At 39.2% G+C, this 72,089-nt stretch overlaps 3 protein-coding genes across 3 annotated transcripts; 2 read left to right on the forward strand and 1 right to left on the reverse strand.

The window, feature by feature from the left end:
* Positions 1 to 20,569: 20,569 nt before the first annotated feature.
* Positions 20,570 to 22,007, reverse strand: LOC122011019 (GTP cyclohydrolase 1-like). The gene is made up of 3 exons (XM_042567468.1): positions 21,981 to 22,007; positions 21,705 to 21,876; positions 20,570 to 21,138 (listed from the first exon to the last, which is right to left on the reverse strand). The coding sequence occupies exons 1-3, from the start codon at positions 22,005 to 22,007 to the stop codon at positions 20,570 to 20,572; spliced, it is 768 nt and encodes a 255-aa protein (XP_042423402.1).
* A 10,492-nt stretch (positions 22,008 to 32,499) lies between these two features.
* Positions 32,500 to 34,895, forward strand: LOC122011021 (zinc finger CCCH domain-containing protein 17-like). Its single transcript, XM_042567469.1, has 10 exons — positions 32,500 to 32,985; positions 33,086 to 33,190; positions 33,343 to 33,438; positions 33,551 to 33,640; positions 33,761 to 33,862; positions 33,959 to 34,108; positions 34,200 to 34,319; positions 34,421 to 34,483; positions 34,574 to 34,671; positions 34,772 to 34,895. The coding sequence occupies exons 1-10, from the start codon at positions 32,500 to 32,502 to the stop codon at positions 34,893 to 34,895; spliced, it is 1,434 nt and encodes a 477-aa protein (XP_042423403.1).
* Positions 34,896 to 47,759: 12,864 nt separating this feature from the next.
* LOC122011022 (NADPH--cytochrome P450 reductase 1-like) lies at positions 47,760 to 49,657 on the forward strand. The gene is made up of 8 exons (XM_042567470.1): positions 47,760 to 48,086; positions 48,160 to 48,219; positions 48,304 to 48,380; positions 48,463 to 48,520; positions 48,605 to 48,688; positions 48,769 to 48,805; positions 49,140 to 49,209; positions 49,358 to 49,657. Exons 1-8 carry the CDS (start codon positions 47,760 to 47,762, stop codon positions 49,551 to 49,553), a joined length of 909 nt encoding a protein of 302 aa, XP_042423404.1. The 3' UTR covers positions 49,554 to 49,657.
* Positions 49,658 to 72,089: the final 22,432 nt, after the last annotated feature.

Consider the following 72,089-nt stretch of genomic DNA (forward strand, 5'->3'; position numbering starts at 1 on the left):
TTCCGCGACGCGAAAAATGACGAACCCAACTGTGGTATCTGAGCCACGTGCAAAGACTTGTACGAGTTCGTTTGTATTTTTATGAAAAATATACCTTCTGTGATTTTCTGTAAAAATTGAGTTTTTACAGCTTTTATGAGTAATTTTTCCGTAGAAGCGAAGCACAAGTGTCTCGGCACTTGTAGGCTTCGGCTACCGGAAAGTTTTCTTGTAAACGGCTTCGTTTTGCCCCAAATTCGTTTGGGACAGCGGGGTCGGGTGCCATTAGATCGCAAAGGAGCAACTCACAATGGTTAGATCGTGGGTAGGGGTACTGCCCCTAACCCCGCAAGGGGATTTGCTCCGCGATTGCACCCGAAATCGCTAAAAACAAACCCGCCGGGAAGATTTTTCCGAAACGGCAATGTCTCGGCCCAAATTGTTTTGGGACAGCGGGTTTAGGCGCTGTTGGATCGCAAAGGAACCCTCGCGATGGTTAGATCACGGGTAGGGGCGCTGCCCCTGGGCCCCGCAAGGGGATCCGTTCCGCGATTGCGCCCGAAACCACTAAACGGGACCGCCTGGAAATTTTACTCGTAAAAATTTTAAAAATTAATTTTAAAATTATAGAAAATTATGAAAATATATTATTTTGGATTATATATTAAATTTGTGATAGTCATGGCCCAAAGACCCAATTTGATTGGACAATCTGTTGTAATTCATAATACGGCCTGCGTGCCGTTATGTGATTGCGTGCTTGTAATTTTATTTTATTTTCGCGACCTGCGTGTCGTGCCTCTCTCTTATATTCTGGTTGTAAATTAGATTTAGACTCGAATATAACTCGAGTTTCAAATTGTAATGTACAAATTGGAGCGGTGGAGGGTCCACACGAGACGGAGTTCCGAGGCGGGCACGAGCAACACAAGGTGGTCAAAGGGAGGAGCTTGGAGAAGCTGTTGACCCTAGGTTGACCATTCGATCTTCTCATTGGGTTGAGAAGATCGTAGTAGGGCCATGACTAAATCACAAATAGATTAATTAATTAATTGTTATGTATTTGATGCATGTTTAATAATTAATTAATTAATTAGTGCCTTAACGATTAGATTAGATCTAAGTCGTGCACATGATGCACCCTTGCGATTAGATTAGATCTAAGTCGTGCACAAGATGCATCCTTCTCGATTAGATTAGATCTAGATCGAACCAACTCTAAAATGCCTAACCGTGCCGTGATACCTATCACTACCTCGATCACATGTATTGTTGAATCTGCCAAAGCAGAGCAATACATATTATCTTGGTAGGATACGGAGGGACAATCTTGGTCCCACCTATCAACGCATGGGTGAATACAAACTCAATTAGATTGAGTATTCATAGTTACTCGGTTGGATCGAGTCAACTATAGGCATTCTTCCAATAGTTGGAAAGATAGGTCAATATCACATCTATATTAACTCTCGGGTGAATTAGCCAAAGCTAACTCGAGTTTTAATATAAATGCGGATATTGATTCTATAAACAAGAGTTGCATAGAGATGTAATTGGTAATCATTACCTACCGATCATACTAAGCCTTGGGCGTATTAGCCAAAGCTAACTCAAGGGTTAGTATGATGTGGATCTTGTCCCACAAGAATTATAGAATTCAGTGGGAGCATCATTTAATTAAAGGCCTAATTAAATGTTTTAAAGAATATGATATTTATTTCTGCAAATTTTTCTGTTGTAGATAACCATGACGTCGAACACGAATTCCTTCTCCCTGCGATCTGTCCTTGAGAAGGACAAGCTCAATGGAGCGAATTTCCTGGACTGGTACAGGAACTTGAGAATAGTTCTCACCCAGGAGCGTAAGCTGTACGTTCTGGAGCAGCCCATTCTGGAGGCTCCTCATACCAATGCCCCGCGAGCCGACAAAGATGCTTACAAGAAGCATCAAGACGACGCATTAGATGTGTCCTGTCTAATGCTCGCGACCATGATCTCAGAGCTTCAGAAGCAACATGAGTTGATGGGCGCTTTTGATATGGTTGAGCATCTTCGCCAACTATATTAGGGACAAGCGAGGCATGAGAGATTTGAGATCTCGAAGGCACTGTTTCAGTGTAAGGCTCCTGTAGGTCCTTATGTACTCAAGATGATTGGGTACATAGAGAACCTACAAAGACTGGGTTCCCACTTGGCCAAGAGTCGGCCACCGACTTGATCTTGCAGTCCTTGCCGGATAGCTATAGTCAATTCGTTCTCAACTATAACATGAACGAGATTGACAAGCCACTGCCCGAGTTACTTAGTATGTTACGAACTGCTGAGATTAACCTTAAGAAGGTTAAGCCCATTCGATGGTTCGAAGCACAAGGGCAAGGGCAAGCCCAAAGGTAAGGGAAAGTCCCAAACCAAGGGCAAAGGCAAGGCAATGAACCAAAGGAGGGTCGCCAAGGATGCTACCTGCTTCCACGGCGGTCAAGACATTGGAAGAGGAACCGCAAGGTATACTTGGAGGATCTTAAGAAGAGCGAAGTGAGACTTCCACTTGGTATATATGTTATAGAAGTCAATCTATCTATTTCTACATCATGGGTATTAGATATCTGGATGTGCTTCTCACATTTGTACTTGATCCTGTCCAGAAATAGCGAGCATTGGCAAAGGGCGAGGTGGACCTACGAGTAGGCAATGGAGCACGGGTTGCTGCTGTTGCTGTAGGAACTTATCAGCTATTTCTGCCCTCTGGGCTTGTACTAAATTTAGATGATTGTTGTTATGTGCCTGCTCTTACTAAGAACATAGTTTTAGTTTCTTGTTTAGACAAGAAAGGATACTCTTTTATAATAAAAGACAAATGTTGTTCTGTTTATTTAAAAGATATGTTCTATTGTAGTGCACCACTAATAAACGGACTCTATATTCTAGACCTTGAGAGCCCTATCTATAACATTAATACCAAGAGGTTCAAGTCAAATGGCATGAACCAAACTTATCTCTGGCACTATCGCTTAGGTCATATAAATGACAAGCGCTTATCCCAGCTCCATAAGGATGGTTTGCTGGACTCATTTGATTTTGAATCATATGAGATATGCGAGTCATGACTACGAGGCAAGATGACCAAGACTCCCTTTAGTGGGCACAGCGAGAGAGCGACTGATTTGTTAGGACTCATACATAGTGATGTATGTGGCCCTTCCAATGTCGCTGCTAGAGGCGGTTATAGATACTTCATCACATTTACTGATGACTTTAGTAGATATGGATATGTGTACTTGATGACACATAAGTCCGAATGCTTTGAAAAGTTCAAAGAATTCAAGAATGAAGTACAGAACCAGCTTGGCAAGAGTATTAAAATACTTCGATCAGATCGAGGTGGTGAATACTTAAGCCATGAGTTCCGTGACTACTTAGCTGAGTGTGGGATTTTATCTCAACTCACTCCTCCTGGAACACCACAGTGGAATGGTGTATTCGAAAGGAGGAATCGTACCTTATTAGATATGGTACGATCTATGATGAGTCACACAGATCTTCCGACATATCTATGGGGATATGCTCTAGACACGGCAGCTTTCATACTCAACCGAGTTCCATCAAAGGTCGTGATAAAGACACCATATAGGATATGGACTGGGAGAGATGCCCAGGTGTCTTTCATGAGGATTTGGGGTTGTAAGGCTTACGTACGACGTCAAGTCTCAAACAAATTAGGACCCAAATCCGACAAGTGCTATTTCATTGGATATCCCAAGGAAACTAAGGGATATTACTTCTACATTCCCAGTCAGCACAAGATAGTTGTGGCAAAGACTGGGGTCTTTCTGGAAAGGGACTTTGTTTCTAGAAAGACTAGTGGGAGCGCGTTCGATCTTGAAGAAGTTCAAGATGCGAACAATAGCACTGATGCCTCGATGGAAATTGAACTAGAACCATAAAGTGTTGTGGATGATGTTGTTCCACAAGGAGTTGAGGAACAACAACCGGTTCAAGTAGACATACCTCTTCGCAGGTCTGATAGGGTACGTCGTCAGCCTGAGAGATATTCATTTCTCTTGTCTGACCATGATGACGTTATGCTCATAGAGGATGAGCCTACCACCTATCAGGAAGCTGTGATGAGACCAGATTCCGATAAATGGCTAGAGGCCATGAGATCCGAAATGGAGTCCATGTACACCAACCAAGTATGGACTTTGGTTGATCCACCTGAAGGGGTAAAACCCATTGGGTGTAAGTGGGTCTTTAAGAGAAAGACTGATATGGATGGACTTATCTATAAGGGTCGCTTGGTAGCTAAAGGTTTTAAGCAGATTCATGGTATTGACTATGATGAAACCTTTTCTCCAGTAGCGATGTTTAAGTCTATTCGGATCATGCTTGCTATTGCGACCTACCATGACTATGAGATATGGCGGATGGATGTCAAAACCGCGTTTCGAATGAAACCTACTCGAGGATGTGTACATGACACAACACGAGGGTTTTGTAGATCCACAAGATACTAGTAGAGCAAGAAGCATAGGTCCATTTATGGACTAAAGCAAGCTTCTCGGGCTGGAATCTTGATTTGATGATGCAATCAAACAGTTTGATTTCATCAAGAACGAAGATGAACCTTGTGTCTACAAGAAGGTTGTAGGGGATATAGTTGTCTTCCTCATATTGTATGTGGATGACATACTACTCATTGGGAAGGACATCCCTATGCTTCAGTCTGTCAAGACCTGGCTAGGGAGTTGCTTCTCAATGAAGGACTTAGGTGAGGCATCCCGCATTCTAGGGATACAGATCTATAGAGATAGATCTAAGAGATTGCTTGGCCTAAGTCAGAGTACATATATTGACAAGGTACTCCTTCGGTTTGCCATGCAGAACTCCAAGAAGGGATTTCTGCCGATGTCACATGGCGTGAGTCTTTCGAAGACTCAAAGTCCCTCTTCTAGAGAGAAGAGAGACCGTATGGATCAGATCCCTTATGCCTCAGCCATAGGATCGATCATGTACGCCATGTTATGTACTCGACCTGATGTCTCGTATGCTTTGAGCATGACGAGCAGATACCAGTAAGATCCAGGTGAAAGTCACTGGATAGAGGTCAAGAATATTCTTAAGTACTTACGAAGGACTAAAGAATATTTCTTGATATATGGAGGCAATGATGAGCTAACTGTAAAGGGTTACAGTGATGCCAGCTTTCAGACCGATCAGGATGATTACCGATCGTAGTCAGGGTTCGTATTTTGCATTAATGGTGGTGCTATCAGCTGGAAGAGTTTAAAGCAGGATACAGTAGCTGATTCTACAACAGAAGCCGAGTATATTGCTGCATCAGAGGCAGCAAAGGAGGCAGTTTGGATCCGCAAGTTCATCACTGAACTTGGGGTGGTTCCTAGCATCGCTGACCCAGTTGAGCTCTATTGTGACAACAATGGAGCTATAGCACAGGCGAAGGAACCTCGCTCACACCAGCGGACCAAGCATATACTACGGCGCTTCCATCTCATTCGAGAGATTATCGATAGAGGAGATGTGAAGATTTGCAGAGTACCTACAGAGGCTAACATTGCAGATCCCTTGACCAAGGCTTTGGCACAGAGGAAGCATGATGGTCACACTAGGTCTTTAGGCCTTAGAGCCTATACTGATTGGCACTAGTGCTAGTGGGAGATTGTTAGTTAGAGCCCTAGAGCCAATCATTTGATTATTGTATGGAGTCATGTATATCATATTCTTGTATAATAATAAAGGCATTTGTTTGGTTATTATACTTATTGATATTAGTGCCAAATAGACTAAGTATAATAGCGTCCTTGAGTAGAAGGTTCATACCTATATCAATCGATTACTTGAATCGATAGTGAGATGATATAGGGAACACTACTCTAAATCATTCATAGTCGAGTATTAGCATTCAGGGACAATGTTAATACAATAAGACTAGCATGTAGGTCAGCTCGATGACTTGATCTCACAAGTCATGGATATAGAGATATCAAGCTGACACATGGGTATGCATTAGAGAATGTATACTGAATGACCCGCCATGAGAAAGTATCATGGATCGTTATATGAGTGTCATATACTTTCTCATGTGACTATTAGTATGACTATTAGTCCTTAGACCTGAAGTCACCATGGATCCCTACATAAGTAGTTATGTACATTGGTTTCGTCAAACGTCACCCGTAACTGGGTGGACTATAAAGGCGATTACTGGGTATATAACGAATTATGTAGAGGGATGTGAGTGATGTAGATGGGATCTATCCCTCCCATATGACGGGAGCGACATCGGTATTCTTGATAGAGTGAGACCACTAAGTGCATGGCCATGCCCAAATGAGTCAACATTAGATGTTGAGCTCATTTGATCGAGTGAGTCTACTTGGAGTTCAAGATTTAGATTGATTAGAGGATGACACGGTCTATGCCTCATATTGATCAATCTAGATGTCTAAGATAGAAGGACACTTGTCATTATTTTGTGAGTAGTCACAATTGGTAGTCACAAGGTGATGTCGGATCTCGACATTCTTGTAACTTGGGTAGTAATGATGTGTTGCTAGATACCGCTCATTACTTATGCTCCTAAATGGGTTTAGGGCATTGCCAACGTTACAAGAACCTATAGGGTCACACACTTAGGACAATTAGATGGAGATTAGGTTCATATGATGAACCAAGAGGATTAGATTCATTTGATGAATCAAATTGGATTAAGAGTAATCCTAATTGGGCTAACTTGAGTTAGACTCAAGTTGATTCATGTGTTTAATGAGTCTAATTTGGATTATGACTCATTAAATCAATTTAATTAAATGAATTAGATTCATTATATTAAATTGGCTTGAATTAAATGGTTGGATTAGATCAACCATGAGAGAGATTAAGTCAAGTTTGACTTGACTTGAGAGGAAGATGAAGAGTCAAGTTTGACTTGACTTTATGCCATCTCATTGGTGAGTGGGCAAGATGTGGACCAATGATAATGCTCCACATCATCATGGTTGCTTATGTGGAATGCCACCTCATGGGAGTTACCAAGAGTTGTGACTCTTGGCATTCCATGGGAGTTACTCATGCTCTTAATGTGGCCGGCCACATGAATGGGTGAGATAAGTTTCATTTTGATTTTAATCTCATTCATTCCTTCATCTTCTTCCTTGCTCCAATTTTGCTCTCCCTCTCCTCTCTTGGCCGAACCATCCAAACGTGCTAGCACACCTTGTTTTGGTCATCTCCACCTAGTGTGTTCGTGTGGATACATATAGAGAAGTATCTATCCTTGATACTTTAGAGATCCGACGAATCATTTGGACGAGCGGGATTCGCGTGGGGCGCGCATCAAAGGTATAATCTTAACTTTAGTGTAGATCTAAAGTTTTTACAAACTCGTACAAGAAAAAGGTTTTTCGAAAAGTTTTGTTTCCGAATCTTTGCACGAGATCCATGGCTTTGGGTGACTCGGGGTTTCCGCGACGCGAAAAAGCGGTTTTCGCGGCCCGACGTGATTTAACTTTAGTGTAGATCTAAAGTTTTTACAAACTCGTACAAGAAAAAGGTTTTTCGAAAAGTTTTGTTTCCGAATCTTTGCACGAGATCCATGGCTTTGGGTGACTCGGGGTTTTCGCGACGCGAAAAAGCGGTTTTCGCGGCCCGACGAACCCAACAAAATGCCGGTGACTTTAAGTAAGCTTGCCGCCATTCTTCCCATTGACTCTTTTCCTGCTCCTTATAACGCTGGAAATCAGCTTGCAGTTTTGAGTTTTGCTCTTTTAAAACATCCTTCTCCGATCTTAGCTGTTCCAATTCCTTCTGGAGCAGTGACAATTCGTTATCTTGAGCTTTCCTCAGCTCTTGTTCCTGTAGAATAGTGAAATCATGAGAAGCCAGGTCCTGAGCTTGGTCAGAAAGACAGGCATTATGAAGCTTCTCTACTTTCTCTAAGATAAGACTTTTCTGAGAAGCATCTAAAAGAGCTTTCTCTTTTAAAGCGATCTCCAATCGAAGACCTGAATGCAGTCGATCCACCTGTAATTCTAAGGTTTTTCTAGCAAGCTCTTTGTCTTTCAACAGTTGTTGACATTCCTTCAATTCTTGCTTCAGGGTTCCCAATTGTTGATTTTGCAAGGCCACCTGCTCTTGCAACTGAGCCCTATCACTAATAGAAGAGGGCGAGGTAGCTTTCAATGTCTCTAGTTGAGCTTTCAACTTAGTGTTCTCATGATCTTTAGCTGTGAGTAGCTGATCGATATGCAGACTTGTGGCTAGGAACTAAATGAAAGGATAATGTAGGTTAAAGATAAAGTTACAAAGCTAATAAACACATAACTAGGAATACTTACAGCCATTGCCTGACGACTATGGTGATCCGCTCGATGTGGGAGACTAAGGCCTCATAATTGTTCATAACCTTGCGACCAAGATTCAGCCAATAAACCTTGTAGTTGCAAAGTGCCATAGCCAGGAGGACTAGAAGGTTGTCCCAATTGAGAAGGTAAGCCCGCAGCCACTCTAAATAAAGGAGGGGGACTAAAGGAAGCCGGAGATGGAGAAGAAGAGGAGGCAATGGAAGGAAAAGGGATAGTAGAAGCAGGAGAAGCAAAGTAGGAACTAGACGGAATAGAAGGTAGTAGTGTAGGAGGGGTTGTTGCAATTGTAGAAACACTAACGGCTGAAGGGCTGACAATGGGAGAAGATCTCCGGCAAGGCGTTCGTTTTGCTCGGGGCCTATAAGCCAAGGGAGGCAAGGTCAATGCCAAGGATGTAGAAGGCACAGGAGAGATAGCGGCCATCTCAGAGGCAGAAGCAGGAGAAGCTGAAACAATAGAAGAAGAAGAGATAAGCAGACCGGGCCTCATCAATCGAAGAGCAGGATTGGAGATGATATTGGTGGGAGTCATCGGTGCCTTACCTCTTTCAAAAGAAATAGGCGCCGGGACAAGAGGAGTTTGAACAAAAGTACCAAAGAAATCACCAAAGGGAGAATCCTTGGTAAGATTTGGCTTTTTAACTAAAGAACAAAAGGCTCTTCTTCTTCCTCTTCCATGAGTGCGACACCCTCTGCTTGTCGTTCTTCTTCGGAAAGCAAGCCCAAGGTAGAGGGATTGGGATCGGATCGGCGAGCCAACAACCATTGTTCTCCAAGATTATTGATAAAGGACTTGGTCATAGCAGAATTCCTGTACATAAAAGCCGGAAGAATAGCATCGGCTGAAAAATAGAGGATAAACATCATTACTATAGAGATATACTAATCAGCAAAGGCGAAGTAAAATAATTATACTCACCAAAGGAACTATCCAAAGGAGTGTTAATGTTGCCTATCCCGAAGGGAAACATTAAACCCTCTTCAATTAGATGTGGCAAACTGAATTTCGCTCCCCGCAATTTAGGTAAGGCAGAGGCAACAGAGGGATCATTGAGAAGACCTTGAGTGTCAGGAAGCAGAGGTAGATCATGTATCCATTGAATAGGAAACAGAGGTGGAGAAGGTAGACGCATATAGAAAAATTTACGATACCATTCGCCTTGAGGAGGAATGCGGTTAAACAGAATGGCCTTAGGACGAGATTGAAATTTAAAAACGCCCACATCTACTCGGCGAGGAATAAAGAAGTGATGAAAAAGATGGGGAGACAAGGGGAAATCTAACAGTTTGGATACTCCAATGAAGCCCACTAGAATGGAAAAGGATTGAGGGATGAATTGGTTGAGCGGGATAGCAAAATACCGGCTAACCTCACAAAAGAAAGGGTGAAGGGGAAATCTAAAACCTTGCAAGACTTGGTCCCTGAAGATGGAGATACATCCTAAGGGAGGAAGGTGAGGACCTTCATGAGGAGTAGGACGGACAATGTAAGAGGGAAAACCATAGGTTGCCTGTAAGTCCACTTCTTCTGTATCTATGAGGTCGGAAGAACACGAGAGAAACCATGCCGGAGAAGAAATCACCATGAAGAGAAGGGGTTAGAAGAAAAGGAATTGAGAAGCGAAAAGATGGACGGAGGGAAGCAGAAGAAGACTCCGTAAACCCTTGTCCCTTTTCCAGTTCTGTGCTAAAACCTCTAAACAGAAGAGGCGAAAGGGAAAAGGAAAATAAAAGGTGCTCGGAGTATCAATCGTTATAAATAGATAATAATATTAAAGAATAAAATCAAGAGGAAAAAGCTACCTCGGAAACAGGTGTGAGTTTCCTCAAAAGTGTTCTTGGGAAATCCTGGCAAGGACAGATAGAAATTAGTATGATAAACTATAAGGAGGTCAAGCGTCGGATAGTAGTTAATAAAGTGGAAGTCAGGCGTCAGATAATAGTTAATAGACAAAATCCGTGGATGAAAATTGGACGGTTTTGACAAACCGGCCGAACTAAAGATCGTTCAAAATATATTGACCAAAGGCTTATTATAGTGAGGCAAATAATATACGTTATGATAAAACCCAGTGAGACTCAATTACTATGCGAAAAAAACATATGAAGATACAATGATAAACCAGTCTAGCAGAACAAATCGACCAATATCAAGGATAGCATGACGAAGCCGTGTTAAATCGGACGGGATGTAACTAAGCTATAAAAAATCGGGCGGTATCTATCAATCTTAATATATATCGGTCGATCATTAAGAAAAGACTCATAGGGAAATCTCGCGTCAGATACATTTGCAGAAAACAGATATTTATCCTGAGAAAGAGTAAAATTTACAACCCAAGAAGAGTAATCAAAGTCACACAAGCTTATCAGTACTGAATTACAATAACTCGAACTTAAGTTAAAGTCAGCTTGGGGTACAGATCAGGAGATTTGTTTTCAATCAGTTTACGTTTGTTTAAGAAATTAGGAGGAGGATCGCGAGATAAATAATGCTCTTCTTTTAATTGTTGAATCGCCCCTTGAGCTCCTGCAGTAAAAGCGGATAGAATGGACCTCACGATCGGTCTGTTGAACTCGGGAGATTCAATCATGGCTGTGGCTCGCTCCTTATAACGAACATCCTCACCCCCTTCGTAGACTGCCAGCGCCATCTGAGAGGTCTTTAATTCATCTTTTCTGGCAGAAGCCTCGGCTTTAGTCGAATCAAGGGAGGTGGTCAGAGAGGCTACCTCGTCCTCTTTCAGCTGTAAGGCTTTGAGTTTCTCAGTCAATTCTGCTTCATAATTCTCTTTTAATTCGCCAAGTTTTGAGGTCAGCTCTTGATTGAGGCCCGTAACCAATTTGAATTGGGCTTCAAGGCTCTCAATTTGAGTTTCAAATTGCTTCTTGGCGGCGGAAGAAAACTCGGCAGAAGACAATTCGATAACCTGCTGTCGCAACCCCTTGTTCTCCGATTTCAATTTCTTGTTCTCAGTGTACAGATTGTGCAATAGTCGGGAGAAACCCATGTTCTCTAGCCATCGCTGGGAGCATATTCAAAACCGTAAGACGATACTTCAAAAACAGAAAGCAGGAGTATGTAAACATACCTTATTCTCTTTATTAGAAAAGCGGTCAATCGCTTCAGGAATGGAAAGTCCCTCAAAAAGGGGATGAACCTCGTCCCAGGAACTAGCAAAAGAACCCCCCAGTAATATGGGGAGGACAGGAATGGCAGAAGAGCCAGCTGAGAAGGAATAAGTAGGGATAGATGGTGGAGCAAAAACCAAGTAAGAAGAAGACGAAGAGGGTATAGATCCTGAAGTCGGAATAGACAAAGGAAAAGTAAAAGAAACGTCATCAGAGGTGCTAGTTTTAGGAAAAGGAGAGGTAGGAAAATTCAAGGAATGATAGAGTTCTGCTAAGGTGGGCTCATCGGAAAGAAGGTCAGTTGACACAAAATCTTCTGAAACAAGCTCATCAGCAGAAAGAATGAGCCTCCTTTTTGGAGGAGGAGCCCTGGTTAGCTTGCGTCCCGGACGCTTGCCCACAGAAATCTTAGTTATAGGTTTATCAGAGCTACCAGGGGATGTATGCTCGACAAGAGAAATAGAGGCAGATGGGGAGATAGTAACAGCTGCAGAAGACGTAATAGCGGGAGCAAGATCAGGGAGGATCTGCGCAGCAGGATCCCTAGAAGAACCTCCTAGAATCTCATGAAGCCCAGAAGAGCTAGGTATTTCGGCTAAGGGAGCCGACTCTTCAATTGACGGTGGAGGGGCGATAGCGGCCAGAAATTCGGCCTCCTTGGCGCGAAGCAATTCTTCTTCCACGTGTATTTCTTCGTCAATCAAAGCATCATAAAAACTCTCCACTGTATAGAGAAGAAAAATAATTTAGCCAATTATAAGCAAAAAGAAAAGAACAAGACGTTACCTAAGGAAATGTGAGTATCGGGTTTGACGGGGCTTAAACCAAATAGGTATAAAAGCTCGACCTTCAACCATTTTGGGATCGAGAGCCGGTGACCTAATAACTTCTCACAATAAATAGGAAAAGCAGGAAGGAGATGAAACTCTCTAACATCGGGTAAGGGAGGCAAGAAAGATTTCCAAGCATGTGACCAAGGAATAGGTCCCGGAAACTTTAAAAAGAAAAAAATGAGATTTCCAGGCTTTGAGAGACGATGGCATATCTCCAAAAAGGACCATTTTAGTTCTCGACTGGAATAAGAAGACACCAGGCTCTGAGAGCTTGGGGTAGGAAAACATGAAGAAATTTTGAGGAGTAGGAGGAATATCTCGTAGACGAAACAACATATAAGTACCGCATAGATAACGAAATGCATTAGGAGTAAATTGTTGCAAAGGAATATCAAAATATCGACTTATTTCAATTAAGAAAGGAGGAATGGGGAACCTTAAGCCCCCTATCAACTGGTCCCTGAAGAAAGTCACGCAGTTATCAGGGGGATGATGGGGTCAAGCATTCGGTGTTGGGAGTATGATTTTATATTCCTTAGGAATTTCATATTGGCGACGGATGGATAATCTAGCATTCTTATCAAAGATGGAAGACATATGGACATACCAAGGAGTAATTGCTTCTTCAGCCATGGACAAAGGTATGGGCTAGAGCAATAATGGATTACTTACTGAAGACAAGAAAGGGGATCGTCGTGAAATGGCGAGCACGAGGACTGGTTGAAGATAGCAACAGGAAAAAAGCTCTAGAAAAGGAAAAAGGAAGGGCGAGGTTTAAAGAGGAGACGAAAGGTTTAGGGTTTGAAAAACGCAAGACGATCGTCAGATTAGGACGTTGGTAGCTCAGCCGACGCTGAGGATCGCAATAGAAAGGCGAAAGGCCTATGTGACGTGGTAATCAGAAAAGGCATGTGTCAGATCATCATAAAAAAAGAGGGGCATTCATATCAAACGTGACGAATCGGATCGCGATGGGGTTGGTAGTGCTTCGAACATTCTCTCACCCGAGGGAAAGCCAATCACCGGTTAGAAAATTTGGAGAGAAGACTTGATCGGCTGGGCCTAATGAAATAGAAAGGACATAACTTTTTGACCATACCCAGGCTAAAGACAAGAATATTTTAAGAGTAAAAGGTTAGAAGAATGACAAATGTTAATCTGTCTGTGCAGAATATGACTTAGTATTTATTGAAAATATTTTTATTAACGAGGGCAATTGTGGTTATGTTGGATAAATATGATATTGACTTCAGTCAATAAGATAACATCAGTTGATATAACACCGGTTATAATATCAAATTATACTAATAGTTAAGATAACCTCAGCTATAATAAATGATACATAGGATACATGAAGAAATGATGAACACAACACCACATTGTAAATGATAGAGAGATTCAATAAAAGCCTTTGATTAGATACAAAAATTTGTCTTTACACTTAGAATCTGATCAAATACATAGTGTCACATTCCCTCAGGAACAGTAAACCCCAAATAGATAACAAATATTACAAGCATAAACTCTTAGGGCACTCGGAAAGTTTTAGTCCCACTGGATTCAAACTTACCATGGAGCAGAGATAGAAATAGCCCACTTCGTCCGAGCTTGCCAAGGCTCACAAGAGGCAATATTTTTCCCTAGACGAAGAAAGCAACAAAAAACAAAAAAGCTCAAGGGCAATGAGACAGGGGAACGTTGATTCATTCCATGATGGAAAAGTAAATGTAAAAACCACTTCCCCTCTCAAGCCGTATGAGCTCAGCAAGTGGAGCAACCAATCTCGGCCCAAGGGTATCATGTGATGTGCCCTTCCCACAACACCCTTGGGTCATTTGGCTGCCCCTCTATAAGTAGAAAAAATTTCTCTGAAGTTTCTTGGGTCCTTCAGAGCACCTGCATCTTTGGATAGAAGCTTGGAACTATGAAGCTTCCTCTCTTAAGACGATCCCTTGTACCCCTGGAGTAACCAGAGCAAAAGTCCCAATAAACTCATACATAGATCTCACCTGGTCCAACAAAAGTTGCCTCCAAAGAGGAGGATCCACGACCATGGCCTTAGCAACAAAAAGTGGCAAGGAAGAAAAAGAACTGAGAAGGGTTGTGGGTGAAGAGAAGGTTGTAGGCTGGTAGCCCTATTTAAAGGAGAAAAAGGCTCACAGGATTGCTATACTTAATTTATTAAGACAATGACACACAAAATCTGTGAGGTCATTTCAAAATCTGGAGCAGAGGCACGGGTAGGAAAAGACAAGACCATACTTATGTCTAGTCAGTCGTCTACACCTCCTTCGACTAGACTTAAGGGGAAGGCTAGTGATATGGGTTAGGTTTTAAGGGTCTTCAGATGAGGAAAGAAAAGGAAGAGAGAGTCAAAGGAGGAAGGCCAATATCGGCCGATACATTCCTGCCGAACAAAGACAGGTTAATATCGGTCGATACATGCTTGCCGTATGAAGGTAAGTCAATATCGGTCGATACATGCTTGTCGTATGAAGGTAAGTTAATAACGACCGATGCACACTCCAGAGCAAAGATAGACCAATATCGGTCGATACATGCCTGCCGAACGAAGGTAGGCCAATATCGGTCGATACATACTTGCCGTATGAAGGTAAGTCAATATTGGTCGGGACATACCTTCAGAACAAAGGTAAACCAATAACGGTTGATACATGCCTACCGAACGAAGGTAGGCCAATATCGGTCGATACATGCCTTCCGAACGAAGGTAGGCCAATATCGGTCGATACATACTTGCCGTATGAAGGTAAGTCAATATTGGTCGGGACATACCTTCAGAACAAAGGTAAACCAATAACGGTTGATACATGCCTGCCGAACGAAGGTAGGCCAATATCGGTCGATACATACTTGCCGTATGAAGGTAAGTCAATATTGGTCGGGACATACCTTCAGAACAAAGGTAAACCAATAACGGTTGATACATGCCTGCCGAACGAAGGTAGGCCAATATCGGTCGATACATGCCTGCCGAACGAAGGTAGGCCAATATCGGTCGATACATACTTGTCGTATGAAGGTAAGTCAATATTGGTCGGGACATACCTTTAGAACAAAGGTTAACCAATAACGGTCGATACATGCCTGTCGAACGAAGATAGACCAATATCGGCCAAAAGGGTTAATGAATACTTCAGAAACATGTTGGATAAAATATTATTTCGACACAGTAAAGATACAAATAGAAGTCACGTGAAGAAGAATCATACATGAATATATCGAATAGAATAATTCATGATAGAGAATATATATTTTGGCGGGAAATATGCTTTCAGCTTGTCTTACAGGCGCTAAACGACAAAGAAGGTACATCTGGGGTACAAAAAAGATTCCTTAAAAATCATCTTCCCGAAGTACGCAACTGATGTCATAACGAACTCTAACAAACCGGGGTCCACTTCATGACTACGGAGGTTATATGAAGTGGTATAAAAGGGAGAATCCTCTCCGTTGGCTAGGTAAGTGAACATCCCTAATTTTCTGTCTACTGTTCATCTTCTTCCTGTTTCCCTCCGGGACACCAAGAGAGATCACTAACTTGAGCGTCGGAGGGCCTAGCCAGGGATTCCCACCCCGGTCTTAGTTCACTGACGATAGTGTCGGTTGGTCTCTTGTGCGCAGGGAGCTTCGGGAGCTTGAAAGTTCGGTTTTCTCCTATTTGGACGGGGATTTCTTCCTATTTATCAGATTTCCTTCGGTGATTCTGGTTTTCTTCCGATCCGCTTTGGGTTTCTCGGGTCGAGGTTTCACCGGCATTATTCTTCGTCATTACAGGGGTTTTCCTTCTTCCGGATCTCCTTCACGGTCAGCTTCTCAGACAGGATCAATAATCAATGCCAGATCTTTGACTGTAGCCTTTGCCACCAATCTTGCTTTATATCTTTCAACTTCTGCTTTGACATTCTTTTTTATTTTGTACACCCACTTCACACCAATCGCCTTATATCCTTTAGGAAGTGCAGTTAACTCCCATGTGTCATTCTTCTTTATCGTCTTGATTTCTTCATCCATCGCATCTTTCCACCTTTTGCTCTTTATAGCTTTTTGGAAATCTATAGGCTCGCAATCCGCAAAGAGACAAAATAGAGTAACATTATCTTGATTTTCAGTTACCTCATAAATGTCCCGTAAGCTTCTAAAGCATGGTACTCTCTCACTTAAATTTTCACTTGAAGTTGATGCAGATGAATTTCCTTGAGTACTTGATGTTGGTGTTACTAGTGGAGTAGTAGGTTCCTCTCTTGTTTGCTCCACCCTTGGTTGTTCCACCCTTAGTTGCTCCACATCTTCTTCTTCAAAGTACGGGAAGAAGTTGTAATCTTCATTTCGATATTTCCAATTCCATTCTTCTTCTTCATTAAATATGGCATCTCGGCTGATGATTGTCTTTCCAGTATCTGGATTGTATAGCTTATACCCTTTTGAGTTAGTATCATAGCCAATAAAAATAAACTTCTTACTTTTGTCATCCAATTTGTTTTTTGCTTTATCAGGCACATGAACGTGGGCTATACTTCCAAAAACTTTTAAATGAGAAATCCCAGGCTTCCTTCCGCTCCACGCTTCTTGTGGTGTCTTTCCCTACACACTCCCTGTTGGTGATTAGTTGGATAAGTATACTGCACATGCAACCGTTTCTGCCCAAAGTTCCTTTGCACTACAACAAAAACCCTCATAGACATCGGTTTTCCACCGGTGTCTATTACATTTTCGACCGATGTCTATGAAGCCGATGTAAAAGGTCTGTCATTTTAGACATCGGGTTAAAACCGATGTAGTATCACTTAACGACACCGGTGTTCGAATCGGTTATTAACCGGTGTAGTATGACTTAACGACACCGTTTCATCAACAGTGTAAAACCGATGTAATATTATATGTTAATAACACCAGTTTTGGCAGCGGTATACGCCCGATGTAATATTAGTTAATAACACCGGTTTTGCAGCGGTGGAAAATCGATGTAATATCGGTATTTTTTAACAGCACATTGATTTCTGAAACAATGAATACAGTAACCAAAAAAATACATAAATATTCACAAATTACACAAATATTCTTCATTCAACAATATCCATAAAATACACAAATATTCACAAATTACATAAATAATCTTCTTACAACAGTATCCATAAAATACACAAACATTCTTTTTACATCAAAAACTAATAGATATCAGAATCAAGGTAGAACATTCTTTTAACAACACATCAAGGTAGCTAGAACCGCACTTCAAATATAATCTAGCATGCATTCAGCCCACTCGAACCGCACTTCATCAATTTCAACTCTGGAGTACTTGAGATTTGTAAACTGTAAAAACACATAAATAATATATTAGTAAAGATGCAATTTTGCAAGCTAGAAATGGTAAAGATGCAATTTTGATTTATTTATTTTTTTTCCAAATATCTGCTCTAGCTCTAATGAGGCCAGTCTAGTTTTTCTGATCTCTATCCTTCTAACACTTCAAATCAAGCATTTTGAAAGCTTTTCAGTCTGGTTTTGCAATGACAACTACCAATAAACTAAATTTGGAATGCAAAATATCTAAACCAAAGAAAGTCTTTTTCTAATTGATACTTGCAACAAAGATAATCTACAATACTTTATACAAAGTTAATTCATGACCAGGACCCAATAATCCACCATATGTCAAATAACTAAAACAAATGTGTACATGTATCAAATAAAATAGAATACTAAGTTTTTAAAGGCTGCTGTGGAAGACTATTGTTCATAATGCTTAATTCATTGAAGGATAATTGCGCGCATCCGCATACACACCGATACACATATGCATATAATATGCAATTTAGAGGCCTACCAAAATGTATAAATGGCAAAGGCCACTGAGCATACATACAAAATTGTGAAAATTTGGCTGACTAGAAACTCCCCAAGTCAACCTTATTTTTGGAATGTATATGTGAATTCTTCAATGGCAATGGGCACAGCTTTCCTCCTGTTCGGAAATGATAAAACAAAAACTTGGATAGTATCGAGAAACACTATAGATTGAGATGATAAAAATACCTTGCAAAGGAAGAAGAATTTTGAACGTCTTTTAGAGGTGCACGGAGGACACTTGCATGGGCACTTGATTGAGTGTATCTGAAAGATGACATGAGCGCTGCAAATATGTCCATTGATCTCTCTGCTACAGTTGTGTAGTTGTTCACATGTGAAATGTCACAACCAAATTTTCCTCCTTCCCTTACCATGGCGCCATTGTTGTTCAAACGAGACACTTGATTATCTGCAGAGTACCGGTATCATTAGTTTTATTTAGCATAAACCTTTTGACTGTGATTACTGTCTCCTTCGCTCGTTATACAGTATTGCAAGCATAACAACTTTATCATCAGCTGATGTGAAGAACATAAACTTGGTTATGAAATAAGTAGCTCGAACCTTCTCCATGATGAACTGAAGTCCTCGCATTCTTTGATGGCAGATTTTCCTGATTCATTACTAAGATGGGTGGCTGATTTTCGTTGTCCTCAGATAGTTTTCTTTTCTTGACAGGGTAGCCACCAGGAATACAATCGTTATTTTCATTACCATCTGTGGCACCATCATTGGGTCGATGGAGACTATTGACATCTGATGGCTTATGCTTGAAGTATGAGCTTCTCACAATGACTTTTCTGTTTGTAGACACTCTTGTCTCGTCGACCACAGACGTTGCCTGGTGGGACGTCTTTTCCTTGTGTGATGTTAAAAATGGCTTACATCTGGAGGAGGAAATTTGCGGACCTGTAAAGCCACCTGAAAGCCATGATCTCAGGCAAGTTTAATTATACTTACAGCTGAAATCAAAACTAACTTACCATGTACAGTTAGCCTATTTTCGTCCTGTTTCTGGATTGGATTGAGGAACTTATCTTCCATCTGGTAAAAAACAAAGAGTTATACCGATTTTTTTGTTGAGAGAGTACTAAAGGAGCTCAAACATTATACTGTTTCCATTGCTAGTTCTGTAACATGACCTTCAGGACCAGAGCCACCTTGTCAACTGCTATTTCCGATAAGTATTGCTTAGTGCAGCGTGCAGAGAACTTCATCACGATGCAAGAAAATCACATCGTAACTCAAGCTATAAACACAATTAAGAGGCAAGATCAGAAAAGAAAATTCCCGTCTTTACAACCAACCCCACCCATCTCTGAACAACAAACATCTAATTCGATCAGGAATCAACATATACACTAAGGATAGTAGCATCCAACTTCAGTAATCACAGAACCCCCAAATTTCTCAAAGAGTAGAAACCAGGAAACAAAAGAACAAGCAATCGATGAAACCAAACAAAAACATAGAGGAGAATACGCCGAAACAAGCATAACATAAATTTCAGGCATGCATGTCTTGTATAAACAAGCATAACATAAATATTTATTTGGTACTAACATTATGTCTGATAGAAACAACATAAGGTACTAAAAGACTCAGACAATCACCATTAAAATAATATTACAATAGAGAAGAATATTAAATTAAGAATTACTAATATCAATACGTATATATAGAAATTGTACCCTTAATCAATTAAAACAAGTTCACAATCATAAACAAACAAATCATAAAGCACCAAACACATAACAACAATAGAATACGACGACCAACAAAAACAGTCAATCTAGATGAGAAAAGAGCTAAAAAAATTAATTGGACCACTTGTTTCATCTTAGACAAATTATTCTTCATAGAAGATGGAGAAAAAAAATCTTTGTATCAATGTGGTGAGGAAACTTATAGATTGGTATACTCCCACCCATAATTTGTAAACAAGCATTCAGAACTTCAAACAATAAGCGAATCGTGAAGGTTGTTAAGTTTTCTTTGCTGCTGGTATGATGACACAAGGAGTCCGAGCTGAAATTATTAAGAAAAAACTATAAAAAAATTAAGAGAATTAAGTTTTTGTTCTGATTCTCGTGTTGTATGAAAAAATAAGGGGAAGTATCAACTCACGGAGGAGCAAAATAGGATCCATCACTGTCATAACCATCCCCATTTACGTTGGCAGCAGAGACATGCAAAGGTGTCATTTTCACTGCTGGAGCTAAAGGACGATTGGCTTGGTCTAGTAACTTGTATTGTTGCAGAGGGATTATCAATAGCCATTTCCGCGGATATCAACAGCCTTTCCTCCTTGCGCACCACCTGCCGTTGATTCAGCTCGCTAATTTTCTGCCTTCCAACAGAAGCGGAGATGATTCTAAAGAACAACAAACTTCATTTTCTGCCGTTGAGAATGGTTTATATCTCCTCCTTCGATGATTGCACCACTTAGTATTAGAAGAGAAGTGAAATCATCCCACAAATAGTTCTTCCCTTCCTTAAAAACTCCAGACCTGGAAGAAGCTAAAACTGTTCCCCAACTTTGCATATCTAATATGGTCGAATGAGTAAAATTGGTGTCACACAAATGGCTAAATTTCATGTGCCAACATTGAAGAGAGACAGCAACACCGGCCGGGTTAATGCTGTTATGCAATGCTGCACAAACTTCACTTGCTAGTCTTTTAGGATCCTGAAACCTCCTTACAAATACATCTGCAACTCGCGACAGCTTACTCAGGCCGACGACACGCCCTCTGGATGGCACATAGCCAACATGGCACTTGATGCTAAATGGAAGCAAGCAAGACTCACAGTAGGAAAACAGGTTGATGTCGCGAACAACCACTAGCCCACCAACCCCTCCTACATGGCCGACTCCCGGATTCAGTCCAGCTTCTGGAAACAAGGCACCCTGCACAATGTCTTTCGCCTTTTGTTTGTACCCTATTACAGAAAAGATTAGCTCAAATGAAGAAATTGATTGAACTATGCCATACACCAATACAAGCCACCAGTTCCTTACAGATCTTTTTGTGCATTAGTAATTCAGTAATTTGTAACACAAGTAACAGAGCAAATTGTAGGATAAGAATGCTGATAAAATGGATTTTATTCTCGGGTATGAATTGAAGTTTTTGATTCGGATAGTGAATCCAAATAACACAAGTTCTGAAGATTTCTTTACCAAGCAGAGAGAAGCAGAACATTCCTTATCTAAAGCGGAATAGAAAAACTACTCAGCTTTGTCTTTATGATGTCAACATAGCATACTACTAACTACTTATCCTTGTAAAGAAAGCATTTTGGTTGCTAACAACTACACAGCAATCTACTCACCAAATAAAGGATATTGGGAAAGCGATGGCAGATATCTAAAGCGAGTGGTTATGTTTTCTAAACTAAAGAAACGGAAGATGACCGACAGATCGTGTGAAATGCAAAAGGATGGAAAAAAAAAGAGGGGGGGGCCAACGGAGTAGCAGTAGATTTACAATAAAACAATCGTAAACCTCTGGTTCCTCCGCGGAAGGCCTCTGCCATGCGATGCGGCATCCTCCGGAGGCCTTCTCGCTCGTGATCCTCTCTGAGGCCCTGCAGCAGCGCCTTGACGGCCTCCTCGATCAAGAGCGTGCGCTCGGCCTCCGACGCCAGCGGATCCGTCGCCTCCTCCTCCTCCCCCCACTCGAACAATGAGCGGGTGAGCGAGCAAATAAAGAAATCAAACCCTATTCACTGACAGCAGCGAACAACACAATCTACTCTCCTTCTTCCTCGTCGGCTGCTGCCTTCGCCGCCGCCGCCACTGCCAGCATTGGCCTATTCACGAGATGTCGAGATCCTCGAAAAAATGAAGATCGAAAACTTGGAATTTGATGGAGAGGGAGAGAGAGGAAAGAGGGCAGCGGTGGAACTTGGAAGATCGAAACCTATATCGTGAGGTTACTGCAAACTTAGAATTTAGAAATAAAAGGCACGATTTGATCGTCTTCATCTGATCGGTGGAACTTAGTATCACCTTTCCTCCTAGTTGTCTTCATCTTGCCTCCCTCCGCCGCTACTACTCTGAAACCCTAGAAAACAAGACCAACTCGTCACGATATAGGTTTAGGTTTGGAGTATTGGGGGAAAATAAATTATTTTATTTTATCGTAGACATCGGGTTTTAAAAACCGCTGTTAAAATCGATGTCTATTAACGAAAAAAAGGCGCTCATAGACATCGGCTTAAAAAACCGATGTCTATGAGCGAAAATCTGCCATCATAGACATCGGTTTTTGGAAAAATTGGTGTAAAATACTCAAAGACATCGGTTTTTGCTTAAAATCGTTGTTGTTCCACCGATGTCTATAAGGATTTTTGTTGTAGTGTTGGTAGCCTCTTGCTTTTGAGAATGCTCCTTGCCATGTCAAGGATGGTTCGATTCTTTCTTTCTTCCACTCCATTTTGTTGAGGGGATCTTGGAACCGTCAAGGGTCGTCGTATTCCGTTGGCTTCACAAAATTCTTGAAACTCCTTTGAGGTAAATTCTCTTCCTCGATCAGAATGCATACCTTTGACCTCGAGACCGCTCTCCTTTTCTATGGTAGCTTTAAATTTCTTGAATATGCCGAAGACCTCCGATTTTTGCTTCAAGAAGTATACCCAAGTTTTCCGAGAAAAATCATCTATGAAAAGAATGAAATAATTACTCTTACCAAGTGAACTTGGCTTTATTGGACCGCAAACATCTGTATGTATAAGTTCAAGAGGCTTTTGAGCTCTTGAACTTGAATCCTTTGGAAAACCTTTTCTAAATTATTTCCCACATAGACATGCTTCACATAATTGATCAGGATGTTTGATGCAAGGTAGTCCTCTCACCATCTCCTTCTTTGAAAGCAATTCTAGTCCTTCGAAATTAAGATGTCCAAATCAAAGATGCCATAGCCAAGTAATGTCTTTGTAACAAGCTTTGAGACAGTTGACAACATCATTTTGAATATTAAGTAAGAACATTCTATTTTTTTGACATAGGCACCTCGACAATTAAACAACCAATATGATCTTTCAAGATGAGCATACCATCTTTAGATGAATATCATATCCTTTTGTCAAAAGTTATCGTAAGCTTAGGATGTTGCTCTTCATATTTGGCATAAAGAAAACATTTGAGATAAATTCATATTTTCCATTCTTCAAACGGATGAGAATGTTACCTTTACCTTTTACCTCAATCTTTGATGCATCCCCGAAGGATACATTACCACCAACTAATTCATCAAGCTCTACGAACATGTTTCTTTTCCCACACATATGATTGCTTGCACCAGTGTCGAGATACCAAATTGTATCTTCTTCTCTTTCATTATCTTTATACACTAGCAGTAGGGTGTCATCTTCTTCTTTCCTTTCTTCCATATAATTTGCTCTTTCATATACTTTATTTTTGGGCAATCTACATTCTTTTGCATAATGTCCAAATTTGTCACAATTGTAGCACCTAACTTGAGATTTATCGTACCTCGAGTTTGTGTACCCTCTGTTAGAGTGTATACTAAAAGCCTAGCTTTTGTAAATATTTATTTTTTGAAATAAAAGAATCACATTGGTCAAATGTCTACATTTATTTGTTAAGTGTAGTTGTTCAATTAATTTATATTGTAGATAACACGGTGTGTGGTGTCACACAGAGAAGATCATGTTATTAGTTCTTTATAAATTATAAACAGTTGCTCATGACTAAGATGGAAAAGAACAAACCATTGGAATAGTCGTAGTGTAATTAGGTATTAGTTTATCTTGACTAATAAATTACACTAGTACACTCTAAGTGTATTGAATAGGACCATTTTAGGTAAGTTCTTTTTATACTGACTTAATAAAAGAACTAGACCTTAGTTATTATGGAAGTGTGTACTTTTAATTCTAATATAATAATAATCACATATATTTAATATTTATTTCTTTAACTTATCAAAGGGTGAGATTTAGTTCGATAAATCAAAAGGCTCGATAAGTTGGGAAATGATATTACTTATAGTGTGTGTTGTTGATTATAGAAGGAAATTGTGTCCTAGTTATCTAGGTTGAGAATATCCCCAAGAGGAGCTCATAAGGATTGTCATATTAAACCCTACAGGTGGACTTAGTCCGACATGACAATGAGGTTGAGTGGTACTACTCTTGGACTAAGACATTAATTAAAGTGAGTTGTCAGTAACTCAATTAAATTAATGGGCATTCGATATCTTAAACACAGGGAGACTAACACACTCATGATAAGAAGGAGCCCATAATGTAATTTGAGATTGGTGCGGTAGTGCAATAATAACTCTCTAGTGGAATGAGTTATTATTGATGAACTTGAGTTGTGTGTTCGGGGCGAACACGGGATACTCGAGCTAGTCGGAAGGACAAAACCAATTTCTCCTCTAGGTCCCTGTCGTAGCCTCAATGAAGCCTTAAATCCACTCATGAAAAGCCCATCTTTTGTGTCCAAGAGGGGGTTGGCCCATGACTTGGTGACCAAGCCATAGGGGCTGACCACTTACTTCTTAAAGGGGTCGGCCCTTTGCTTGGTGCCCAAGCAAGAAGGGGCCGGCTAATAAAATTCAAACTAGGAGGAGTGTTTTGAATTTTTAAAATCTTCTCTTTGTAGATATCTATAAGTTTTAAAAGGGAGATTTTAAAATATAAAACTTTCCTTATTTGAATTAGACCACATGGTTTAAAAGTTTTAAAACTTTCCTTTTTTAACCATCCTCATGGTTTTAGAAAAAAGGAAGGGAGTTTTAAATTTGAAACTTTCTATTTTTGTAACCATGTTAAAAAATAAAATTTTAGAAGAGAAGTTTTAAATTTTAAAACTTGGTTTTAATTTTAAAACTTTCCTTTTTTAACACCCACATTAGGAAATTAAAAGAGAGCTTGTAAAATTTTATAAGAGCTTTCCTTCTTTGCTTATAAAATTTTTACAAAACTATTTTTCCTTCTTTTAAGGGCTGGCCACCCTTGCTTGGTGCCCAAGCAAGGGGCCGGCCAAATCATTCAATCAATGATTGAATCAATCAAAAGAAAAAAAAAAGAAAAAAAAAGGGGAAAAGGAAAAACAAGAGGAAGATTTTAATTTTTTGTAAAAATATTTCCTTATTTGCCTTGGGCAAGTAATATAAAAGAAGGGGAGGGGAGGCCTCATGAGATATCAATTCTTATTCTCTTGTTGAAGCTCCCTCTTGTGGCCGACCCTCTCCTCTTCTCTTTCCCCTTGCTCTCTTTTGCTCCGTAGTGGTGGTGGTGGTCGAATACTAGAAGGAGGAAGAGCTTTTGGGTGGTGTTCATCTTGGAGGATCATCGCCCACACGACGTCCAAGGCGAGGCGAGGAATACGGCAGAAGATCTCGAGGTTATTAGCATACAAAGAAAAGGAATAACTAGTAATTATTTTCCGCATCATGCTAGTTATTTTTCGTTGTATGATTTCCAAACATAAGAGGCATTAGATTCTAGTTTTTCAAATTTGTAATTCGAGTTTGTGTTTTTTTTATTTTTCAAATTTGTGATTCGATTGTTCTTTTTGGTTAAACCTAGATTTATATAAGGAAATTAAATATTAGCTTTCCTTAAAAGGGTTTGTCTAGGCGGTGGTGGATGATCCCATACCCAAGAAGGACTAGTACCTCGCCATGTAGTCCTGGAAGCCAATTTTGGAAATTAATATTTAATTAAATTTATAACATAGGTGGATTTGGATCAATAATGTTAAGCATCGTTTGCGATCCAAATCTAAACCATTAAGAATAGATAAGTTAAATTTGGAATCAATAATGTTAAGTTCCGTTTGTGATTCCTAATTTAATTTCTAAAGAACACAATAGGTTGTTTAGGAAAGGTTCGACACTTGTACAAAATTTTTGTACAGTGGAGCCGGTACAATCTTCCTAGGATCAACCAACACCCTCTTCCACGTCCTTTTGTTGAATTTTCTCCTCTTTCATTGTTGTTGTTGGAAACTCATCCTTGCTCATTAGGACGACCTCGTCCATATCCACGACCTCTTCCACGTTGACTTCTATTGTTACTGAAGCTTTCATCTTTCTTTATCGGTTGAAGAGTCGTCTTTAGGAGTTGTTGAGTAATTTCTTCGTTCATCTTCTTTTCTTCATGGGCTTGTAATGAACCCAGGAGTTGCTCAATCATCATGACTTGTAGATCCTTGGTCTCTTCGATGATGGTTGTAATGCTATCAAATTTTGAATCCAATGATCGAAGAATTTTCTCAATAATAGTTACTTCTTCTAGTTTCTCACCATTTCTCTTTAGATGATTGGAAATGGTAGAAACTCTAGAAAAGTAATCGGATACTAACTCACCTTCTTTCATACGAAGAGCATCAAATTGACTTCTTAATGTCTGAAGTCGTACCTTTTTTACTTTTTCTTCTCCTTGATATGAGATTTGGAGCTTTTCCCACGCTTGCTTGGCCGAAGTCGTACTTGAGATTTTCTCAAAACCATCCTCATATAAAGCTTGATAAATGAGGAAAAGAGCCTTCTTGTCTCTCTTTCTTAAATCTCTTAGACTGTCTTTTTCAATCAGAGTTAGCGTCGAGTCATCACGTGGCTCAACGTAGCCTTTTTCTATAACCTCCCAAACATCATGAGCTCCAAGAAGCGCCTTCATCTTGATACTCCAATTGTCATAATTACTCGCTTTGAGTACTGGAACTTGGAAGGGAACCATACCTCCATTAGTCATGGCTCTGATACCACTTTGTTGGAAGAAAGAAATTATGGGAGAAGAAAATAAAAGACTTATGGGAGAAGAATTCACTCTACGTGGAATAGGAGCAGAATAAAATAAAACTCAACTTGCTTCATTCATTGAAAATAGGTACATATTTATAGGCTTATTGGATAAACACTAATAATATATATATATATATATATATATATATATATATATATATATATATATATTTTAAATTCTATCTCTACGAAACTCTTATCCTTATCATGACAACTCAACAATTTTATCCGATCACGAAGTCTAGTCAAACTTGTCACCTCATCCTTTTATCTTTTATCAACATCTAAAATAAAGTTTAATTTCCAACAGTGAGATGTATAGGCAGATTGTCTAGACTTAAGATGTTTATTTCAGTGCATCGACATAAGTCTGGGTGTTAAATACAAACCACACATCAATCAGGTTAAGTTATTCACCTTAGTCAAACACTAACTGATTACAATTAACTTAATCTGACTAACCAAGTGAAAGCTACTATACTCTGATAGTTAGCAAGTAACTAATCGGTTAGACAGTTATTTTTTGATGTCAGGTTCAGGAGGAGGATTAATTCAAGTTATTTTCATACTTAGTACTAAAATTATTTTCTCCGCTTTGAAAATATTTTTGAAAAATATTTCCTTAAAAATATTCTATTTTTTAAAATCTGACCTTATAAACTTATTTTTGCAAATCTAATTTGATAAATCTATTTTTGAAAACTAGTTTTTATAAAACTAAGTCTTTGAAACTTGACTTTTATATAAAACTTATATACAAACCTAGTTTTGAAAATTCAATTTTATAAACTTAGTTTTGAAAATTAGATTTGTAACTTGGATTTTATAAACTTGGCTATGTTAATCTTACTTTTGTAAAGTAGGTATATTTAAAAATTAGCCTTTATAAAACTTATGTTTGAAAATTATTTTTAAATCTCTTTTTCAAAAAGCTAGTAGATAAAGTTTAAAGTTTACAAAGTTAATAAGTTATTTTTCTAAATTTGCTATTTTTTTTCAAGCTTAGCTATTTTTGAAAAAGTTAAAAAATAAAGTTTAAAACAAAATGTTCTATGTTTTTACTTCCCCAAGTCAATCTGATTTCAATTTGTACATTCTATTACATTTTTGCTTGGCCTATGATTTCTATGTTTTTTTTTTTATGAATATCAAAGGGGGAGGGACAGTGGTTTAAGTTAGTAAACAAACAAAACCCTAACCTAAAAACCATCTTAATTGATTGTTTACCTTTTTACATATTTTCACTAACTTAACCCAGGTTGTCATTGCATCAAAAAGGGGAGATTGTTGGTGCGGTTAGCACTAATGATCTAACTCAGATTTTGATGAATGACAAAGAGTTTAAGTTAGTTTCATTGTGATCTAACACTTTAACTAAGTGTGCAGGAGAAGCCCAGATTAGTCGACGGGTTGACCGGATGTCTAGCACGAAGTCCAGATGGGTTAATGGGCTGACTAGACATCTGGCAAGTAAGTTAAGGTGAGTCATTGGAGGGGAGTGAATTGGTGAGGACGCATTCCCAGTTAGGGAACTTAGGTGCCAATCCAACTTAGAACCTTTTTGAAAATCTAAGTTGAGATCTTAACTAGATTCCGATCTCGGTGAGACGGAATCTAATTACTATTCTTTTATTATGTTGTGCTAACTTTTGTTTTGTAGGATAGTTTAACTATTATTTTGACTTGGTCTAACTCTTTTTTGCAAGAGAGGAGAAGGACTTTCTGGAGAAAGGTGGTCTGGGCGCCCGGAGTTGGTCCAGGCGCTCGGAACTAGTCCGGGCGCCCGGAAGGCAAACTCTATCCTCGACAGCTTAGAGCGCGTTGATTGGTTCGACGACATCACTGTTCAAGCGTCCAGAAGGGATCCGGGCACTCGGAGCATCTAATATAAGGAGGGTGAGCCCTGGAGCAAAGAACAGCTGACAATAACGTCTTCCAATGACTGCTCTACTGCGATGTGCCCCTGCGATGCTGCGAAACTTCTCCAACAACGTGCTGGTTTTTCCTTCCTTTATTGTTGTCGATATTTCCACTTAATATTTTTGCGAAGTATTAGTTATTGCCCAACGAAAGCACTCAATGAGTACGGTCCTTGGAGTAGGAGTCGACCAAGGCTCCGAACCAAGTAAATCGGTTCTTGTTAGCATTGTTCTTTTTCTTTTTCGCTGCGTACTCGCTGCGAATTTTTCGATCGATATTCACCCCCCTCTATCGACTTTCACGATCCAACATGACCTCCCCGTGGCAGCAGAGTGGGGCCCCTCATCATCACCTCATCACAAGCCTCCCCTTCAAGTCTAGTTGAAGGAGGCTGCAGTCCGATTGACTGGACCATTGTGCGACCAGATTCCCTTCCAATCGGCCTTTGTCGCTGTATAGACTCCGATCAGGATAGGCCCGATCCTCGCTGCTCATCTTTTTGAAGATTGTCGCTCGGTCATAAGCATACTCCCTCGATCCGATCGGACGGACAAAGATTTGCACTTGTAGAACTTTTTCCTCGGGTTGTCTTGGGCGAGCGCGGGCTAGGCGAGCGCCACCAAGATTACTTGGGAATCATGCAAATCCCCACTCATTAAGGTTGAACATGTTCTCACGTCTTCCTTAATTGTCGACCTGTGATGGTGCGCCACATGTCATGCCCACAGCCGTTGCACGCCGGACATGATAGGCGTAATGTGACGTTTGGCGGTTTGAATTCAATGGTGAGATCTTAGCTTGGGTTTCCGTGACCTAGATCGGACGGTCCCGGTCGGCCGAGCCTGGGCCTTATAAGCCCGTTGTGTCGCTTCCTTCGCACACTTCATGTGCAAGTTCTCCGGCGACCGTCTCTTCGTGCTCCTATGCGATCCTGTCTCCGGCGATCCTCTGCACCTCTCCTTCGGCAACCTCTGCTTTCTCGATGCCCCTTTTTCCTGTAATCACTCTCCCCATTGCATCTTCTTTCGATCTGTTTTGGCCTTTCTTTTTGTTCCGACAGTATTCAAGCGACCTTTCTTCCCCCTCGATCGCATTTCTTCGCCTTCTTCCTCTGTTCTTGCAATGGCCAGCTCCTCTCAGCCGCTTGCACCTGCCCCTGGACTCTAGTATTCATCTATGGAGTCTAGGTTCGATGGGGGCGAAGCTGAGAGCCTACGCGAGACTTTTGAAATTCCTCCCGCATTTTGCCTTCTTCATCTGATCGGCCCAACTCCCCGTCGACCGGCTGCCTTTGCTTCTTCCGAGACCAATTTGTTGTCAGTCTGCGGTTTCCTCTTCATCCTTTCATTCCAGCGGTTTGTAAATACTTTCGCATTTCCCTTCCTCAACTTGTGCCGAACTCCTTTCGGCTGCTGTGCGGAGTCATCATATTGTTCCGTCTGCACGCCATTCCTCTTATCCCCTGGGTCTTTCATTACTTTTATTACCCTAAACTTTCCGATTCGGGAACCTTCCTCTTCCAGTCGTGAGTCGGCTTGGTATTCTTCGACAAGATGTCGACCTCTAACAAGCACTGAAAAGAGTATTTTTTTTTTCATGCGCCTTCCCGAGCGGCCAGACTTCCCAACCAGCTGGCAGCTCGAAGTGGCACCTCAACCCCCTCTAAAAAGTTATAAGAGCCGACCAGACTATTTGATTGCAACCTCCATGCTAGCCGATCAAAAATACGACATCCATAAGCTGCTGCTGGAGGGCGTTTTGTACATATTTAGCTTGAGTCTGATCCGCACCCGGCAGCCGACTAACCTAGGTATGAAGCGTCTTTACCTCTTCTTTTGATGCCAACTGATTTTTTTTTCTTTTGTAGCCGAAGTCATGATGCGAGCACGTATGGCCGGCAAGTCGAAGCTTAAGGACGCTGCGATCGAGGCGGTGACTACTAAAGAACTATCAAGCCAAGACCTGCATCCGGTCGACTCCCATGAAGATCCACTCGGCCTGAGCTAGGAGACACCCGTGGTGGTGGGCGAAGGTGAGGCTAGCCATGCGTCGAGCAGAGGGGTCGTCCTAGGCTCACAGCCTCCAGGCGAGCAACGACCCATTATTCCCATCGAGGAACCATCGGGCTCGGCCTCCTCTGACGTGCCACTGAACCGGCGCAAGAGGCAACGGGTCGAGCCTTCATCGTGTTCTGCTACTTCGACGGCGCAGTCGTCCAAGTGGGTCGAAACTTCGACCCTAACTCCGACTCAACCAATGGTGGCCTCCTTGTCGTCTGACCGGGTGTCGTCCCTTGTTGATCTGCCTAAAGGGACTCTCGCCGCGCCGCCGGTGGCCTTCATGCCGCCAACTTCAAAGCCCTCCAAGGTTGAGAAGTCCCGCCCCTCGGGTTAGGCAACCTCGACGTAGTCGGCCTCGAGCGGCCAACACAATATCGCTGCAATCCTCCACTTGGCCATCGATGAATACAGCGAGCCAAGTGTCGGGTATCAAGGCCCCGAGCACCAAATTATCATACAGGGGTCGCTCGCCAAAATCTGGGAGGGCGCCCGATCCCGTGCGACGATGATGCCTCCGGGCGCCCTTGCTAATAGTCACACCCAAATGTCAACTGGAGTAAGTACTTTAATGTAAATTCATAATTTACCTCCGATCGGTACTCACGAACTCTTTTTTACTGATTCACAGTACTGAGTGGAGAGTCTGACCATGAGCCAAAGACTCGCCTTTCTGGAGGAGGAAGTTAAATAGTTGAAGGCATCGAGCGGCCAATCCTCCGCCGCTCAGGAAAAAATCGACGTCGAGGTGGCCCAACTCCATGCCGCTCTGGAGAAGAGCGAGAAGCTGCTCGAGGCCGAACGGGTAAAGAGCGCTGGGCAGGCCATCATGCTCGAGCGACTGAATAAGTAGGTCACCACTTTTAATAACAAGATCGAGTTGGCGAACGCGAGGAAGAACCGAGCTATCGCCGACCTGGACGAGAAGAATAAGGAGGCTCGGGCTCTCGCCTAGAAGATGAAGGAAGCTGAAGACTTACTGATCGTTGAGCAGCATAGTCGCTCTGCCAAAGAGACGGTCCTTCGCATTGATTGCCTTGACTTTGACCTCCTTTGGCCTCTACCGTGACAGCGGGATAGGATCCCTCATCATTACTGCATCAGTCAATTATTATAATTATTTACCGCTAAAATTTATTTTGTCGATCATTTTAATTTCTTATTGATCAAATTTAATCTGTACGATAATTTTAAATATTACCGGCTAAATTTAATTTGGAAAAAAAAATTCATTGGCAATCCATAATCTTCCTTAATATCTAAGTCAAGATGTAATTGGTTTAGCAGAGTGTTTCTAAAGTATCATTTATGGATAAGATTTAACTTTTTTACTTATAAAGTTTAAAAACTAACTATTTAATTTTAAAAAGTGTTGACTTAAAGTTGAGTAAACAGTCCAGTGATGACATTAACCCGCCTCATTATCAAACATCCCGCCATTTTTAGGATTACATATAAATGTTTTAACCTAGCGTGTTCGTAATCATTCTTCAATTCCTTCCTCCCCAATCCAAACTCTTTTCTCTTGATCAATTGCGGCGGAGATGGAATCGTGTGTTCTCCATCGCAACAAGAGGGTGGTTCTTCAGAAGCCGCCGGTGGCAGTCCCTTGCGTCTTCTGGCGCGCGGGTCGATGCAACCGTCGACCTTGTCGCTTCCTCCACGCCGAACAGCCCCCATCTGCTCCGGAGAAAAACACCAAGCGCAATCTGCAGACCCCGTTGTCATCTCCGGCAACAAACGCCAAGCGCAATCTGCAGACCCCGTTGTCATCTCCGGCAACAAACGCCAAGCGCAATCTGCAGCCCCCGTTTGCTCCGGCAACAAAGGGCAAGCACAACCTGCAGCCTCCCTCTGCTCCGGTGGCAAACGACAAGCACGATCTCGCATGGAGGGGAGAGAATACTGCTTCCTCCGTTGTTTCGCCGCATGCTTCCTCCGGAGCCAACCTCTCTACTGTTGAGAGAGCGAGACCTGTTGAGTCATTCGCCGACGAGATAGTCGCCGACACTGCCCCAGCGAATCAGCAGGTCATCATCTAGGTTTATTATTATTATTATTATTATTATTTGTTCAAATTCAATTATATCGTTGTTCATTTAATTATATCTTATTATTCTGATGTAGCAGGTGCAGGTCATTGCTGATGATAAGAATAAGATCGCCGCTGACAGGGACACGGTTCGTAACGAGAGCAATTGCTCTCTTCTGGCCACGCTCCGGGGGCATCAACAGGTGATAATTACCAATATAATAATATTTTTGTTTGAATTTTATAAATTCTTTAGTCATTTAATTTGTTCTTTAATTAATTGTTTCATGAATTCCTATTCATTTAATTAATTCTAGCTCGTTTTTATTAATTGATTTGGTGATGGAATTAACAGGCCATATCTGGGATCGCATTAGCATCCGATACAAACAGATTGCTCCTAGGAAGCAAAGATGGGACCATCAGCGTCTGGGATTCAGTCACCGGACAGGTTAATTAATTAATTTTATGGAATTTAATTAATATATAAATTCTGTTAACATTAATAATTAACTACCTCTTTAATTAATTTGTTTACCTAAAAATCATTAAACATTTTCCAGCGTGTTCGTGTAAACATAATGGGTGCTGAAGTTGGAGCCCTCCTCACTGAGCAACATTGGAGCTTTATGGGCGTTTTCGATTCTTTCCAAGTGAGAACTTCTGACTCATATATATTTATTTATTTATTTATTTTCATATTTCATTAAATTGTTTTTTTTGATAACTTACTAATTAACCTTATTTTAATTAATTAATTAATTTATTGACAGGCCTACAATTCACATACCAAAACTCAGTATATAATCGAAGAGCTTGGAGGACAAGTTCATGCTATAGCTGCTTCGAATGGATTCGTTTTTGCTGGTATCCAGGTATATATATATATTATTTTTAATCACGTTTTAATAGTAAATTATTTGATGTGACTTTTCATGCAATAAATCTCATTTTTGTATTTATTGTTACAGGATGGATCCATTTTGGCTTGGCAATTCAATTCAGAAGAATTAATTACAGAACAGCCGATGGCATCTCTCGATGGGCATCTACTTCCAGTAGTGTCACTGCTAGTGCATGAAGATAAACTCTATTCCGGTTCTATGGATCACACAATTAAGGTAATTATTATTATTATTTTTATTTTTATTAAATGTTCGAATAATGCATGGTCATTTTATAATTAATCCCTTTATTTTTACTTGACTCCAGGTGTGGGATCTCACTTCGTTACAATGCATACAAACAATTAATGGTCATACATCATCAGTGATGTCGCTGCTTTCATGGGGACCGTATATCCTATCTTGCTCTCTTGATAACTCAATAAAAGTTAGTATTATATTCATTGCTTTATTGTTTCATTTATTATATGGTACATGATTTAATATTAACATTTATTTGTAATAATCATTTAATTTTTCTTTGTGCAGATTTGGGCCACTTCCGAAGGAAGTCAACAGTTGCAACTAGTTTATACACATCAAGAAAATAACGTGAGTAATTTTTAATATTCCCACTAGCTAGTTTTAATATTCTAATGATCGTTATTTCACCTTTAATTACTTTTTGTTTAATTTCTTCAGGGCGTGATTTCTCTTTGCGGCATTAGCGATGCTAATGCTAAGTCAGTATTGATATGTGCACGCAGTGATCGTTCCGTTTGTCTCTATGATTTGCCATCGTATGTGCTAATTTAAGATTGATTTATCATCATGTTTATTCTTTTGAAATTATGAGAGAATCGATAAGCATAATCTTTAATCTTTGTTCTTGTTTTGCAGATTCACGCGGAGGGGCCAAATTCACTTTAGTGAGGAGTTGAAGGTGGTCAAAAGTGACCCTAGTTGTTTATTCTTTACCGGCGATGCCACTGGAGAGCTTAGAGTTTGGAGCTTGTCCAGCTAATTTGTTTCCTTCTCTACTTGAGACATATTAATTGTTGTACTGGAAACATTTTGTTAATATATATAAGCATTCTTTTTTTTCATTACTTAGCTTGTAATTTTCACTCTGTGTATATGTATACTTATCATTGTATTTGTAGTTGATACATGAATTCTCTAACGGTCTAATTCAGGTTGATACTAACGGTCTAACTCAGGTTTTGATGAATGACAAAGTAGGTTAAGTTAGTTTCATTGTGATCTAACACTTTAACTAAGTGTGCAGGAGAAACCCAGACTGATCCACGGGCTGACCGGATGTCTGACACGAAGTCCAGATAGGTCAATGGGTTGACCTGATAGTTGGCGTGTAGCCCAGTCTGGTCGACGGGCTGACCGGATGTCTGGCACGAAGTCCAGCTAGGTCGACGAGCTGACATGATAGCTGACACGAAGTCCAAACTGGTCGACAGGCTGGTCGAACGTCTGACAGGTAAGTTAAGGTGAGTCACTAGAGGAGAGTGACTTGGTGAGGACGAATTCCTAGTTAGGGAACTTAGGCGTCCATTCAACTTGGAACTATTTCGAAAATCTAAGTTGAGATCTTGATTAAATTCCTATTCTTTTATTATATTGTGCTAACTTCTGTTTTGCAGGGTAGTTTAACTATTATTTTCCCTCGGACTAACTCTTTCTTGCAGGAGAAGGACTTTCTGGAGAAAGGTGGTTCGGGCGCCCGGAATTGGTTCGGAAGGTAAATTCTATCCTCGACAGCTTGGAGCGCGCTGATTGGTCTGACAACGTCATGGTCCAGGCACTCGGAAGGGATCTGGGCGTCCGGAGCATCCTATATAAGGAGGGTGAGCCCTGGAGCAAAGAACAACTAACAATAACGTCTTCCAATGCCTGCTTTACTACGATGTACCCCTGCGACGCTGCGAAGCTTCTCCGATTACGTACTGAATTTTCATTCCTTTATTGTTGTTGGTATTTCCTATTTAAAAGTTCTTGTACTTTCATTTGTAATATTTTTGCGAACTATTAGTGATTGCCTAACGAAAATACTCGACAAGTGCGGGCCTTGTAGTAGGAGTCGACCAAGGCTCCGAACCAAGTAAATCGATTCTTGTTAGCATTGTTCTCTTTCTTTTTCGCAGCGTACTCGCTACGAATTACAATCCAACAAGTGGTATCAGAGCGGGTACTGCTCTGGTTTGGTGCAACCACCAATCAGACACGGGGGTGAAGTTTTTTTTTCAACTTTAAGTTTTACGTTATAATTCAAACTTATATTATTACCTTTTTTGGAAGTTTTTTTCGTAGCAATTAAGCTGAACTGGTGCAAAACCAATTCAGTTTAAGATTCTTTTTAATTTAATCCCGCACTAGTAATCCAAGACCAAGTCTTGGGATTTCTTGTTTCCTTATTTGTTTGTGTGCAAGGTAAAATGTCTCAAATCGAAGGTTTCAGTACAGTCCGTCTCCCTCTATTCAGCGGTGACGATTTCCCTTACTGGAAGAAGCGAATGGAGGTCTATTTGAAGACCGATTTCGACCAGTGGTTCAGTGTCACCAGAGGATACAAGGCACCAGTCGACAACTCCGGAAACCCACTAGATCTAGAACAGTGGACTCCGGACATGAAAAGGAAAGCCTTAACGGACTTTAAAGCCCTTAACACGCTGCAATGCAGACTGACGAGGGAAAAACTGAACCGAGTGAGCCCACACCAAAATGCGAAGGAATTATGGGACAAGCTGGTCGAACTACACGAAGGAACAAGCGATGCCAAGGTAACTAAACATGACCTTCTTTTAAATAAACTCTTTAATATTAAAATGCAGGAAGAAAAAAGGGCAAGTCAGCTCCATGCGAGGATTAAAGACATCCTCAATGGACTTCACGCAATAGACTACCAATTGGAGAATCGCGACTTAATCAGGTACGCTCTAAACACGTTTCCTCAAAATGCATTGTGGGCATCCATCGTGGATGCCTACAAGATTTTGAAGAATCTCTCTAAGTTAAAATTAGACGAGTTGTTTTGCGAACTTGAGTTACACGAGTAGACTAACGCTAGAACTGAGAAAGGAATCGCTTTGTTTACAAGTTCCTCCAAAGAAAAGATGAAGACCAAGCTTGAACCTGAAGATGACTATGACCAAGATTCAGAAGACGAAGAGTACCTGGTGAACTTGGTAAGGAAGATGTTCACTAGGAGGAAGAAGAACTTCAGCAGAAAAGACCTGCAGAAGATCAACTTCCTAATTGAACCAAGGAACATGACTTGCTTCGGGTGCAACAAGAAAGGTCACTACAAGAATGAGTGCCCGAAGATGAAGAGCGACAAGTCGAAGACAACCATGAAGAAGGATCTCAAAGCAACATGGGACCACTCGTCTTCAGTCGAGGAGCAGAAGCACCAAAGCCACCTTGCGTTGATGGCTTGCGAGTCAAAATCGAAAGATGGGTCCGAACCCGGATCGAGCCACAAGTCCGTACAAGTTTCCGAAGGCCCCAAAGAGGTATACCTTAGTCTAAATAAGAAAATTTTCAAAGTCATTTCTTGTTTAGATAAAAAATTAATTGCAATTTAAAATGAAAATAAATTGCTCCTTAAGGAAAATCAAAACCTCAAGGAACAAATCACAAATCCTAATCCAACTCAAGATTTAACACTTGAGGAGGAAAATTTAACACTAAAATAGAAATTAATAAATTAAAAGGGCTTTTATAAAAATTTACAGCAAGAGCTAAAAATTTAGATCTTATTTTAAATAGTCAAAAAACCGTTTACAATAAATCCGGACTTGGCTACAAGTCACGTTCAAATAAAACGTTTATATCACTAATAACTCAACACAAGCAACAAACTAAAGCTTGGGTTCCGAAAGCATGCTTAACCACACAAGTAGGAATTAACCAATATTACATACCCAAAGATAAAATATACTATGTAAAATTTGATAAACCAAATCAAAAGCCAAAACACAAATCTAGACTAAATAAATCAAAATCAAACTATTTTAGAGCCTATCCAAATTCGGACGATCATCAAGTCAAATATAATTATAAAAGTAATCGACATAAACCCAAAATTAAAACCTAAATTAGATAAATAATTCAGGGGGGCTCTAGAATAGTTGACACCTCCAAAAATAACCTACCCGACAGGGTAATTAGGTCTAGTATTAAAAAGGGCCATCAGTTTAACTTGACCTACGGTACTGGTGAAGTTTTGGATGATAGTACGTTAGGAAAACTTTGTCTATGCATGTCTAGGAAGATATGACTTCGACTTGATGCATTTGACTTAGTGGAACTAACCGAAGCTACCTCTTACGGATCCTAACCAGTTAGACCAAGGTTTTGTATTAAGTTCAGTGAATAAGACTATTTGAAAAACTTCGAAGGCATGATTACTCTAATGATGTCCAAGTGACTCACCATAGCCAAGAAGTTTATCCAAATAATGCCTGTTTGTTGAGTCCAAAGTTAAACCTGAATCTAACACAAAGTTAAACCAAACCCTAAAAATCGAATTTGACTCATCTCAAAAAATTATAGGATTCCCTAATTGAAAATTTATATCGGGTGAGATGACTAAGGACCAAAATCAAATTAAAATTAAATTAAATTGAAAATTTGATTTCAAAATTATTTTAAATTAAAAAATTATTTTAAACTTAATTATCTTAAACTTTTTTAACTTACAAATTTATTTTAAACTTAATTATCTTAAACTTTTTTAACTTAAAAATTATTTTAAATCTTTTTAACTTAAAAAAATTATTTTAAACTTAAAAATTATCTTAAACTTTTTTAAATTAAAAATTAATTTAAATCTTTTTAACTTAAAAAATTATTTTAAACTTAAAAATTATCTTAAACTTTTTTAACTTAAAAATTAATTTAAATCTTTTTAACTTAAAAAATTATTTTAAACTTAAAAATTATCTTAAACTTTTTAACTTAAAAATTATTTTAAAACTTTTTAACTTAAAATTTTATTATAAACTTAAAAATTATCTTAAATTTTTTACTTAAAAATTATTTTAAATATTTTTAACGTAAAAATTATTTTAAACTTAAAAATTTATTTTAAATCCTTTTAACTTAAAAATTATTTTAAATCCTTTTAACTTCAAAATTATTTTATAATTTTTTAACTTAAAAAATTATCTTAAGGGGTTATTCTAAAGTAAGAAATTTAAAATTATTCTTAATTAAATAATTAAACTTAAGAATCATTTTAAGTAAATTTAAAATCAAACTCAAATTAACCCTAACTCCTACCTATTATAGGAAACCAAGTGGATCTTGGACAGTTATTGCTCCAAACATATGACTGGAGATAATACCAAATTCACTCAACTTACCTACAAAAGCTTAGGAACAATTACCTTTGGGAACAACGGCAAACTCAAGATAATTGGCATAGGTAATATTGAACTTAAAACTGACATTATTATTATAAATGTGTTACTTGTTAAAAATTTCTAGTATAACCTTTTTAGTATTAGTCAATTATGTGACACTAGATATAAGGTTAAGTTAGTATCTTCGGAATGCTTAATCAGGCACTTAGATAACCCTACAATAAGTCTAAAAGGGTTTAGAAAAGACAACATCTATGCAATTAACCTAACCATTTCTTCACTTAAGAGTTACTTAACATAAAAAAGAAGAAACTTGGTTATGACATCGAAGAATGTCATGTTGGTGCAACCTTAGGTCAAGGTTGACCTGGTTGACCTGACTCGAGTTGACCTGACTCGAGTTGTGTTTTGATGTTTGACGATATTTGACGAGAAGAGAGTTGTATTCTTGATGTTTGACAAGAATAGGTGTTTGGGAGATTGTAGGTGCAACCTTAGGTCAAGGTTGACCTGGTTGACCTGATTCGGGAAAAGTCTAAGCAGGGAGCTTGGCACGCGAAAAGTCCAAGTATGGAGACTTGGCACGGGGAAAAGTCCAAGCAGGTAGCTTGGCACGCGGAAAGTCCAAGTATAGAGACTTGGCACGGGGAAAGTCCAAACAGGGAGTTTGGCACGGGGAAAAGTCCTGGTGAGTGAAGCCAGGCAGTCGGGAAATCCTGGTGAGTGAAGCCAGGTGAAAATCCTAGTGAGTGAAGCTAGGTGAAAGTGGAAGTCCTGGTGAGTGAAGCTAGGCATTCGGGAAAGTCCTGGTGAGTGAAGCCAGGCAGTTTGAAAGTCCTGGTGAGTGATGCCAGGCAGATTGGAAATCCTGGTGAGTGAAGCCAGGTGAAAACCCTAGTGAGTGAAGCTAGGTGAAAGTCCTGGTGAGTGAAGCCGGGCAAGGGAAAATCCAGATGGATCAAGGGTGATCGGACATCTGGTGTTAAGAAGGTCAAGCAGGTCAAGGGAGTGACCGGATACTTGACACGAAGAGAAAAGTCCAAGTGGGTCAAAGGGATTGACCGGACACTTGGTGGAGAGTCTTAGCAGGTCAAGGGAGTGACCGGATGCTAAGCATGATGTACCAACAGGTCAAGGTTGACCGGATGATGGTTTGGGAGACTTGGGACTTGGTTTGGGCAAAAACCAAGCTCTGGATCGGTCTGCAGACCGATCCAGTGATACGTTTGTGTATCTGATCGGTCTGGTGACCGATCAGATAACAAACAGAAGGCAAAGCGCATCGGTTCTGTAAGCTTACTGATCGGTCTGGGGACCGATCAGCATGAAGCCTGATCGGTCTCCACGACCGATCAGAGACGCAGCCACCTCTCTCACAGAGAGGTGGGATCGGTCTGTGGACCGATCCAGCTGTGGCCTGATCGGTCCACAGACCGATCAGGAAACGAACAGAAAGTTAGGCAACTTTCTGCGAAGCATTCTGATCGGTCTAGGGACCGATCAGCCCAGGGCCTAATCGGTCCCCAGACCGATCAGAAGGGTCCTGGACCGATCAGGGTGGAGCCTGATCGGTCCACATTCGACCGTTGAGTCACAACGGGTCGCTCCGTCTTCTCCGCTAGCTTCTGTCTTCGCTGTGCAGGTTCGCAGGTTATAAAAGGAGATCAAGGCTTTGGTGCTACTACTTCTTTTTCCTTCTTCCTGTCCCTAAGTGCTGCTGTGCTTGAGCTTTGATTGAGCTCCTCCAAAGCTTCGCGTGAGCTTCCGGCTGGACCATCTGCTGTTGTAGGCGCTTGGAGCTGTTGCTTCTTCCAGTCGACGAGAAGGCAAGATTGTTTTTACACTTGTATTGTCTTCTGCTTTCTTGTACTTCTTGTTGTTACAAGTATTGTGGCGAGGTTTCTCCACCCATAAGGAGTTATTTTTAGCCGGTTTTCCGGGGACTCATCCACCGACGGATTGACTGGACTCGTCCACCTTACGGACACGCCGAGGAGTAGGAGCCCTAATCTCCGAACCTCGTTACATCGGTTTGTTTGAGGTTTGTCTTCTTTTCCTTCGTTTCTACGTGTTATTTTCCGCTGCGCTAACCTAGTTTGTAGAAACGCGACGATTTGGTGTCGGCTATTCACACCCCCCTCTCTAGCCTCCGTACGAAGGATCCTAACAAGTGGTATCAGAGCAAGGTTGCTCTTCGTCGGATTAACACCCGTGGGAGCACAAGCTAGAGAATGGATCGACTCGGAGAAGACATCACGTTTCCACCCTTCTACGAGTGCTGCGACTTCGCGTATTGGAAGGTAAGAATGAGGTATTTTCTTATGACTAACCTTGAAAATTGGAGTTGTGTTCAATTAGGTTTCAAGCCTCCGATGGACAAGAAAGGAGAAACCCTAGAGAAGAAGGAGTGGACCAAGGAGCAAATCCACCAATCAACCATCAATGATGAGGTAACGAAAATCATTGAATTTTCTTTACCTAATGATATTTTGTGTAAGATAGGAGGATACAATAATGCCAAGGAGTTGTGGAACAACTTGGCCAAACTCCATGAGGAGAGCCCCACTTCAAGCCATGAAGAGGAGTCTAGTGAGCCAAGTAGCTCACATCGTGGAGGTGAGGAATTAGAAGTTGAGGGCTACTCAACATCTAAAGAAGAAGAGGAGGTGAGTTCTTCTTCAAGATCGGAGCACGAAGAAGAAGCTTCTACCTCCGGGAGGGATGAAGAAGAGAGCATCCATCCATCCTCAAACCTAGGTAACTCAAGCATTTTAATTTCTAGCAAATTACACATAATGTGCTTTGAGTGTAGGGAATTTGGGCATTACAAGAGTAAGTGTCCAAAGAGGGTTAGAAAGACCCCACCGGCGCCAAAGGTCAAGAAAGCCGGAATCCCGATACGCAAAGGCAAAGAGCACGTGGTGTGCTTCCAATGCAAGCAACGGGGACACTATAGGAGTCAATGTCCAAGGGGGAGGCAACCTCGCAAGGACAAGAGACAAAGCACGTGTATAGGGGGAGCTAAGGCAAACCCTAAGGTAACATTTAAAGCCCATTCTTGCAATTCTAGTAGGATGCATGCTAGTAGTCTTATAGCCATTGTCAATAATGATAAGCATGTTAACACTAGAAATCGATACATGTGCTTAGGAGCCAAGCATGTTAGCCTAGATAAGAACAACTCTAGAAATGCTAACCCTAGAATTAACTCATCTAAGGCTAAGGAAAATCTAGATAGAAATCCCAAATCATCTAGACACATGCCTAGGAATACCTCAAAGAAAAATGATAAATCAAAACTTGAGGTATTAGAGAAAGAAAACCAAGTCTTGAGGTCAAGACTTGATTCTCTAGAAAAGGCTCTTAAGGATTTGACTCTAGGGTCTAGGGGTCAAAAACCAATGTCCAAGGACAAGAAAGGTTTGGGTCACAAACCTAAGTCCCAAGTGGTCAAGCCCACTTATCACAATGTTCCATTCGATTATGGAACAAAATCTAGGGCTAGGAAGACCACCACCAAGGTCACAAGGGGAGTCACCCCTAGAGTTGATCTTGATGAGTCGCAAATGACCAAGGCTTTAAAGCCTAAGAGGGTCATTAGGAGGGTTGTTAGGGAAGTTATCCCTAGTGAATATTTAGTGAACCCAATGAGCTCAAATAGGTATTGGGTACCTAGGAACATCTTCTCTACCCCATAGATGGGTTAGAGAGTGTCAACTCCGATTAGAAGGGTAGTCAACCCAACTTTGAGGAAATTGACACTCAAGGAGCATTTTCAAGGTTTTTGGGAACCTTTGAAAATGATATGGAACAATCATTAATATTTACTCCTTGGAAGAGTAAAATGTGCCATCATGGAAAATGATGATGTTAATTTCAATTGGCACAATTTGGGAAAATCTAGAGAACTCTTGAGGAAAAATGAAACATGCCAAGATTTGAGGATAAATTTGATCTTTAAGTGGCATGAGTTCAAGAAGTGTCAAAATTAGGATTTTGGCATATTAGGGCAATCAAGGGTTAAAGCTTAAGTATTAGCTAAGGCTAAGGATACTTAGATAGGTAATCTAGGTATGTCTTATTCATGCTAAATCTTGCCATGATTGTTTGCCCTCACATGTCATGACATCATATTTAAGTTTATCATTTAAAATGTCATGATAATGCTTAGGTTAGTTTAAATGTCATTCTTTATTTAAGTTTCACACTTTATGTCATGACATCATGACATTGGCACATGTTTTCATTTATGATATTATTTCATGCCATGTCATCATCTCTTGCATTAATGATCAATGAAATTGATCTAAGGATAAACAACACAATTTGATATGGAGATCAAATTGTAGTTTAGAAAATGCATGAGAATCTAGTTTAAGATAACCTTGACCCATATCTCACATCAAAATTGACTTGAATGTGTTTTGATACACCTTAGATGTGTGTGAAATATTAGGATTATGAGTTAGGATCAAGGTGCATAGTTTTTTTGTACCTAGATGAACCTAATTCAAAAGTGGGGATCATAGGGAAAGCTTGTGTACAAGTCATGTGCATATAGCCCTAAGATTGTGGTCCCAAATTAAAGGGTTTAAGATCATTTCAAAATTGATTTGAAAAACCTTGGTGAAGCTTTTCTAGTGATAGCATTCATCATTGAGCAAAGTGATACAAAGTTTTTGAAACTTTGAGCTACTTCAAAACTTTTCGAAATTTGTATCAAGATTTGAAAATGGAAGTTATTTTCATAGAAAACTATTTTTACTTGATAGTATATGTTATGAGGAATATATCCTCAAAATTTTATAATTTTTGGAATTTTCTGGAATTTGTTGTGAGTTTCTGAATTTCGGGAGAAGGAAATCAGAACTCGAGTCTGTCCAAGGCTGGATCGGTCACTGGACCGATCCAGGGAAGGCTGGATCGGTCTGGGGACCGATCCAGAGGGGTCCTGATCGGTCCGGTGACCGATCAGGCGCGCTGAATTTGCTGAATTTCGACTGTGGTCTGAAAGTTCAGCTGTGGGAGTTGAGTTTCGGGTTTCTAAAGGTTTGAAACTCTCCAAGACATTGTTGGTGCAATGGTCAAGGGGGAGTTGACCTTTAGGGGGAGTCTTAACTAATTGTCAAGGGGGAGTTGACTTTTAGGGGGAGTTTTTACTTCTTAAGACTTTTGAGGATTAGTGATATGGGATTGTCACTAAGTTGAGTGTTGAGTTTAGTATCAAGGGGGAAATTAAGGGTTTCAATGAAAGGTATGGGACTTTCATTAGGAAGAAACTCTTGACCTTGATTCCCTCTTTTTGATGTGTGTCAAAAAGGGGGAGAGATGTCCCAAGGGGGAGAGTGTAGGTTTTGGAAGAATGTTCAAGGAAGAACATTGGAAAAGCTAAGTTAGGTTATCGGGTTAACCTAACTTGATTTTGGATTTTGTCAAACATCAAAAAGGGGGAGATTGTTGGTGCAACCTTAGGTCAAGGTTGACCTGGTTGACCTGACTCGAGTTGACCTGACTCGAGTTGTGTTTTGATGTTTGACGATGTTTGACGAGAAGAGAGTTGTATTCTTGATGTTTGACAAGAATAGGTGTTTGGGAGATTGTAGGTGCAACCTTAGGTCAAGGTTGACCTGGTTGACCTGATTCGGGAAAAGTCTAAGCAGGGAGCTTGGCACGCGAAAAGTCCAAGTATGGAGACTTGGCACGGGGAAAAGTCCAAGCAGGTAGCTTGGCACACGGAAAGTCCAAGTATGGAGACTTGGCACGGGGAAAGTCCAAACAGGGAGTTTGGCACGGGGAAAAGTCCTGGTGAGTGAAGCCAGGCAGTCGGAGAAGTCCTGGTGAGTGAAGCCGTGGTAAGTGAAGCCAGGTGAAAATCCTAGTGAGTGAAGCTAGGTGAAAGTGGAAGTCCTGGTGAGTGAAGCTAGGCATTCGGGAAAGTCCTGGTGAGTGAAGTCAGGCAGTTTGAAAGTCCTGGTGAGTGATGCCAGGCAGATTGGAAATCCTGGTGAGTGAAGCCAGGTGAAAACCCTAGTGAGTGAAGCTAGGTGAAAGTCCTGGTGAGTGAAGCCGGGCAAGGGAAAATCCAAATGGATCAAGGGTGATCGGACATCTGGTGTTAAGAAGGTTAAGCAGGTCAAGGGAGTGACCGGATACTTGACACGAAGAGAAAAGTCCAAGTGGGTCAAAGGGATTGACCGGACACTTGGTGGAGAGTCTTAGCAGGTCAAGGGAGTGACCGGATGCTAAGCATGATGTACCAACAGGTCAAGGTTGACCGGATGATGGTTTGGGAGACTTGGGACTTGGTTTGGGCAAAAACCAAGCTCTGGATCGGTCTGCAGACTGATCCAGTGATACGTTTGTGTATCTGATCGGTCTGGTGACCGATCAGATAACAAACAGAAGGCAAAGCGCATCGGTTCTGTGAGCTTACTGATCGGTCTAGGGACCGATCAGCATGAAGCCTGATCAGTCTCCACGACCGATCAGAGACGCAGCCACCTCTCTCACAGAGAGGTGGGATTGGTCTGTGGACCGATCCAGCTGTGGCCTGATCGGTCCACAGACCGATCAAGAAACGAACAGAAAGTTAGGCAACTTTCTGTGAAGCATTCTGATCGGTCTAGGGACCGATCAGCCCAGGGCCTGATCGGTCCCCGGACCGATCAGAAGGGTCCTGGACCGATCAGGGTGGAGCCTGATCGGTCCACATTCGACCGTTGAGTCACAACGGGTCACTCCGTCTTCTCCGCTGGCTTCTGTCTTCGCTGTGCAGGTTCGCAGGTTATAAAAGGAGATCAAGGCTTTGGTGCTACTACTTCTTTTTCCTTCTTCCTGTCCCTAAGTGCTGCTGTGCTTGAGCTTTGATTGAGCTCCTCCAAAGCTTCGCGTGAGCTTCCGGCTGGACCATCTGCTGTTGTAGGCGCTTGGAGCTGTTGCTTCTTCCAGTCGACGAGAAGGCAAGATTGTTTTTACACTTGTATTGTCTTCTGCTTTCTTGTACTTCTTGTTGTTACAAGTATTGTGGCGAGGTTTCTCCACCCATAAGGAGTTATTTTTAGCCGGTTTTCCGGGGACTCATCCACCGACGGATTGACTGGACTCGTCCACCTTACGGACACGCCGAGGAGTAGGAGCCCTAATCTCCGAACCTCGTTACATCGGTTTGTTTGAGGTTTGTCTTCTTTTCCTTCGTTTCTACGTGTTATTTTCCACTGCGCTAACCTAGTTTGTAGAAACGCGACGATTTGGTGTCAGCTATTCACACCCCCCCTCTCTAGCCTCCGTACGAAGGATCCTAACATGTCACACACAAACTTATGAAATATAAGCAAATTAATGAATTAGTTAGAGGATTACCAATATTATCTAATTTAGACTGAACAATCTGTAATGCTTGTCAACAAGGAAAGCAAACAAAATCCACTCACAAACTAACTAATCTGTAACGACCCGACCCTTTGGCCTCTTGGGCGGCCCTTGTGGCGGCCCAACTGTCGGCCCTTATGTCGTCGGCCCATTTGGCGACCTCTCATGTCATCGATCGATGACCCTTTGGCCGTGCCGTTACTCACTAGGACTTTCCACCCCTGGCAGTGGATTTTTGCCTCCCCTAGGATTCGAACTCTAAACCTCCAGGTTCAAGTATTAGAGTTTATGAATCCTGGTAACCAAGTGAGAGTCTTTATACTAAACATAAGAGAACACTTAGGAAAATTTACTTCTAAAATAGAAAATGGAATTTTTGTAAAATACTCACTAAACAGTAGAGGTTATAGAATATATAATAAAGTTACACTAAGAATTGAAGAAACCTCAAATGTAAAATTCAAGGAATTCAACCAAAACCTAGAACAAACCCAAATTCAGCCAATTGATTTTAGTCAAGGCAATAATAATCACGAAGGACCCAGTGAAGATTTAAATCACGAAGAAGAAGATCAACCTCAAGTGAATCAACCTCGTAGATCTATAAGAGTCAACCCAAATCATCCAATTGACCAAATAATTGGTGATCCAGACCTAAGGGTTCATACTAGGTCATCACTACAACAAAAACCCTCATAGACATCAGTGGAACAACAATGGTTTTAAGCAAAAACCGATGTCTTTGAGTATTTTACACCGGTTTTTCCAAAAACCGGTGTCTATGAGCGCAGATTTTCGCTCATAGACATCGGTTTTTTAGGCGATGTCTATGAGCGTCCATTTTTTCATTAATAGACACCGATTTTAACATCGGTTTTTAAAATCTGATGTCTATGATAATTTTCCCACCAATACTTAGCTAAAATTTTCAACTCTTCCCTCTAACCTAACCCTATATGATGCTGTCCACGGGAGGCAGAGAGAGAGAGCCGTCTTCGGGCGACTCACCTTCTTCGCCTCTATCTTCTCCTCCCCTCCCATCACTGACCCAATCTTGACCTCCTTCATTCTCCCAATTCGAAGCAGACAGAAACAGAGATCAGAGATCTGTGCTTCGATTCACCGCTCGATCCGCCAAGATGCAGATAGGTTCCGAGAAGGCGTCGTCCCTTGATCTCTTGTCGGTCGTCGTCGCCTCCCTCTCCGACAGATATGGGCTCGATTCCAGCACCGGAGATGCGTTCGTGGAGAACTGGCTGCTGATCGTCGTCCTAAGCATAGTCATCGCCGTGCTTGTCGGTTGCGTGGCAATCTTCTTCGTCCGGCGATCAAGCAGAAGGAAGGCCGCCGAGCCGCCGAAGCCGCTAGTAGTGAAGACCCAGATGGATACAGAGGAGGACCAAGGGAAGAAGAAGGTCACCGTCTTCTTCAGGACGCAAACCAGGACGGCTGAGGGGTTCGCGAAGGTTAGGGTTTTTATACGAGTAGTTCAATTTTTGAATTTTTCTCCCATGATCTTAGATTTTTCCCCCCTTCTAGGCGCTGGCTGAGGAGGCAAAAGCACGGTACCCTAATGCCATATTTAAAGTCATGGATATCGTAAGATTATCTTCCTTCTGTTTCAGATCATTGGAAATACTACTGATTAATTGACTGATCTGTAGTTAGTTTCCTCAATTATAGGACGAATATACTACTGAGGATGATGAGTACGAGGAGAACCTGAAAAAGGAGAGCTTGGCTTTGTTCTTCTTGGCTACGTAAGTTGAAAGCCAGGAATTTTTTGTTTTTATAAACGATTAGTTTCCTCAAAGTTCTAGCTGATCCCTTTGTTTTCTTTAGGTATGGAGATGGCGAGCCTACTGATAATGCTGCCCGGTTCTACAAATGGTTTACAGAGGTTCTGGAAACATGCACATTTAGTTAATCTATTCTACCAATAATCCTTTTGCCTTGATCGATTGCTGATTATTAGTTTTTATAGGGGAAAGAGAGAGGAACCTGGTTGGAAAATCTTCAATTTGGTGTGTTTAGTTTGGGCAATCAGCAATATGAACATTTTAATAAGGTTTGGCATGATGAAATTGTCAGTATTTTTTTTGTGGGAATTGCTTGGCTAATATATTTGTGTATTGTGTCCTTGCAAAGGTTGTTGTGGTGGTCGATGAACTACTTTATGAGCAAGGTATATAGTTGATTTATTTAGTTTGTGATTTGACTAAGTCACATATGCTCCTAAAGCTGATTTTAAATCCTATCTTCAGTTGCAAGCTCAAAGTTCATGCATTTCATTTTTCTAGAGAATTTAACTTGTTTTGTAGACTAATTGTTACTCTAAAAACTTGTAAAGTCAACATGGTATGAGGAGTTACTAAGAAACAGTTGAGTATTCATGTTATATGTGAGTTTCATACATACAACTGTAATGTAGTAGCCATGTGCAAGTTTGTAGATGTGTTTAATGAATTTAAGTATCATTCGTACTTGGATATTCTTCTATATTTTTTTCCTCTGCATAGGCACCAAGCACATTGTCCAAGTGGGGTTAGGAGATGATGATCAGGGTATTGAGGATGACTTCTCTGCATGGTATGTAGTATCAGCAAACTTTTATGCATACCATCCAAATTTCAATGTCGGCTACTGCTATTTTTTAGTTTTCTATTTTTTTTTCTCTTTTGCCCATCATTATCTCATTACTCCTGTGTGGAATATGAAATATCAACTGTACTTTCAGGAGGGAGCTTCTTTGGCCGGAGTTGGATAAGTTACTTCAGGATGAAAATGAGACAGGTGCATCTACTCCTTATACAGCTGCCATTCCTGAATACCGGGTTGTATTTGTCAAGCTTGAAGAAGTTCCATATCTGGACAAAAGTTTGAATTTTGCAAATGGCCATGCTATTCATGACATACAACATCCATGCAGGTAGAGATGCTCTTTACAAAGACAAATCTGTTGGGTTACTCTACAAGCCTTTGTTGTCATTGCTAGTCTTTTGACATCCTTTGGTATTCATGCTAGCCTCTTGGTTCATCTTCAAGTCAGATGTATATGAATGCTTATTTGTCCCCAGGGCGTAGCACAGATGGGAAGTGCATGGTTCTGTGGCTTAAAGGTCCAGGGTCGATCCCCGGGGTGTCACTGCCTGGGGTTAACGTCTCCGCCATGCACTTTCCACCTGTGTACCTGCATTTACCTCCCTCCATATCCGTGGGACCGGCTCTAGGGGGGCCGCTGATGTGGCGGTTCCACATTTTTTGTATATGAATGCTTATTTGGACAAGGCCTTCTACCAACCACTCCTCTTGCTAAAGGATTGTGATCTTGTTATGACGTGCATTGGACTCTGATACTTAGAATCTTTAGTCTTTATCTACCCAATTCATAATTGTGTCTTTGATCCCAACACTTCGAGTGGAATTTCAAAGATCTCTATTGATCATGTATACAAACAATTGGAAACATTTATGTCACACTTGGATACACATATGTGTCATATAAGTTTGAGTAAGATGTGTGTCGAATCATGGAGTTGGAACTAGATCGCATCTATGCTAGTTTGGCATTGTGCTAGATTGTTAATTCTAGTTGTGTTGTTCTCTAGTGATCGGGAGGGGGATTATGGGGTGGAAGATGAAGTGGAAGGATATAGATAAGAGGAGGAGAATGACCTACATGGTACCATGTTTTTTGTTTGTTTGAGAAGACTACTCATTGACCCTTGTCCACATGAGCTTAGTAGCTCATGCATAGGACCCTTCTTGTTGGGATAGCCATTGACAAATGCCATGTGACATGATTTTGGTTGTGTTAATGCTCTTTGCTGGCATTCCCTTATTTTGTCAGTGTTAGGTACACACATAACCATTCATCTCTGTTCCATACTGATTGAAAAGTATACTCCTGCATACTTTACCTGATGTAATTACAACCATCCTCCATGCTAATCTACTTTTGTCCTTTATCTTTTGCTAGACTGCTGACCTTGATCTAGGTGTTCCTTCATCTTTTTGCTAGCTTCTAGAGAATGACTAATTTATTGTTTACTTTTTTTTTTAATGATATCAGTCTTGTCAGGTAGATCTGGTGAAAGATGGTGGTCACAAATATTTTATCAGGTTTCATGATAGAATGGATGCCTATGCTGAGCAGTGAGCAATGGCTGCTTTTTTCTTGGCAGTTGTAGTGGATGGACATCGGCGAAGACAAGAAGCATGTATTCAAGCAAATTTTTTAAATGTGTCCCTGAAGCATTTACAAATTGCTAATCCAAGTGATGGGCAAACTGAACCTTTACTTCTCCATGGCTTTGTTTATGTCTGGGCCGGGAAAGCTCTGGGAAGATTTTCCATAAGTACAAATCATAGGTTCTCATGCAGATGGAGTAGAAACTATTTTACCTTAATTGCTGGAACCATAGCCCGAGGTAGAATTTATACATCTTTGTAGTCTATGTTTTACTAGGAAAATTCTTGTAGTTCAACATCTGTTTGGTAGGCTAGAGCTTCTGCTATTTTTGCTTTGGGGACTCTTATTGATGTTGCATCTGTCACATTTGATGATGGACATAAAGTCGATGAGGACTTAGAGGATAATGAAAAGTTAAAGTCTGAGTTGAATATCATTAAATATCTTGTCATTGTCCCTCCATGCTGTGTCAAGGGACCTGGAGACCTACCCCTTTCCTTGCATCTATACTCAGCTATTTGATCTATGACTGAGTTTGGGGGGGTGAAAAGTTAAAGGCTGGAAAACTAATCATGCCAAAACCAAAGGGCTTAACATCTGAGATTAAAAAAGCTCCGTCATCTGGACTTAAGTGGTACTTTTCTCCTGGGACTAACATGCTATCAGGTGGTGCTGCAAAACTTGAAAAAGAGTCTAGGCAAAAACTAAATGAGTTTTCCAAGGAACTTAGAACATTCAGAAGTGTTGACTTGTCAGGTTAGCACACTAAACTTGTTAGAATGTATCTACAGCAAGTGATTACAATTGTTCACTCTATAACTGATTATTTCTAAATCTAATATCTGGTAATGAATATGCTGAGATAACTTTTTCAGGGGATTAAACTTACATTTACTTTACCAAGGTAATGGAATACTTGTAGATATTTAACAAATTCATGATTCTATTAGGTCGTAACTTTGGTGATGATGGTCTGTTTTTTCTTGCTGAAAGCCTTGGTTACAACAAGTTAGTTCTTTTCCTTCCTTTTTCATAACCTTACTTTTTTTCTTGTTCCTACTTGTAAACTATTACTGAACCAGACTCTTAAAGGTATGGCATTACTAAAGCAAGACATTTAAGCATAACTTTTTTTTGTGTCGTTTAGCATCTCATTAGTTTTTTTCCAAGTCTCAAGCAGCAGAGGAAGTTGATTTTTCTGCAAATGGTATTACAGCAGTTGGCCTAAAGGCACTTTATGGTGTTCTTCAGACGAATACCATGCTTAAAACTCTGAACCTATCAGGAAATAATATTGGCGATGAAGGAGCTAAGGTAAGTCCATTTTTTAATTTTAATTTTACTAATTTTTATGTTTGCACCTATTCATCTGGAAATAAGCAATTTGATTCTGCTGGAAGTACAGTAGTGTATTGGAATACAAGAAAAATTAAAGTTCATTATCACCATTAATTGATAATTTGATATTAGATGATTTCTTTGACGGTAAATGACAAAATTCTTTAATGGTATTAGATAAATTTACTGTGGTTGATATAGTAGGAATTCACACAAAGTAATTAGCATACAAACAAAATTCTTTAATGGTATTAGATAAATTTACTGTGGTTGATATAGTAGGAATTCACACAAAGTAATTAGCATACAAGCATCCTAATTGTAGTTGCTAAATGCAAATACCCTACTATGTTTAGCTAGTTCATTTAACTGTATTTATCTTAGTTTGTTTAGGTCAGTTTAATGGGGTTTTCATGGGGTAGTTAATTTTTTATAATATATTTGTGTTCTAGCAGTGATGAGATAATTATTTGCTTGCCATGAAATTTATCTTTGCTTGGCTGATTTATTTCAATTTTAAATAACTATAGTTTTTACATGATTCTTGCTTTGTATATATATATATATTCGTTTTTAGATTTCCTTCTTGGATGATGATGCAGTTCTCCAATTTGCTGTTATTTTTTGTTCATTTCAGTATTTACCTAGTTGCATCACTCTTAACCATGTTTCTTTATTGCCCAGTTGTGCATGCAGTAGTGATTAGCATATCACGTCACATGGGAGATATACCTCATGTTATGATATTTTCTGTTGTCAAATTTTTTGTGAATGATTGGTATAGTGCATGATGATCTAAACTAGTCTTTTTGACTTCAGAAGAACATGCTGAATTTTCCATGTATGCTGGCCTTTAATATAGAGGGCTACAAGAGGATTATATCTTAGGTCAAGACACTCCAAATCCATCATAAACCAAAGGGAAAATAGTTTCTACTTACTAGAGGATTGAATGGACCCAAAAGGAAGCTCTAACTTGCTGTTTTGGGTGCTGAACTAAGGAGGCAGCTGCCTTCTAGCCGCATTCCTTGCTACTGTGGTTGGTAGCAGAAATCACAGAAAATAGGGGGCTTAGTGTAGGGTATTCAGGATACCAAGATGACATCAGAGGTAGTACAATAAATAGTATATCTCTTCATCAGAGGTAGCTTTGTTCTTCTATGCTTCCTTCACTGGATTTGTTGTGTAGTCATATTTCTTTGTTCAACCATTATCATGCCTAGTAAGTTGTTGTATGATGTTGTCGGTTCTTATCAATCTGTACACTTGAATTAGAAGGAGCAAATTATCTATGTTATATTCTAAGCAGCATATACTAAGTGTCATATATGAAAGTTTTAGATTCTATGTTATATTCGTTATCTTCCATAGCATCCTTTAAAAACTCAGTATTCTATTTTATTTGATACATGTACACATTTGTTTTAGTTATTTGACATATGGTGGATTTATGTGTTTTTACAGTTTACAAATCTCAAGTACTCCAGAGTTGAAATTGATGAAGTGCGGTTCGAGTGGGTTGAATGCATGCTAGATTACATTTGAAGTGCGGTTCTACCTTGATGTGTTAAAAGAATGTTCTACCTTGATTTGATATCTATTAGCTAGCTTTTGATGTAAAAAGAATGTTTGGGTATTTTATGGATATTGTTGTAAGAAGATTATTTATATAATTTGTTAATATTTGTGTATTTTATGGATATTATTGAATGAAGAATATTTGTATAATTTGTGAATATTTGTGTATTTTTTTTTGTTATTGTCGGTTTTTCATTGTTTCGGAAATCAAATTTGTGAAAAAATATACATATTACATCGGTTTTCCACCGCTGCAAAACCGGTGTTATTGACTAATATTACATCGGTCATTTATCGCTACCAAAACTGGTGTTATTAACATACAATATTACATCGGTTTTACACCGTTGATGAAACGGTGTCGTTAAGTGATACTACACCGGTTAATAACCGATTCGAAGACCGGTGTCGTTAAGTGATACTACACCGATTTTAACCTGATGTCTAAATGGCAAAGTTTTAACATCGGCTTCATAGACATCGGTCGAAAATGAAATAGACACCGGTGGAAAACCGATGTCTATGAAGGTTTTTGTTGTAGTGCATCCTTTAGAAACCTAAGTCAAATATCTCTAATTTCAAAAATTAAACCCAAAACCATAGCTGAATGTTTACTTAACCCAGACTGGGTCATAGCTATGCAAGAGGAACTAGCTCAATTTGAGAGAAATGAGGTTTGAGACTTAGTACCACCACCCAAAAATAAGAAGATAATAGAAACAAAATGGGTGTTTAGAAATAAATTAAGCGAAACTGGGGAAATTACTAGAAACAAAGTTAGGCTAGTTGTTAAAGGGTTTAGTCAAGTAGAGGGACTTGACTATGATGAAACTTATGCCCCGATAGTTAGACTAGAGTTCATTAGAATGTTACTCAGTTATGCAACCCATAAAGGGTTCAAACTGTATCAAATGAATGTCAAATCCGCCTTTCTAAATGGACTAATAAAAGAAAAAGTTTATGTAGGACAACCACCTGGGTTTGAAAATTTAGATCATCCTGACTATGTGTTTAAGCTAAAGAAAGCCTTATACGGACTTAAGCAAGCACCTAGGGCATGATATGAAAGGTTGACCTCTTACATAATATCCAAAGGGTTCAACTAAGGTCAAATCGACCCAACCTTTTTTGTCAAATCAATAATAGAGGATATCTTTATAGCCCAAATCTATATAGATGACATAATATTTGGATCAACCAACTCAGAATTTTTATAAGAATTTACAATTCTAATGGAACAAGAATTTGAAATGATTTTAGTAGGTAAATTAACTTACTTTTTAGGATTACAAATCAAACAAAAAAATGAAGGTAATTACATTTATCAACAAAAATATACTAAAGAATTACTTAAAAAATTTGGGATGGAAAATACTAAAGAAATAAAAACACCTATGGCAGTTAACACAATCCTAGATGACGACCCTAATGGTAAACTAATTGATTTAAAATACTATAGGAGTGACATAGGTAGCCTATTATACTTAACAGTAAGTCGACCCAATATTTTATTTGCAGTTAGTATATCTGCTAGATACCAAACATGTACTAAAGAATCTCATTTAACTAAAGTCAAATGAATCTTTAGATATCTTAAAGGAACATCAAATGTAGGAATTTGGTACCCTAGAACTAACAATTTTGAACTAATAGGCTATTCTGACTCAGATTACGCTGGCTGTAAATTAGACCGAAAAAGTACAAGTAGTGGATGTCAACTACTGGGCTCATCACTTGTCAACTGGTTTAGTAGAAAGCAACACTGTATTGCTTTATCTACTACTGAGTCAGAATACATAGCTATAGGTGAATGTGTCGCATAATTATTATGGATGATGCACACCCTAAAAGATTTTAATTTAAATCTTACAAATGTAAAAGTATTAATTGATAATGTCAGCTCAATTAATTTAACAAAAAATCCTGTGCATCATTCGAGAAGCAAACACATTGAAATTAGACACCACTTTATTAGGGATCATGTCACTAAAGGAGATATTGAACTCAAATATATTGAGTCCAAGTCTAGTTTAGCTGATATATTCACTAAACCTCTCCTTGAAAGTGAGTTTAGTAATCTACGTCAAAAATTAGGAATGTGTTTAGTAGACTAGGATTTTTAAATTGCAAAAATTGTTTTAAATAATGTTTTTCTTAAATTCTAGAATAAAACTTTTATGTATTCAAAATTTCCCATTTTTAGAATTTCAAAAATCAATTTTAGCCTTAGTTTAGATCACTTCCTTAGAAAGCATGTTCCTATAGATCTAAGGTTTGAGCATCTCACCAACACACTAGGGTCAACTTGTTTGTGTATTTCTAAACTTAGAAAGGGGTGAGATGTATAGGCAGATTGTCTAGACTTAAGATGCTTATTTCAGTGCATCGACATAAGTCTGGGTGTTAAATATAAACCACACATCAATCAGCTTAAATTATTCAGCTTAGTCAAACACTAACTGATTACAATTAACTTAATCTGACTAACCAAGTGAAAGTTGCTATCTTTTGATAGTTAGCAAGTAATTATTCGGTTAGACAGTTATTTTTTTATTTCAGGTTCAGGAGGAGGATTAATTCAAGTTATTTTCATACTTAGTACCAAAATTGTTTTCTTCGCTTTGAAAATATTTTTGAAAAATATTTCCTTAAAAATATTCTTTTTTTTTAAATATAACCTTATAAACTTATTTTTGCAAATCTAATTTGATAAATCTATTTTTAAAAACTAGTTTTTATAACACTAAGTCTTTGAAAATTGACTTTTATATAAAACTTATATACAAACCTAGTTTTGAAAATTCGATTTTACAAACTTAGTTTTGAAAATTAGATTTGTAACTTGGATTTTATAAACTTGGCTCTATTAATCTTACTTTTGTAAAGTAAGTATATTTGAAAATTAGCCTTTATGAAACTTATATTTGAAAATTATTTTTTAATCTTTTTTTCAAAAAGCTAGCACATAAAGTTTAAAGTTTACAAAGTTAATAAGTTATTTTTCTAAGTTAGCTATTTTTTTTAAAACTTAGCTATTTTTGAAAAAGCTAAAAAATAAAGTTTAAAGCAAAATGTTCTATGTTTTTACTCCCCCAAGTCAATCTGATTTCAATTTGTACTTTCTATTGCATTTTTGCTTGGCCTATGATTTTTATGTTTTTTTTATGAATGTCAAAGGGGGAGGGACAGTGGCTTAAGTTAGTAAACAAACAAAATCCTAACCTAAAAACCATCTTAATTGATTGCTTACCTTTTTGCATATTTTCACTAACTTAACTCAGGTTGTCATTGCATCAAAAAGGGGGAGATTGTTGGTGCGGTTAGCACTAACGGTCTAACTCAGGTTTTGATGAATGACAAAGTAGGTTAAGTTAGTTTCATTGTAATCTAACACTTTAACTAAGTGTGCATGAGAAGCCTAGACTGGTCGACGGATAGACGGGATGTCTGGCACGAAGTCCAACTAGGTCAACTGGTTGACCTGATATCTGGCATGAAACCCAGACTGGTCAACGGGCTGACCAAATGTCTGGCACGAAGTCCAGCTAGGTCGACGGGTTGACCTGATAACTGGCATGAAGTCCAGACGGGTCGACGGGCTGACCGGATGTATGACAGGTAAGTTACGGTGAGTCAGTGGAGGGGAGTGACTTGGTGAGGACGTGTTCCCAGTTAGGTAACTTAGGCGTTGATCCAACTTAGAACCATTTCTGAAATCTAAGTTGAGATCTTGACTAGATTCCGGTCTCAGTGAGATGGAATCTAATTACTATTTTTTATCATATTGTGCTAACTTTTGTTTTGTACGGTAGTTTAACTATTATTTTACCTCGAACTAACTCTTTCTTGCAAGAGAAGGACTTTCTGGAGAAAGGTGGTTCGGGCACCCGGAACTGGTCAGGACGCCTGGAACTAGTCCTGACGTCCGGAAGGTAAATTTTATCCTTGACAGCTTGGAGCGCGCTGATTGGTCCGATGACGTCACAGTCCAGGTGCCCGGAGCATCCTATATAAGGAGAGTGAGTCATGGAGTAAAGAACAACTAATAATAACGTCTTCCAACACCTGCTTTACTGCGTTGTACCCTTGCGACGCTGTGAAGCTTCTCCGACAACGAGTTGAGTTTTATTTCCTTTATTGTTGTCAGTATTTCCTCTTTAAAAGTTCTTGTACATTCATTTGTAATATTTTTGCAAACTATTAGTGATTGCCCAACGAAAGCACTCAACGAGTGCGGACCTTGGAGTAGGAGTTGACCAAGGCTCCGAACCAAGTAAATCGGTTCTTATTAGCATTGTTCCCTTACTTTTCCGCTGCGTACTCACTACGAATTTTTTGATCAATATTCACCCCCCCCTCTATCGACTTTCACAATCCAACAAGTGGTATCAGAGCAGGTACCGCTCTAGTTTGGTGCAACCACCAATCAGATAGGGGGGTGAAATTTTTTTTTCAACTCCTTTTTTGGAAGTTTTTTTCGTAGCAATTAAGCTAAACTGGTGCAAAACTAATTCAGTTTTAGATTTTTTTTTTTTAATTCAATCCTGCACTACTAATCCAAGACCAAGTCTTGGGATTTCTTGTTTCCTTATTTGTTTGTGGGCAAGGTAAAATGTCTCAAATCGAAGGCTTCAGCACAGTCCGTCCCCCTCTATTCAACGGTGACGATTTCCCTTACTGGAAGAAGCGAATGGAGGTCTATCTGAAGACCGATTTCTACCAGTAGTTCAGCGTCACCAGAGGATACAAGTCACCAATCGACAACTCCGAAAATCCACTAGATCCAGAACAGTGGACTCCGGACATGAAAAAGAAAGCCTCAACGAACTTCAAAGCCCTCAACACGTTGTAATGCGGACTGACAAGGGAAGAGATGAACCGAGTGGGCCCACACCAAAATACGAAGGAATTATGGGACTAGCTGGTCGAACTACACGAAGGAACAAGCGACGCCAAGGTAACTAAACGCGACCTTCGTTTAAATAAACTCTTTAATAATAAAATGCAGGAAGAAGAAATGGTAAGTCAGCTCCATGTGAGGATCAAAGACATCCTCAACGGACTTCACGTGATAGGCTACCAATTGGAGAATCGCGACTTAATTAGGTACGCTTTAAACACGTTTCCTCGAAATGCATTGTGGGCATCCATCGTGGATGCCTACAAGATTTTGAAAAATCTCTCTAAGTTAAAATTAGACGAGTTATTTTACGAACTTGAGTTACACGAGTAGACTAATGCTAGAACCGGGAAAGGTATCACTTTATTTGCAGGTTCCTCCAAAGAAAAGATGACGACCAAGCCTGAACCTGAAGATGAGTCTGACCAATATTCAAAAGATGAAGAGTACCTGGTAAACCTGGTAAGGAAGATGTTCACTAGGAGGAAGAAGAACTTCAGCAGAAAAGACCTGCAGAAGATCAACTTCCCAATTGAACCAAGGAACATGACTTGCTTCGGGTGCAACAAGAAAGGGCACTACAAGAACGAGTGCCCCAAGATGAAGAGAGACAAGTCGAAGACAACCATGAAGAAGGCTCTCAAAGCAACATGGGACCACTCGTCTTCAGAAGAATCGGAAGCCGAGGAGCAGAAGCACCAAAGCCACCTCGCGTTGATGGCCCGCAAGTTCGGAGGAAGAATTGGAAGATGGGTCTGAACCCGAATCGAGCCACGAGTCTGTACTCATTTCCGAAGGCCCCGAAGACATATACCTTAGTCTAAATAAGAAATTTTTCAAAGTCATTGCTTGTTTAGATAAAAAAAATAACTGCAATTGAAAATAAAAATAAATTGCTCCTTAAGGAAAACCAAAACCTCAAGGAGCAAATCATAAATCCTAATCCAACTCAAGATTTAACACTTGAGGAGGAAAATTCAACACTAAAATAGAAATTAATAAATTAAAAGAGCTTTTAGAAAAATTTATAACAAGATCTAAAAATTTAGATCTTATTTTAAATAGTCAAAAGGTCGTTTACAATTAATTTGGACTTAGCTACAAGTCAAGTTCAAATAAAACGTTTATATCACTAATAACTCAACACAAGCAACAAACTAAAGCTTGGATTCCGAAAGTGTGCTTAACCACACAAGTAAGAATTAACCAATATTGCATACCCAAAGATAAAATATACTATGTAAAATCTGATCAACCAAATCAAAAGGCAACACCCAAATCTAGACAAAATAAATCAAAATCAAACTATTTTAGAGCCTGCCCAAAATCAGACAATCATCAAGTCAAATACAATTATAAAAGTAATCGATATAAACCCAAAACTAAAATCTAAATTGGATCAATAATTCAGGGGGAGGCTTCGGAATAACTAGCACCTCCAAAAATAGCCTACCTGGTAGGGCAATTAGGTCTAGTATTAAAAAAGGGCATCAGTTTAACTTGACCTACGGTACTGGTGAAGTTTGGATGATATTACGTTAGGAAAAATTTTTTATGCATGTCTAGGAAGATATGACTTTGACCTATTGCATTTGGCTTAGTAGAACTAACCGAAGCTACCTCTTACAGATCCTAACCAGTTAGACCAAGGTTTTGTATTAAGTTCAGTGAATGAGACTACTTGGAAAATCTCGAAGGCATGGTTACTCTAATTATGTCCAAGTGACTCACCATAGCCCAGAAGTTTATCCAAAGAATGTATGTTTGTTGAGCTCAAAGCTAAACCTGAATCTAACACAAAGTTAAACCAAATCCTTGTTGGCGCTACTCGAAATTCTGTTCTGTTTCCCCTGTACAAAAATTTGTACAAGCACAAAACTTTTTCAAGCAACCCATGTGCTTTTCAGAAGTTAAACTTGGATTGCAAATGAAACTTAACATTATTAATTCAAGTTCAATCCATGTGTTCATCAGAAGTTAAACCATATTACAGAAGTTGATTAAATATCTATTTCAAGGATTGGCTTCCAGGTTGTTGCCGAGGCACTCGATCTTCTTGGGTATGAGATCATCCACCACTTCCTAGTCAGTCTTTCAAAGAAATTGATTATTTAAACTTCTTACAGTAAATCCTAGGTTAAACTACAGAGACCTCAATCAAAGCACAAGATCGCTAGCCTCTTGTGTTGGTATTTCAGGATCCATACAAAGGAAAAATAAACTAGTACACAGCGGAAACAATTAACTAGTTATACCTATTTTTGTATCTTAAAGACCTCTTGATCTTCTATTGTATTTCTCTCCTCCTCTTGGACGTCGTGTGGACTGCGATCTACCAAGACGCAAAAACCACCCAAGTCCTTCTTTCTTCTAAGACTTTTGGCCACCAAGGGATCAAAGCTAGGAATATCACCTCTTGTTCTTCTTTCTTCCTTGCAACCCGCCGGCCACAAGATGGTTGAAGCCTCTTGATGCTGCCGGCCTTAGGTGAGAAAGCAAGGGGAGAATAAGAATATGAGGGGGCCGCCCACAAGGAGAATAGAAGAGGAATAGAAATTGTGTAGAAAATTATTTTCTCTAATGCACCATCTATCCTCTTTTATAATCCTTGGTAATGGTTAAAAAGTAAAGATTTTAACAACAATTAAAATCTCTCTTTTAAATTTCTTATTATGGATGACTACAAAAGGAAAGTTTTAAAATTAAAAATCCCTCTTTTAAACATTGTAGATGGCTACAAAAAGGAAAGATTTTTAAAATTAAAACCTCTCTTTTAAATCATGGTTACAAAAAAGGAAAATTTTATCAAAAATAAAATCTCTCTTTTAAACTAGATGGCTACAAAAAGAAAGATTTTTAAAATTTAAAACTCTCTTTTAAAACCATGGGGATGGCTTTAAAAAAGGAAAATTTTTAAAATTTAAAATCTCTCTTTTAAAATATTGTAGATGGCTACAAAAAGAAATATTTAAAAAATTAAAAACCCACTTTTAAACCTATCTAGGCCGGCCCCTTGCTTGGGCACCAAGCAAGGATGTGGTCGGTCATAAAGATGACTTGGGTGGATGCGAAACTTTATACATAGAGGCTACAACAGGGACCTAGAGAATGAATTGGTTTTGGGCTCCTGATGAGCTTGAGCTTCCTGTGTTCGAGCCGAACATCCAACTCAAGTTCATCAATAATAACTCATACCACTAAAGAGTTATTATTGAACTACTGCACCAATCCCATATTATATTATGGGCTCCTTCTTATTATGAGTGCGTTAATCTCCCTATGTTTAAGATATCGAATGTTCATTAATTAAATGAGTTACTGACAACTCACTTAATTAACATCTAACTCCAAGAGTAGTACCACTCAACTTCATTGTCATGTTGGAACTAAGTCCACCTGTAGGGTTTACATGACAATCCTTATGAGCTCCTCAAGGGGACATCATCATCCTAATAAATAGGACATAGTTTCCTTCTATAATAAACAATACACCATATAAATAATATTATTTTCCAACTTATCGGGCATATTGATTTAACGAATAAATCTCACCCTTTGATAAATTAAAGAAATAAATACTAAGTACATGTGCTTGTTATTATATCGGGATTAAGAGTACGCACATCCATAATAACAGAGGTTTTATTCTTTTATACAGCCAGTATAAAAGGAACAACCTCAAATGGTCCTGCTCTATACACATATAGTGTACTAGTGTAATTTTATAGTCATGATAAACTAATACCAAATTACACTACAACCATTCCAATGGTTTGTCCCAATCCATCTTGGTTGTGAGCTTCTATTTATAATTTATAAGGAACTGATAACATTATCTTATGTGTGATACCACACACCATGTTATCTACAATATAAATTAAATGGGCAACTGCATTTAACTAAATGAAAATATTTGACCAATGTGATTCTCATTTCAAAATAAATGTTTATATAAAAAGCTAGGCTTTTAGTATACATCCTAACAATCTCCCACTTATACTAAAAGACTATGCTGCCATATATGCTGTTATACATCTGATCCTCATCCCCTCAACATGCCCATCAAAAGCTCTCACCGGAAGGGCCTTAGTGAAAGGATCTACTAGGTTATCTTCTGATGTAATCTTGGCGACAACAACTTCTCCTCGCTTTATGATGTCTCGTATCAGGTGGTACTTGCGCTCAATGTGTTTACTTGCCTTATGGGCTCGTGGTTCATTCGAGTTTGCTACTGCACCACTATTATCACAATAAATTGTGATAATTTGAGGCAAAACAGGAATCACATCTAAGTCCATCAAGAAGTTTCTGAGCCATACAACTTCTTTGGTTACCTCAGAGGCTGCCACATACTCAGCTTCCATGGTGGAGTCTGAAACATATTTCTGCTTAACACTCCTCCATGCTATGGCTCCACCTCCCAAAGTAAACACATACCCTGAAGTCAACTTACTATTGTTCCTATCTGATTAGAAGTCTGAATCCGAGTAACCCACAGGGAGCAAATCATCTGCCTGGTAAACTAGCATATAATCTCTAGTCCTTTTCAGGTACTTCAATATATGCTTTACGACAGTCCAATGTCCTTGTCCTAAGTTACTTTGATATCTGCTAATCATGCCCTTGGCAAAACAGATATCCGGTCTCATACATAACATTGCATACATTAGGCTTCCTATAACCGAAGCATAAAGAACTACCTTTATGTCCTCTATTTTCTTTGATGTCTTAGGAGATATCTCTTTAGATAAAGGTACTCCATGCCGAAAAGGTAGAAAACCTTTCTTGGAGTTTTGCATGCTAAAACAAGCTAGAATAGTATCGATGTATGAAGCTTGGGATAAGCACAACATTCTTTTCTTACGATGCCTTATTACTTTGATCCCAAGAATATGTCCACATTCTCCCAAATCCTTCATAGCAAACTGCTTGGACAACCATACTCATACGTCTGACAACACTTTGGCATTGTTGCCAATGAGCAAAATGACATCTACGTATAGTACAAGAAATACCACCACATTTCCGTCACTCTTCTTGTATACACAAGACTCATTCGGACACTGAATAAATCCATAAGATAGTATCACTTCATTAAATCGGATGTTCCAAGATCTCGAAGCTTATTTCAGTCCATAGATAGACTGATTGAGCTTACATACAAGATGTTCTTTGCCATTCGCAATGCATCCCTCTCGTTGCTTCATATGGATATTTTCTTCAAGACTTCCATTAAAGAAAGCTGTCTTGACATCCATTTGCCAAATCTCATAATTCATATGAGCGGCAATAGATAAAAGAATCCGGATAGACTTAAGCATGGCTACCGACGAAAAGGTTTCCTCATAATTGATTCCCTATTTCTAAGTATACCCTTTTACAACAAGCCTTGCTTTGAAGGTTTCCACCTTCCCGTCTATTCCAGTTTTTCTTTTGTAGATCCATTTACATCCAATAGTTTTTACACATTTGGTATTTCTACAAGCTCCCAGACCTGATTAGAATACATAGATTCTATTTCATAGTTCATTGTACTTTACCAAGATGCTGCATTTTTATCTTGGAGTGCTTCATCATATGTCCAGGGATCAGGTTCATGTTCACCAGGGATCAAGTCCGAAGATTCTCCCAAAAACATGAATCTATCAGGTTGCCTAACAACCCTCCCACTACGACGAGGCACTACTTGTAATTGTGCATCATTTGTGACACGTGTTGCAGTTTCTTGTGGTATCTCATCTTGTACCGTTGATACTAAAGTAGACATGTCTTCTCTTATTTCCTCAAGAACAATTTTACTCATGGGCTTGTGGTTCATTACATAGTCCTCTTCTAAAAATTGGGCATTGGTGTTAACAATGACCTTCTGATCTTTATGACTATAAAATAAACCACCTTTCGTTCCTTTAGGATAACCCACAAACAAGCGAACTTCTGTACGTGATTCCAACTTATCAGTGTCTCCCTTTAGCACATGTGCTGGACTACCCCAAATCCAAATATGTTTCAGACTAGGCTTATGCCCATTCCATAATTCTGTGGGAGTAGATGTTACTGACTTAGAAGGTACCAAATTCAGAATATACACTGTTGTTTCCAGAGCATATCCCTAAAACAAATTTGGTAATTCTGAATAACTCATCATTGATCTAACCATTTCCATAAGAGTCATATTCCTTCATTCTACCACACCATTCTGTTAGGGTGTACTAGGTGCAGACAGTTAGGATTGAATTCCGGCCTCTGATAAGTAACTCCTAAACTCTCCAAGAGGTACTCGCCACCACGATCAGACCGTAGTATCTTGATACCTTTACCATGACATTTCTCCACATCAGCCTTGTATTCTTTGAACTTATCAAAGCACTCAGACTTGCGGCGCATCAAATAAATGTACCCGTATCTCGAATAGTCGTCTATAAAAGAGACAAAATATTCAAAACCACCTCTTGCCGGGATAGTCATAGGTCCACAAAAATTAGAATGAACCAATTCCAACACATCTTTAGCTCTATACCCCTTGGCCTCAAAAGGTCTCTTGGTCATTTTTCCTTCCAAGCAAGATCCGCATGTTGGAAAATTTTCCACCACCAATGAACCCAAAGGTCCATCGGCTATTAGCCTTTGAATCCTACTCAAGTTAATATGATCAAGCCTTAGATGCCAAAAATATGTTTGGTTTAATTCCGAAGGTTGCTTTCTCTTATTAGAATTAGAAGATGTGTTATTAATTTCCATTTGTTGTATCGTGGGAGTTATTGGATTTAGAGTATACAAATTGCTAACCAACGTACCAGAACAGATAACTATTTTATTTTTCTTGACAACTACTTTGTCATCAAAAGAAACAGAATATCCATCTATAAATAGTTTAGAAATTGAAATCAAGTTTTTTCTAAAACATGGTACGTAAAAATAATTTTTCAAAATCAATGTTTTATTCCTATCAAAAGATAAATAAATATCTCCCACTGCAACAGCCGCCACTTTTGTAGCATTGCCCATGTAGACGGTAATCGCCCCTTCATATAGTAGTCAAGTTTCCTGGAACCCCTGCAATGAATTGCAGACATGATCAGTGGCTCCCGTATCTACACACCAGGTACCGGTAGATAACACCACTAAACATGTTTCAACCACTAGAGAATAAGATATACCTTTATTGTTCTCCTTTCTGTGAGGACAACCCACTTTCCAATGTCCAGACTGCTTGCATGTGAAGTACTTGCCCTTCGGCTTCTTCACACCTGCATGCGACCCAGTCCCTAGAGATCGATTCACTATCTTTGCTGAACCAACTTGTTTCTTTTTTTTTCTTTCTGCCTTTCGGCTTAGAAACAGAAACATTTTCAACAATGTGAATTTGAGAACTTTGACGAAATAGCCCTTCTGCTGCTTGAAGTTCTGTCAGAAGTTCCGTCAACGAATAAACCCTTTTGTTCATGTTGTAGTTCAGGCAGAACTGTTCAAAACTTTTAGGCAGTGTTTGGAGAATGATATCGACCTGAGTTTCTCCATCAACTTCTGCTCTACGAACTTCCATCTCATTCAAAAGAGTCATCATTTTGAGGATATGATCCCTTACGGGTGTTCCCTAAGTTATGGTTGTCGTCATCAAGTTTCTCATAGCCCCCTGCCTAGTAGCCCGATTCTGGTGGCCGAAGAGTTCCTTGAGCTTGCGCATCATGTCATAAGCAGTAGGCATGGACTGATGTTGATGTTACAACACATTTGACATAGAAGTCAAAATGTAACACCGCGCCATCTCATCTGTCTTGACCCATTTCTTATGATATTCAATCTCCTCTTCACTAGAATCGCTATTAGGCAGGCTTGGACAGATCTCAAAAAGTATGAACTTGTAACCTTCAGTAGTTAAGACAATGTCCAAGTTTCATTTCCAATCAATGTAATTGGGAACAGTAAGTTTGTTTTCTTTCAATATAATAGCAAGAGGATTGAAAGCCATTTGAAATCCTAAGAATCATAAAATATTTTTTCAAAACTTTAGAATTTAAAATAATATTGATTCCTCAAACAATATCATTTAAATTCACCAACACCTCAAAATACCGTGAATTTTGTATTCCACGATAGTGTGGACATATACAAATTCAAACATTTGTAAGAGGGGGTTTTATCCATTAATTTTATTATCTTGTCAACCTAACTTTATGACAAATAAAATTAATAGTTGGTTTTTCTTTAGTCACACAAATAATAGCAGTGACTCCGATGGGGAGGATACTATTAAATGCGCCTAAGTGTATACAATTACTTGATACTTATTAATCCATTAAATAGGATCGTGCCCCTTTAGATGGAGAAAATTACACAAACCTAAATAATTTCCTATAATCATCTATAAAGGGAGCTTAATCTAGTGATCCGCAAACAAACTCATTCGATGTGGAGGAAGACACTAAAAGTCAACGCGCAAGTTTGAATGCATCACTTACAAACCAGTAATGGAGACCGTGGAATTTAAATAATTCCTCTCCCACTTAGTTATTTAAAACGAGGAATTTTAACATGCACACATACACAGCACATATAAACAGCATAAAAGGCAATAAATATGAAAAATAATTTTCTAACTATTATGGCATCATCCATAGTTGTCCTCCGTGTGCCACCAACACTAGCCGCCACCAACAGGTCATGTCGTCGTGTCCATCTTGCTTCCTTTTCCGCTGCGCCTCTAGTCCTCAAATAGCACCACACCTCGCAAGGATAAAATTCGTGACAAAAATAAAATTTTACATTTATCAATCCTATATTCCACAAGGGAATGTACATGTAATCTAGATCAAACAGAATGTAAAATCCTAAAACTAATACAGCTCCTACTGTATTTAATAATTACAATCATGCACACACATAAAATGCTCTGGACATGCCCGAGGGTCCAAATCACACACAAACACAATAGGGTCATAATAGTTGGAACTAGGATGCCTGCAACCACAGTGTTAATCTATTTGCACATCCTACTATTATCCTGCCTAAATTTATGTATGAAAAGTGCATAATTTAACTGAAAACCAAACACACAGAGGCAGAAAACTAGCTCTGATACCAATTGTTGGCGCTACTCGGAATTTCATTTTGTTTCCCCTGTACAAAATTTGTACAAGCATAGAACTTTTCTTAGAAACCCATGTGCTTTTCAATAGTTAAATTTGGATTGCAAACAAAACTTAACATTATTAATCCAAGTTCAACCCATGTGTTCATCAGAAGTTAAACCATATTACAGAAGTTGATTAAATATCTATTTCAAGGATTGACTTCCAGGTCATTGGCGAGGCACTCGACCTTCTTGGGTATGGGAGCATCCACCACTTCTTAGTCAAAGCCTTTCAAAAAAATTGAATATTTAAACTCCTTACAGTAAATCCTAGGTTAAACTACAGAGACCTCAATCAAAGCACAATATCGCTAGCCTCTTGTGTTGGTATTTCAGGATCCATACAAAGGAAAAATAACCTAGTACACAGCGGAAACAATTAACTAGTTATATGTTTCTTTGTATCTTAAAGACCTTTTGATCTTCTGCTATATTCCTCTCCACCTCTTGGACGTCGTGTGGGCGGCGATATACCAAGACGCAAAAGCCACCCAAGTCATTCTTTCTTCTAAGACTTTCGGCCACCAAGGGATCAAAGCTAGGAACACCACCTCTTGTTCTTCTTTCTTCCTTGCAACCCTCCGGCCACAAGATGGTTAAAGCCTCTTGATGTCGCCGACCTTAGGTGAGAAAGGAAGGGGAGAATAAGAATATGAGGGGGCCACCCACAAGGAGAATAGAAGAGGAATCGAAATTGTGTAGATGATTATTTTCTCTAAGGCACCATCTATCCTCTTTTATAATCCTTGGTAATGGCTAAAAAGGAAAGATTTTAACAACAATTAAAATCTCTCTTTTAAATTTCATATTATGGATGGCTACAAAAGGAAAGTTTAAAATTAAAAATCCCTCTTTTAAACATTGTAGATGACTACAAAAAGGAAAGATTTTTAAAATTTAAGCCTCTCTTTTAAATCATGGTTACAAAAAAAGGAAAGTTTTAACAAAAATAAAATCTCTCTTTTAAATCATTGTAGATGGCTACAAAAGGAAAGATTTTTTAAATTTAAAACTCTTTTTTAAAACTATGTGGATGGCTTCAAAAAAGGAAAATTTTTAAAATTTAAAATCTCTCTTTTAAAACATTGTAGATGTCTACAAAAAGAAATATTTAAAAAATTAAAAATCCACTTTTAAACCCATCTTGGTCGGCCTCTTGCTTGGGCATCAAGCAAGGATGTGGATGCCCATAAGGATGACTTGGGTGGATGCGAGACTTTATACATATAGGCTACAATAGGGACCTTGAGGAGGAATTGGTTTTGGCCTCCTGATGAGCCTGAGCTTCCTGTGTTCGACCCGAACATCCAACTCAAGTTTATCAATAATAACTCATACCACTAAAGAGTTATTGTTGAACTACCGCACCAATCCCATATTACATTTGGGTTCCTTCTTATCATGAGTGCATTAATCTCCCTGTGTTTAAGATATCAAATGCCCATTAATTAAATGAGTTATTGACAACTCACTTAATTAATATCTAACTCTAAGAGTAGTACCACTCAACTTCATTTTCATGTCGGAACTAAGTCCACCTGCAGGGTTTACATGACAATCCTTACGAGCTCCTCAAGGGGGCATCATCATCCTAATAAATAGGACACAGTTTCCTTCTATAATCAACAACACACCATATAATAATATTATTTCTCAACTTATCAGGTCTATTGATTTAACGAATAAATCTCACCCTTTGATAAATTAAAGAAATAAATACTAAGTACATGTACTTGTTATTATATCGGGATTAAGAGTACGCACATCCATAATAACAGAGGTTTTGTTCTTTTATGCAATCAGTATATAAGGAACAACCTCAAATGGTCCTACTCTATACACACATAGTGTACTGTGTAATTTTATAGTCAAGATAAACTAATACCAAATTACACTACAACCATTTTAATGGTTTGTCCCAATCCATCTTGGTTGTGAGCTTCTATTTATAATTTATAAGGAACTGATAACATGATCTTATGTGTGACACCACACACCATGTTATCTACAATATAAATTAAATGGACAACTGCATTTAACTAAATGCAGACATTTGACCAATGTGATTCTCATTTCAAAATAAATATTTTTACAAAAAGCTAGGCTTTTAGTATACATCCTAACAACCCTAAAAATTGAATTTAACTCATCTCACAAAATTATAGGATTCTCTGATTGAAAATTTAGATCGGGTGAGATGACTAAGGATCAAATTAAATTAAATTTAATTAAATTAAAATTAAACTAAATTAAATTAATAATAAATTAAATTAAATTGAAATTTCAATTTCAAAATTATTTTAAATTAAAAAAAATATTTTAAACTTAATTATCTTAAACTTTTTTAACTTAAAAATTATTTTAAATCTTTTTAACATAAAAAATTATTTTATGCTTAAAAATTATCTTAAACTTTTTTAACTTAAAAATTATTTTAAATCTTTTTACCTTAAAAAAATTATTTTAAACTTAAAAATTATCATAAATGATCCGGCGGTAACGATGGGGGACCCCCTTTGAGGGAAGTCAACGCCACGTGGAAATTGAAAGGTAAAAGGTCAACCAGAGGTTTGGCCGAGCGGATAAAGATTGGGGCGACCGGTCGAACGTTCCGAACGGAAGAAAAGACACCCCGGCTGGGAGTCGGGGTTCCGACGCTCATGTTGAACAGGGTCGACTGGCCGAGCGGATAGCCCGCTCGGCCGAAGGCATAAGACAGCAATGCTGTGAACAGTCTCATCCGAGCACGTGACCGGGAGAATCTTCTCGGTCGGACCGATATCTACGCCCAGTCGGGCCGATGCTTGCCAAGCCAACGGACGCTTGGCTCGGGGAAAAGGAGACAAAGACAAGGGGATGCGGGGAAACATCTTCTGACAGCAGGTATGTTCAACGACCAGGCCATACGCAGGATCTTACAACAGAGGGTTCCGCTGTCCCATCAGAGGGTTCCGCTGTCCCATCAGAGAGATGCTCAGACTGTAGCAGTATGGGGTCAAGCAAGCTCTTCTGACAAGCTCATACTGAGGTATGGTTAGAGAACATGTATTCACCTCGGTATGTGTGCACTCGCTTCTCCACAGCCCTATATAAGGGTCCTCATACTTCGCCGGAGGTACGCATTCTCTAGTATTCGAAGCCACTTCTGTATTTCCTCTTGCCTGACTTGAGCGTCGGAGGGTCGTCGCCGGGAACCCCTTCCCGGCCCGACTTCTTTGCAGGTTCGCCGGAGACCAGTGCGACCGGTCGGAGATCCACGTCAGCATTTCGAAGAGCGCCACGTGCCCAGCGTCTGTTGATTCAGCGTTCGGACAGGATCAATAAACTTTTTTAACTTAAAAATTATTTTAAATCTTTTTAACTTAAAAAATTATTTTAAACTTAGATAATCTTTTTTAACTTAAAAATTATTTTAAATCTTTTTAACTTAAAAAATTATTTTAAACTTAAAAATTATCTTAAATTGTTTTAACTTAAAAATTATTTTAAACTTTTTAACTTAAAAAATTATTTTAAACTTAAAAATTATCTTAAACTTTTTTAACTTAAAAAATATTTTAAATATTTTTAACGTAAAAATTATTTTAAACTTAAAAAAATATTTTAAATCCTTTTAACTTAAAAATTATTTTAAATTTTTTTAACTTAAAAAATTATTATATGGGGTTATTCTAAAGTAAGAAATTTAAAATTATTCTTAATTAAACAATTAAACTTAAGAATCATTTCAAGTAAATTTAAAATCAAACTCAGACTAACCCTAACTCTTACCTACTATAGGAAACCAAGTGGATTTTGAACAATGGTTGCTCCAAACATATGACTGGAGATCACACCAAATTCACTCAACTTACCTACAAAAGTTTAGGACAGTTGCCTTTGGGAACAACGACAAACTCAAGGTAATTAGAATAGGTAATATTGAAGTTAAAACTGACTTTATTATTACAAATGTGTTACTTATTGAAAATTTCAAATATAACCTTCTTAGTATTAGTCAATTATTTGACACTAGATATAAGGTTAAGTTCTTATCTTCAGAATGCTTAATCAAGCACTTAGATAATACTACAATAAGTCTAAAAGGGTTTAGAAAAGATAACATCTATGCAATTAACCTAACCACTTCTTTACTTAAGTGTTAATTAACAAAAAAGAAGAAACTTAGTTATGACATAGAAGAATGTCACACACAAACTTCAGAAATATAAGCAAATTAAATGGATTAGTTAGAGGATTACCAAAATTATCTAATTTAGACTCAACAATCTATCATGCTTGTCAACAAGGAAAGCAAGCAAAATCTACTCACAAACCAACTAATCAACTTC

This window comes from Zingiber officinale, chromosome 8A, assembly GCF_018446385.1.
Source record: "Zingiber officinale cultivar Zhangliang chromosome 8A, Zo_v1.1, whole genome shotgun sequence".
Classification (NCBI taxonomy): domain Eukaryota; kingdom Viridiplantae; phylum Streptophyta; class Magnoliopsida; order Zingiberales; family Zingiberaceae; genus Zingiber; species Zingiber officinale.

Excerpts from the sequence above, each read along its gene's own strand:
- LOC122011019 (XM_042567468.1), bottom strand. The coding sequence starts at position 22,007 with ATGCTGGCAGTGGCGGCGGCGGCGAAG. Across the intron at positions 21,877-21,980 it reads CAGTGGCGGCGGCGGCGAAG|TGGGGGGAGGAGGAGGAGGC; the intron begins GCAGCAGCCGAC and ends TCATTGTTCGAG. Across the intron at positions 21,139-21,704 it reads CTTCCGCGGAGGAACCAGAG|GGTACAAACAAAAGGCGAAA; the intron begins GTTTACGATTGT and ends TTTCTGTAATAG.
- LOC122011021 (XM_042567469.1), top strand. The coding sequence starts at position 32,500 with ATGGAATCGTGTGTTCTCCATCGCAACAAGAGGGTGGTTCTTCAGAAG. Across the intron at positions 32,986-33,085 it reads CTGCCCCAGCGAATCAGCAG|GTGCAGGTCATTGCTGATGA; the intron begins GTCATCATCTAG and ends CTGATGTAGCAG. Across the intron at positions 33,439-33,550 it reads GGGATTCAGTCACCGGACAG|CGTGTTCGTGTAAACATAAT; the intron begins GTTAATTAATTA and ends AACATTTTCCAG.
- LOC122011022 (XM_042567470.1), top strand. The coding sequence starts at position 47,760 with ATGCAGATAGGTTCCGAGAAGGCGTCGTCCCTTGATCTCTTGTCGGTC. Across the intron at positions 48,087-48,159 it reads CGGCTGAGGGGTTCGCGAAG|GCGCTGGCTGAGGAGGCAAA; the intron begins GTTAGGGTTTTT and ends CCCCCCTTCTAG. Across the intron at positions 48,689-48,768 it reads AATATGAACATTTTAATAAG|GTTGTTGTGGTGGTCGATGA; the intron begins GTTTGGCATGAT and ends GTCCTTGCAAAG.